The following is a 72,089-nucleotide window of genomic DNA, read 5'->3' on the forward strand; positions in this document are numbered from 1 at the left end:
CACAGCAATGTTATGTAGTAATTACTGTATTTACGAATTTAGCACCAAAACATCACAATGTATTGAAAAGATTGACTACAAAAACATTGACTACTAAAAGGCAGACTGTGTTGGATAATCCAGAACGTTGGATAAGCGAATGTTGGATAAGTGAGACTCTACTGTAGTATCAAATTCCATGAATTCTATAGTGTATAGAATCAATCTACGGAAGCACTGGCAAGTTGGCAATTGTCTCCAGTAAATACAATTTTACTTAATGAATTAATTGCAATAGTTTATTTCCGTTCATTCGGACCATCAGCTTTTCCTTCCAGATGAGATCTACATAAAAAGAGAAATTCTTCAATAAATAATAACAAATTTTATTTATACCCCTCCCCATCTTCCCGAGGGGACTCGGAGTGGCTTACAACAAGCGTCAATATACAACAAAAAAGCACATAGCAAAAAACAGAAGTAAACACCTCAATTGCATAGAAAATAAAGAACAGTAAACAAAATTTTTAGGCTGTATGACCATGTTCCAGAAGCATTCTCTCCTGACGTTTCGCCCACATCTATGGCGGGCATCCTCAGGGCTTGTGAGTATAAATCACAAATATTACTTATAACTATACAAACTTAAAAATACTGGAGACATATAATATGTTTAAAACATATATAAAACTTGCTCTTGTTGCATCTGCAAATCAGCCACATGAAGAATGATGCACTACATCCTCTGTGGTTTTTACTCCTACTTCCTTTCTCACCTCGAGTTTTAATCTAGTGTTCATGTGGCCCGCCCTTGGTTTTATTGTTCTTTGATCTTGTTTAATGTATTGTATATTTTCTTTTATTGTGTTGTTTAATGTGCTATGATTTGTTGTTCTATTATATTTTGTTATATTGTATTGTTCTGGGCATGGCCCCATGTAAGCCGCCCCGAGTCCCCGTTGGGGAGATGGTGGTGGGGTATAAATAAACATCGTCAGATATGGACATTTTGTTTGCACTGAGCAAAATGAATGGAATACAATACCGATCATTGAGGCTTTCCAGCATGATTTGAAATCTTGTGTTGCCCCCTTGCGGCACTAAGAGTGAAGCCATTTTCGAAATATATTCCAAATCTATTCTTCTTGGATAAGAGACAACACTCAGCAGGACTGCAGTTCCCATTATCAATAATAATAATAATAATAATAATAATAATATTAATAATAATTTTATTTACCCGCCTTGAAAGAGGCGGGTCACAGCACAGTCAAAACACACAAACATTGCAAAAATTCTCTGTTGCTCTGGAGACTAGGGCCCTTTCCACACAGCTGAATAAAAGCCCACATTATCTGGTTTGAACTGGAATATATGGCAGTGTGGCCTCAGATAACCCAGTTCAAAGCAGATACTGTGGGATTTTCTGCCTTGATATTCTGGGATATAGGGCAGCTCCAACGTGCCATAACACGGAGTCATGGCAGTTAAAGAGGAGTCAAACTGCATTCGTTCTTGAGGTCTTGAGCCTTCTTTGTCCAAGAATGCTGGTGCCTTACCAAACTACAAATCCCAAGGTTCCATAGCGTGGTTTACAGGCCCCTTCTACACTGTCATATAATCCAGATTATCAGATAGTTTATATTATCTGCTTTGAACTGGATTGTACGAGTCTACACTGCCACAGGGCCCTTCCACACAGCCATATAACCCAGGTTATCAAGGCAGATAATCCACATCTATTTATGAACTGGATTATCTGAGTCCACAAAGCCACATAATCCAGATTATCAATGAAGAGAGTCCACATTATCTGCTTTGAACTGGATTATATGAGTCTACACTGCCACAGAGCCCTTCCACACAGCCATATAACCCAGGATATCAAGGCAGATAATCCACATCTATTTATGAACTGGATTATCTGAGTCCACACAGCCACATAATCCAGATTATCAATGAAGAGAGTCCACATTATCTGCTTTGAACTGGATTATATGAGTCTACACTGCCACAGGGCCCTTCCACACAGCCATATAACCCAGGATATCAAGGCAGATAATCCACATCTATTTATGAACTGGATTATCTGAGTCCACACAGCCATATAATCCAGATTATCAATGGAGAGAGTCCATATTATATGCTTTGAACTGGAGTATATGAGTCTATACTGCCCTAGAACCCTTCCATGTAGCCATATAACTCAGAATATCAAGGCCGACATCTGCTATGAACTGGATTATCTGAGTCCATACTGCCAGATAATCCAGTTCAACGTGGATTTTATACAACTGTGTGGACGGGGTCCAACATAGCAGATAATCTGGATTTTATATGGCAGTGTAGATGGGACCTCAACTGGATGTGTGCAATGAGAGCAGTCTTGGGAGTTGCAGTTTGTTTGGTGAGCCACCAGCATGCCTTAGCAGAGAAAACTATACACCCCAGGAAGCCACTGCATTGAGTCAGTTTAAAGTGGCATTCATTAGAGCAGGCATGGGCAAACTTGGGCCCTCCAGGTGTTTTGGACTCCAACTTCCACAATTCCTAACAGCCGGTAGGCTGTTATGAATTCTAGGAGTTGGAGTCCAAAACACCTGGAGGGCCCAAGTTTGCCCATGCCTGCATTACAGTAAGCATCTTCCGGTGTACAACTTTAAAGCCATGCCTACATTTCCCCCAACGTTCCAGAACCCCCCTTTCCTCTTCTCTCATTGGCTCCGTTGCAGGAGGAGTCTCCCCGCTCGGACCAATGGCAGCGCTCCGTTTCCTGACGTCACGCGAGAGAGGGAAAGTTTGAAATCGGCTGCGGAAGAAGCGCGTTGGGAGGAAGAAGGGACTCAACTGAAGGTGCGGCTATGGCTGAACCCGAGCTGGAGAGGCCTTTGCCGGGGGAGGAAGAGGAGGAAAGGCCGGCCAGAAGCGGGGCTGTGGAGAAGGAAGAGGAGGAAGAGCCCCGGGGAGACGAAGCAGAAGGGGGCCCTTTGCCGCCCGCTTCGGATGGCAGCAGCTGCGGCCCAGAAGAGAGCAACAACGCTTTGGAACCTGGCAAGTCCCTTCTCCAAAACTTCAGGGTGCATCTACACTGTCGAATTAACGCGGTTTGATACCACTTTGAGTAATGCTATGGAATTATGGGAGTTAGATGGAAGATTTTAGTAATTTAGTGTATTTTTTTTTCACCCAAAGTAGTTTATGATAGACAGATGATAGATATCTATCAGGATTGTTGTGTGTTTTCCGGGCAGTGTGGCCATGTTCCAGAAGCATTCTCTCCTGACGTTTCGCCCACATCTGTGGCAAGCATCCTCAGCGGTTGTGAGGTACAGTAGAGTCTCACTTATCCAACGTAAACGGGCTGGCAGAACGTTGGATAAGCGAATATGTTGGATAATAAGGAGAGATTAAGGAAAACCCTATTAAATATCAAATTAGGTTATGATTTTACAAATTAAGCACCAAAAGAGCATGTTATACAACAAATTTGACAGAAAAAGTAGTTCAATACACAGTAATGCTATGTAGTAATTACGAATTTAGCACCAAAATATCATGATGTATTGAAAACATTGACTACAAAAATGCGTTGGATAATCCAGAACGTTGGATAAGTGAGACTCTACTGTATATTGGAAAAACGAAGCAGGGAAGGTTTATATATCTGTGAAAGGTCCAAGGTGGGAGAAGTAACTTTTGTCTGTTGGAGGCCAGTGTGAATGTTGTAATTAATTACCTTGATTAGCATTTATGACTTTGCTAGTTTCATGTCTTGGTTTATTCTTGCCTGGAGGAATCCTTTAATCAGAGGCCTTAGCTGTCCCTGAGTGATTCATGTCTGTAATTCCTCTGTTTTCAGAGTGTTGTTCCTTATTTAACTGTTCTGATTTTGGAGTTTTTAAATACTGGTAGCCACTGCCGCCAGTATTAAAGTCTCTGCCCCGGACTGTGGTGGAGGCTCCTTCTTTGGAGGCTTTTAAGGAGAGGCTGGATGGCCATCTGTCAGGGATGCTTTGAATGTGATTTTTGTGCTTCTTGGCTGGGGGTTGGACTGGATGGGCCTACAAGGTTTCTTCCAACTCAATGATTCTATGTTTTATGGGTCATAATAAAAGTAATGAAACAAAGTTGTAAGTAGTCTCACAAGATGCTCAGCCCAAGGATACCTCACCTTCAGCTACTGCACTTTATCACAGTTGCTGTCCTATAGGTTTTAGTGTTATTATTGACACCATGCTTATGACTGCCTGACACCATCAATTAAGCTTTACCCAGAGTTCTATGCACAAGCTCTGACCCTCTAAATTTCCAGTAAGTATTATTTCCCAGGTTCCAAACTGCTGCTGATGTTTTTTCATGTTTTATGTGGTTTTATGTGGATATGGTGGCACAGTGTGTTAAAGCGCTGAGCTGCTGAACTTGCGGACCAAAAAATCGCAGGTTCGAATCCAGGGAGCGGAATGAGTGCCCGCTGTTAGCCCCAGCTTCTGCCAACCTAGCAGTTCGAAAACATGCAAATGTGACTAGGTCAATAGGTACCACTCCAGCGGGAAGGTAACGGCCCTCCATGCAGTCAGGCCGGCCACATGACCTTGGAGGTGTCTACAGACAACGCCGGCTCTTCAGCTTAGAAATGGAGATGAGCACCAACCCCCGGAGTCGGACATGACTGGACTTAATGTCAAAGAAAAACCTTTACCTTACCTTTACCTGTGTGAATATGATGTTTTTAAATTGTTTGATTGTGCTTGTCCCCATGTGAGCCGCCCCAAGTCCCTTCGGGGAGATGGAGGAAGAATACAAAATTAAAGTTGTTACTATTCTTCTTCTTCTTATTGTTATACAACTCTCATCTTTGATCCAAGATGAAGACAGTGAGGACAGTGAATGCGGCAGCTGCAGTGATCTTGGGAGTCGGGACCAGCCGAGGACGGCTTTGCAGAGGCACTCCTTGGGGAGCAATGCTCTCTTCCCAGACACCTTCCAGACCAACAACCTCCTCTTTTATGAGCGGTTCAAAGCCTACCAGGACTATATGCTGGGTAAGGAAATGCCAAGGGCACGTTCTTGATGGCAGCTCAGATTTACTTCGGATTCATGCGCAATCAATTACATTCATGTGCTATGTTTTGACATGGCAGGCTATCACAAGGCACAAGCCACCAATCCATGCAATTGGAGGAAACAATGATAGAGGCCGTCTCCAAGTTACAAATATCCATATTTTCTGTTCTAATTTTTCTATGTCATCCACCTGGAGTTTAATAGGATACACAATATGATATACAATGATATATAATAATATAATATATTATATATACTGTACATATATTTTGACAATAATATTATAATATAATTAAATAATACAATAAATAATATTAATTATATATTACATGTAATATTACTAATAATATTACAGTACGATGGTATAGTACAATATAGTAATATATAATGCTAATATTGTGCTATGCTAATAATATAATATATTGTATGTACATATAATTTGTAAGCCACACTAAGTCCCCTTTGAGGTAAGAAGGGTGGGATATAAATATAGTAAATAAATAAAATAAAGAATACAGTAGAGTCTCACTTATCCAACATAAATGGGCCGGCAGAACTTTGGATAAGCGAATATGTTGGATAATAAGGAGAGATTAAGAAGAAGCCTATTAAACATGAAATTAGGTTATGATTTTATAAATTAAGCACCAAAACATCATGTTATACAACAAATTTGGCAGAAAAAGTAGTTCAATATGCAGTAATGCTACGTAGTAATTACTGTATTTATGAATTTAGCACCAAAATATCACGATGTATTGAAAACATTGACTACAAAAATGCATTGGATAATCCAGAATGTTGGATAAGCGAATGTTGGATAAGTGAGACTCTACTGTACTTAGATTTTTCCCAATATAAGTTTTAATTTTCTCTTGTGTCCTCCCTTTAGTTGTGTATAATTTTTCACAGAATTCTTGTGTTGCTCTTAACTTATCTCCCAGGCCCCTTCTACACTGCCCTATTAAGTCCAGATTATCTGCTTTGAACTGGATTATATGGCAGTGTAGACTCCTATAATCCAGTTCCAAAGCAGACAATGTGAATTATCTGTATTCATAATTTTTCTCTCCTTCCCTTCCCTTGTAAAATTTGGTTCCTAGCTGACTGCAAAGTCTCAGAAGTGAAAGAATTTACTGCGGAGTATTTGGAAAAGCTCCTGGAGCCGTCTGGATGGCGAGCGGTTTGGCGAACCAATGTGTTTGAGGTGCTGGTGGAGGTAAGTGTTGCTGCTCAGCTATATGTTTGCCTTCCCTCTGAACATCAGTTCGTGGATGATGGATATGTAATAATGGGGAGAAAAATGGGAGTTGCTCAGATGGCCAGACTTTGGGGCACACTCAAATGATTCAAGCCATGAAAACTAGTAGTCTTGTGCTTTTGTATGAATTGGCTGTTTGTTTTGTGTAGTTTTATTCATGTCATCTTATTTTCATATTTGGTTCCTGCTAATGAAAATGGACTGCCTATATGACATAAATTTTTGTCCAGCTAACGAAAAACATTAAATTTTTCGTTCTTTTGGTGGCAATGGGATGTCTTCCAAGGCTTATTGCCTTCCCTTGGTTTTTGGGCGAGAGGGGTTAAAATCGCCACACACAGAGGGCATTTCGATCCTTTTTAGCCCACCAACTTTTAAAACATTTGGATCTTCCCCAGAGTACTATTGTTATTAATAATATAACACCTATTGGCACACATCAGCTGTCATGGGGAAGCAGATCTCTCTCAGGCTCAGCTTAGATTCCCAGAGTAGCTATCGAGATATATATATATATATATATATATAAGAGTGATGGCATCAGGGCAACCCACAAAACAAAAAAACTACAGGCCGCCCAACCTCGAAATTTGACAACACAACCCATCATCCACGGCTCTAGGTTGATACAACAAAAAGAAAAGAAAAATAAAGTTCTAATTAGAGGGAGAGGAATAATTGTTTTTATCCAATTGCTGCCAGTTTAGAGGGCTAATCTCTGCCCACTTGGTCTCCTAGCAACCTACTCAGCCCAGGGGACAGGCACAACAGTTTGGAGAGACCCTTAAGGGCCATCCAGCCCAACCCTTTCTACTATGCAGGACACAATCCAAGCATTCACAACACATGCACAACATATAAATACTATACAATACTACACAGGGACATAGACCCCCTCTACCGTCACCACTTTCACAGTACACAAACAACCAAATGCATACTCAACATAAAGACAACCATACAACAGACATTCAATACCACCACTACCTCAACAATTTCTCACCAACACCACCAGACAACACCACAGCAACGTGTGGCTGGGCACAGCTAGTGTGTGTGTGTGTGTGTGTGTATGTGTGTGTGTGTGTGTGTGTATATATATATATATATATATATATATATATATATATATATATATATATAAAATTAACACCCATTGGTACACATCAGCTGTAATGGGAAAGCAGCCTTCTGTCGGTACCTGCTTATTGTTACGGGACAGAAACAAAAGGAAAACAAAAGCAAGCACAATGACCGCGGCTTTCATTTTCGTGTCACCTTTTGTTTCCTACGAAAGTGTCATCATTCGTTTTGTGTAGACGAACGGTCGAAACGAAATGATAGCGCGAAGGAAACAAAGGAAAAATTTTCACGTACATCTCTCAACTCTATGGTTCTATGAACTCTAATGCTATGGATTGATGAGAGATGATTCTGGAGGACTTCTAGAACTTCACAGACAGTGGGCCCACTGATAATGCTGGCTGAGAATGATAGTTTTAGTAAAGTAAACTTTTCCAAGCTTTTTCTCGGTTTTAGTAGAGTGCAAAAAGTTATGTATTTCTCTTCCCTCATCTTTCGCAACACCCAGGTTGTTGATGTGGAGTATTCTGCCCTCAAAGCTGTGGTGCGCCTCTGTGAGCCCTTCCTGTGTGAGACCCGTGAGAGCGCCTTCACCCAGGAGCGCATGCAGGAGCTGCTAGAGCTGAAGGAGCATCGGTTGCTATTGCAGGAGCTGTGGGTTGTTTTTGACGAATCGGGAGAGTTTGATCAGACGGCTCTTGCTATTGAGCATGTCAGGTATGTCTCAGACTTACGAAAATCCACAAGACTGACGGTAAACCGATCACATGGATATATTTGTAAAACGTATTTATGAACGAAGCTGCTTGAAGACTTGCTCAATATGCAACCATGACAAGCATATTCGTGCATGAAAATGCCCTATCCAAAGTACTGTGACTTATTGTAAAAAGGTAAAGGTTTTCCCCTGACGTTAAGTCCAGTCGTGACCGACTCTGGGGGTTGGTGCTCATCTCCATTTCTAAGCCGAAGAGCTGGCGTTGTCTGTAGACACCTCCAAAGTCATGTGGCTGGCATGACTGCATGAAGCGCCGTTACCTTCCTGCCGGAGCGGTACCTATTGATCTACTCACATTTGCATGTTTTCGAACTGCTAGGTTGGCAGGAGCTGGGGCTAACAGCGGGCGCTCATTCCGCTCCTGGGATTTGAACCTGGCACCTTTTGGTCTGCAAGTTCAGCAGCTCAGCGCTTTAACGCACTGTGCCTCCAGAGGCCCTGTGACTTATTGTACAGTAAGGAAAATGCCATTTCCTTACAGCTGCCCACATATCCCTTTATTTTTTAAACATAATGCAAAAAAGGGGACAGAAAAAGGACAAAGTTACAAAATATGGGGGGAAATACTTGAAATATATGTGTGCTGGCATTGCATCATCATCATCATCATTTAATTACTTATTAATCACCCTCCATCCACGATGCTCTAGGCGATTTACAAGATAAAATTGTAAAGGATAAAAATACATACATACAAATATTGATAAAAATTAAACTAGATTAAAAGCTCTAGTAAAGAGCCATGTCTTGAGTGCTAGGGTAAAAGGCCCTAACTCACGCATGGCTCTCATATAGGGCGGCAAGGCACTCCATAAGGCAGGGGCAGAAATAGAAAAAGCTCTGCGCCTGGTCCTCTCCAAGTGCACTTCTCTAGGACCCGGTACATAGAGTAAGTCTCGTTGGGATGGTCGTTGTGACCTCCGATGATGGGAGAAGGAGAGACGGTCCCTAAGATACGATGGGCCCTGGCCGTAAAGAGTTTTAAAAGTCAGGACTAGCATTTTATATAGACCACGGTAATCAGTTGGAAGCCAATGCAGATGCTGTAGCACTGGTGTTATATGGCATTTCATGGGTGTTCTTGTGAGTAGCCTGGCTGCCGCATTCTGAACAATACGGAGCTTTCGGGTCGTGGACATCGGAAGGCCAACATACAGGGCGTTGCAATAGTCCAGCCCAGATGTGACCGTGGCATGGATGAATGTTGCCAGAGCCTCATCAGATAGATAGGGTGCCAGTTGCCTCGCTTGTCGTAGGTGGAAAAAGGCCTGTTTGCTGGCAGCAGCGACCTGAGCTTCCATTGTCAGCTGCGAATCTAAAATGACACCCAGGCTCTTAACGGTGGGCGAAGGAGATAGGGCAGCACCATCGAGAGTTCACGCAGAGGTGAGGAGAGGAAGCAGGAAAGCAGCTTGCTCCTTGGTTTAGGTAAGGCCTGTCTAATATTTCCTTAAAAACCTGAGAGTATGCACTCTTTTCTTAGATTGCCTACTCTTTTCTTAGATAGCCTTAAAAGCCTTAAAAACCTGTGTTTGTTGGACTCTTTACCTTTAAAAACCTGAGTCTGGGCTGATTCTTGAGTGTGGGCTAGCTGTAATTAAGGCTTGCTGTTCTGCCATTGTTTGGAAGGTGAGGCAAGGCTATTGTCATTGAAAGTGTTGGCTTCCTGTTGAAGCTTTCTGAGCCAGAGTTCACACAGAGGTGAGGAGAGGAAGCAGGAAAGGAGCTTGCTCCTTGGTTTAGGTAAGGCCTGTCTAATATTTCCTTAAAAACCCACCACTACAGTAAAACACATTCTTACAGTATATACAATAAACAAAACAACTTCAAAAATACACACACAGGAAGGTGGATAGCATTCTGCCCATAACACACACAATCCTCCTCGGTCACTTTACTCACCAAGAGATGGACCCACAGCAAATACTTAGCACCACATGCACCAGCTGTGGCATGTCCTGCTTTTTCACACAAAAACTAGTCAACTACATCTGCTCCAAATGCAAACAGATGACTCTGATGGAGCAGAGGATCCAACAGCTCGAGCATCGTATTAAGACCCTTAAGGACATTCAGGCACTCGAGCTCTTCTTGGACACTGCACAACACGCTGCTGTAGATCTGCAGCCTGCATCACACCAACACCACCATGACCATGATCAGGAACCTTATGGGGAGATCAACTCAAAAGTAGACAACCCTCAGGCTTGGAAGGAGGTCACCCATAGAAGGAGACACAGGATCAGGCAGCCTCCGCTGAACTCCTCTGCTCAGCTGGATTTACACAACAGATTTGAAATTCTAACACCATTAACATACAATCAGGAAACACATCTTGTGGAGGACCACAGTTTCTTAGATACCACTCAGTGGGCCACCCTTGATCAATGCGCAGGGGATAGCCCTGACGGGGACAGTGCATCACCACATTCACACTTATGTAATCATGCAAATGCTCCATCCCCAATCGTAGACCAGGAGCAACAGGAACATCCTTGGGAGAGTAATGGGCTCTCGGATGTATCTCAATGGATTGTCATTGATGAATGCACTGGGGATGTTGAGGAGGAGGACAACACTTTACACCTGCATGATTCACTTCAACAGGAACACTCTTCAGGGGACATACACACTGTCTTGCACAAAAGGGACCCTGTCAATCCTCAAAGGAAACAGGTCTTGGTAGTAGGTGACTCCCTCCTTAGAGGAACGGAAGCCATCATTTCCAGACCGGATGGGATGGCTCGAGAAACATACTGCCTCCCGGGGGCAAAAATACACCATATCACTCAGAGGCTCAGCAGGCTCCTAAAGCCCCATCACCCTCCCCACCTTATGTTGATTCATGTAGGTACCAATGACACCGCTAGGCATACTTTTCAAAAGATCACAAATGATTTTCGAGCTCTGGGAACAAAGCTAAAACTGTATAATGTACATGTGATCTTTTCATCCCTCCTCCCCGTTGTAGGACACGGCTCTACAAGGGCCGGAAAAATAGTACAGGTCAATAACTGGCTCAGAAAATGGTACCAAGAGGAGCATTTTGGCTTCCTTGACCATGGTCTACTCTTCCAGGAGGATGGCCTATTGGCAAGTGATGGGGTGCATCTCACACAAGCAGGAAAACATCTTTTTGCACACAGACTCACAAACCTCATCAGGCGCACTTTAAACTAGATCCACTGGGGGAGGGGAACAACAGCCTGGCGAACACTATATTACCCACGACCACAGGGAACCGCCAAAAAGCTAAACGGAGGGCTGCACAAACACAGCAAGGACCAAGTACGGAGAGCACAATAATCCCAAATAAACAGCTCAAGGGGAGGTCACAGGGGCTTACATGTCTTTACACCAACGCTCAGAGCATGGGAAATAAGCAAGACAAACTCCAACTCTTAGCACAGCACCACACATACGATGTCATAGGCATCACTGAAACCTGGTGGGATGACTCCCATCACTGGAATGTAGCCATTGAGGGCTATAACCTCTTTCACAGAAATAGAACAAAAGGGAGAGGAGGGGGAGTAGCTTTATATGTCAAAAACAGTTACATTGCAGCAGAAATGCAAGACTGTAATCCGGGAAACCAGCTTGAAAGCATCTGGATAAGAATCAAGGGAACCGGGACTCAAAAAGATCTTGTCGTGGGTGTCTACTACAGACCTCCGAGTCAGGATGAAGGACTTGATGAAGTCTTCTGTCAACAGCTGACCAAACAGGCACAAAGAAGAGATATAGTAGTCATGGGCGATTTCAATTATTCCGATATCTGCTGGAAAACAAACTCAGCCAAGAGTACAAAGTCCAACAAATTCCTCACTTGCCTTGCAGACAATTTTATGGTCCAGAAGGTAGAAGAGGCAACAAGAGGATCAGCAACTCTTGATCTAATCTTAACAAATGTGGAAGACCTGATCGACACAGTTGAAGTGGTTGGATCCTTAGGGGCAAGTGACCATGTGCTCTTGCAGTTTGCAATACAAAGGAATGCTGAAACTAAGACAAGTCAAACACGCATTCTCGACTTTAAGAGAGCTGACTTCCAAAAAATGAAGGAATTACTGAGCGGCATTCCATGGACGCCAATATTAAAAAACAAGGGAGTTAAGGATGGATGGGAGTTTTTCAAAAGTGAAATACTCAAGGCACAAATGCAAACAGTGCCAACAAAGTAGAAAAATAATACAAGTGCAAAGAAGCCAGAATGGATGTCCAAAGAACTTCTAACTGAGCTAAAGCTCAAAAGTGACATGCACAAGAAGTGGAAAAGGGGAGAAATCACCAAAGAAGAATTCAAACGTATAGCCAACACCTGTAGGGAAAAGGTTTGCAAGGCTAAAGCACAAAATGAGCTCAGGCTTGCCAGGGACATAAAAAACAACAAAAAAGGCTTTTTTGCTTACGTTGGTAGAAAAAGGAAGAAAAAGGAGGCGATAGGGCCTCTGCAAGGAGAAGATGGGGTGATGGCGACAGGGGATAGGGAAAAGGCAGAACTGCTTAATGCCTTCTTTGCCTCGGTCTTCTCACAAAAAGAAAGCCATCTTCAACCTCAGCAACACGGAATGGACGAAGGATTGGGGGAAATCCAACCCCAAATAGGGAAACAAGCTGTCCAGGAACACCTGGCCTCTCTAAACGAATTCAAGTCCCCAGGGCCAGATCAGCTACATCCAAGAGTATTGAAGGAATTAGCGGAAGTTATTTCAGAACCACTAGCAATTATCTTCGAGAGTTCTTGGAGAATGGGAGAAGTCCCAGCAGATTGGAGGAGGGCGAATGTGGTCCTTATCTTCAAGAAGGGAAAAAAGAACGACCCAAACAATTACCTCACATCGTCAGCCTCACATCGATACCAGGCAAGATTCTGGAAAAGATCATCAAGGAAGTGGTCTGCGAACACTTAGAAACAAATGCGGTCATTGCTAATAGTCAACACGGATTTACCAAAAACAAGTCATGCCAGACTAATCTGATCTCTTTTTTCGATAGAGTTACGAGTTGGGTCGATACAGGGAATGCTGTGGATGTAGCCTACCTGGATTTCAGTAAGGCCTTAGACAAAGTCCCCCACGACCTTCTGGCAAATAAACTAGTAAAATGTGGGCTAGACAAAACTACGGTTAGGTGGATATGCAATTGGCTAAGCGAACAAACCCAAAGGGTGCTCACCAATGCGTCATCTTCATCATGGAAAGAAGTGACAAGTGGAGTGCCGCAGGGCTCCGTCCTGGGCCCAGTTCTGTTCAACATCTTTATTAACGACTTAGACGAAGGGTTAGAAGGCACGATCATCAAGTTTGCAGACGACACAACACTCCAGCTAACACTCCAGAAGACAGGAGCAGAATTCAAAACGATCTTGACAGACTAGAGAGATGGGCCGAAACTAAGAAAATGAAGTTCAACAGGGACAAATGCAAGATACTTCATTTCGGCAGAAAAAATGTAAATCAAAGATACAGAATGGGGGACGCCTGGCTTGACAGCAGTGTGTGCGAAAAAGACCTTGGAGTTGTCGTGGACAACATGTTAAACATGAGCCAACAATGTGATGCGGCTGCTAAGAAAGCCAACGGGATTCTGGCCTGCATCAATAGGGGAATAGCGTCTAGATCCAGGGAAGTCCTGCTCCCCCTCTATTCTGCCTTGGTCAGACCACACCTGGAATACTGCGTCCAATTCTGGGCACCAGTTGAAGGGAGATGTTGACAAGCTGGAAAGCGTCCAGAGGAGGGCGACTAAAATGATTAAGGGTCTGGAGAACAAGCCCTATGAGGAGCGGCTTAAAGAGCTTGGCATGTTTAGCCTGCAGAAGAGAAGGCTGAGAGGAGACATGATAGCCATGTACAAATATGTGAAGGGAAGTCATAGGGAGGAGGGAGCAAGCTTGTTTTCTGCTGCCCTGCAGACTAGGACACGGAACAATGGCTTCAAACTACAGGAAAGGAGATTCCACCTGAACATCAGGAAGAACTTCCTCACTGTGAGGGCTGTTCTACAGTGGAACTCTCTCCCCCGGGCTGTGGTGGAGGCTCCTTCCTTGGAGGCTTTTAAGCAGAGGCTGGATGGCCATCTGTCGGGGGTGCTTTGAATGCGATTTCCTGCTTCTTGGCAGGGGGTTGGACTGGATGGCCCATGAGGTCTCTTCCAACTCTACTATTCTATGATTCTATGAAGGTGGGTAGCAAGTGGGTCAGACCAGTTGAGCGGCCATGCCAGAGAATCTCAGTCTTCGCCGGGTTCACCTTCAATCTACTAGCACGTAGCCAGTTCGACAGAGCCTCCAGACATAAGGTGAAATTGTCTGGTATTGACGTTGCTCCAGGCTCCAAGCGCAGAAGGAGTTGGGTGTCGTCTGCGTATTGATAGCAGTCTAGGCCAAAACTCCGAGCCAAACTAGCAAGGGGTCTAACGTAGATGTTGAAGAGAAGACGGGAGAAAATTGCACCTTGGGGTACCCCACATAGGAGGGGAGATCTGTCAGAGACTTGACCCATATACTCCACGCATTGGCTCCGGTTTCGCAGAAATGAGTTGAACCAATTGAGGGCCTGACCGCGAACATGGCGAGACGGTGAATCATTAGATCGTAATCAACGGTGTCAAACGCTGCGGTAAGGTTGAGAAGTACCAGTAGCGCTGATCCGCCGCTATCAGACTGGCGACGAAGTTCATCTGTAATGGCAACCAGGACTGTCTCCGTCCCATGACCAGAGCGGAAGCCTGACTGGAAAGGGTCCAGGCCGGCTGTATCATCCAGAAATTGTTGCAATTGTCCCAGCACAGCCCGCTCTATCATCTTACCCAAGAATGGGAGGTTGGAGACAGGACGATAGTTGGCAAGGGTCATGGGATCCAAGCTAGGCTTCTTTAGCAAGGGACGAACCCTTGCCTCTTTTAGGTTGTCCGGGAAGACCCCCTGTTTAAGAGAGCCATTGATGATATTACTCAACGGATCGAGTAGACCTTCCAGGCAGCTCTTCACCAGCCAGGAGGGACACGGATCAAGGGAACAGGTGGTTGGTTTTGCAGCAGCTAGGATTCTAGCGACATCTTCCTTGTCAAGCGGAGTAAATCGGTCAAAGATAGACCCACTAAGCGGCCACAAAGTCTCAAGCTCACTTAAGGTATCAACTGTAGGGGGCAGTTCCTGCCGAAGCACGGTGATTTTATCAGTGAAAAACTTCTGGAATGCCTCTGCTGTAAGAGCCGTGGTTGCTGGGTTTTGGACTAAGGGAGCTGGACTGGTCAAAGCACGAACGATTTTGAATACTTGAGCTGGGCGCGATCTAGCAGAGGCTATTAAGGAGGAATTGTAAGATTTTTTAGCATCCTTGATGGCTGATTCGTAGGACCTGCAAAAAGCCTTGAAAGCGGACAGTGACACCTCGTCGGGTTTCCGTCGCCACCGATGTTCCAGCCGCTTTCGTGCTTGCTTCATCGTCCGTAGCTCATTAGTGTACCAGGGGGAGCGATTCCAGTGAGGGCGAAGGAGGCGTCTGGGGGCAATCTCATCCAAGGCAGCCAACAAACTGACATTCCAGGTGTTGACTAGCTCATTGAGAGTGACACACGCAGTTCCCAGGCCCTTAAGGGCATTCAAGAACCTAGCAGGTTCCATGAGTCTCCTAGACCGAGCAAAGATTGGTGTGGCAGGATGGGGAGGAGGAGATGGAATCTCAATCCGGGCCTTCAGGACAGCGTGATCAGACCAGGGAACATCAATTACCGCAGATAGAGATGTTTGTACTCCGATATTAAAAATCAGGTCCAAAGTGTGGCCGGCCCGATGAGTAGGGCGAGTCTTGAGTAGTGAGAGCCCCAGAGCTTCAAAGGTTGGTACTAGGTCCTTAGTCACAGATGAAGATGGCAGTGCCTCGACATGTACATTAAAGTCACCCAGAACAATAAGTCTTGGAAACTTCAGGACCCAGTCCGCCACAAGATCTAATAAATTCAGCAGACTCATATATGCATGCTAAATGTCCAAAAATACAGCCAAAAGAGAAAGGTCTTCTAAATTTGTTGAATCTTGCAAGAGGAAAGCATGGCAAGGAGAGCTCCAGTCCAGTGACATCTGGAATACTATGAAGGCTCCATCCACGCTCTAAGAAAGATTGCATTACTGTATATACAGATGCCCCCCCCCCCGGTGGTGCAGCATGTTAAAGCGCTGTGCTGCTGAACTTGCGGTCTGAAAAGTCACAAGTTTGAATCCGGAGAGCGGAGTGAGCACCCGATGTTAGCCCCAGCTTCTGCCAACCTAGCAGTTCAAAAACATGCAAATGTGAGTAGATCAATAGGGCCGGGCTGTGGCGCAGGCTGGTGAGCAGACTGCTGCAATAAATCACTCTGACCATGAGGTCATGAGTTCGAGGCCAGCCCATGGTGGGGTGAGCACCCGTCAATTAAAAAATAAAAAATAGCCCCTGCTCGTTGCTGACCTAGCAACCCGAAAGATAGTTGCATCTATCAAGTAGGAAATAAGGTACCACTTATTAAGTGGGGAGGCAAATATAACTAATTTACGACGTTGGAATGAAGAAGTGCCGTCACAGTGGATGATGAAGCAACTGCTCCCCCCTGTGGCTAGAATCGAACATCACCTCAGGAGAAGGTTAAATTGCCTCTGCGTCTGTCTCGGTTCTATGTGTATATGGGCATTGAATGTTTTCCCTATATGTATATAATGTGATCTGCCCTGAGTCCCCTTCGGGATGAGAAGGGTGGAATATAAATACTGTAAATAATAAATACTGTTCTGGTGGGAAGGTAACTGCGCTCCATGCAGTCATGCTGGCCACATGACCTTGGAGATGTCTATGGACAATGCCGATATATATCCTCTTCTCTTAGTGGAGTGGGGAAAGATGGGAGTTTAGTCTCTTCTATGAGAAAGTGGCACTGACCGCTCTACTCTCTCTGTTATGGTTCCATTTCTGGCTTTTCTAAAGGGTGGGAAAATGGCAGTGTTCTGTTAAATGACCTTCGACTCATCCATGGAACAAAATCTATGGATGAGGATTGTGCAGACGGCCAAACAACCTGACAGGTTGTAACGCATGCTACAACCTTATTTCAGTCGGTCTCAAGGGGACTTGCAATTTTTTTTCATGATTTCAAGTAGTATCCCGTGTTCCCTGAAAATAGAAAGACACAGATCTAGAACATGAGGGAGAGAGTTAGAGTGGACGAAAAGCGCTTACAATGGATTGCAAAAAAGATGAGACCTGAGGCAAGATGGGCCACGAAGGGTGACATTATGGCGATCCATTGTGATGCTTTTCCTTTGTGACCGCATTGGCCGATGGACTTGCTCTTCTGTTTTCCAGGTTTTTCTACAAACACATTTGGCGGAGCTGGGATGAAGAGGATGACGATGACTTTGATTACTTCGTTAGATGCGTGGAACCTCGGCTCAGATTGTAAGGACTTTTCTTGGAAAGATACAATATACCCAATATACAGAGAAGCCAGGGGCCCCTGCTGGCACAGTATGTTAAAGCGCTGAGCTGCTGAACTTGCGGACCGAAAGGTGCCAGGTTCAAATCCCGGGAGCGGAATGCTGTTAGCCCCAGCTCCTGCCAACCTAGCAGTTTGAAAACATGCAAATGTGAGTAGATTAATAGGTACCGCTCCGGCAGGAAGGTAATGGCGCTCCATGCAGTCATGCCGGCCACATGACCTGGAGATGTCTATGGACAACGCCGGCTCTTCGGCTTAGAAATGGAGATGCCCAGAGCCGGACATGACTAGACTTAACGTCAGGGGAAACCTTTACCTTTACCTTTTTACAGAGAAGCCATAGAAATTATGTGGGTAATTTCAACAGAAAGGAGGAAGCTATGAACATGAACAAAATCTGGCTACCAGTATTAAAAAACTCTAAAACAAAGACAGTAAATAAAGAACAACATTAAGAAAACAGGGGAATTCCGGGCACAAAACAATCAGGGCCATTTAACACCTCCCAACAAAGGACCCCCCCCCCAGGCAGGAAGCAGCTAAGCTTTGAAGCTGCAAGGCTATTCAGTGCTTAGTAAAGTGATCAATTGCAACATTCACACTTGCCTTCAACAAACAACAAGAGTTCTTTCTCCCACCCTTGTCTAGTTTCCAATATACCTCACAATCTCTGAGGATGCCTGCCATAGATGTGGGTGAAACATCAGGAGAGAATGCTTCTGGAACATGGCCATACAGTCAAGAAAACTCACAGCAACCTGGTGATTCCAGCCATGAATGCCTTCGACAACACAGTATACCCTCTGTGTCTGTGGCACTAGTCTTCATGGTTTCATTTATCCATATTCAACAAAATATGTCTTTTCTAGGTATTTTCTACAAAACTCATGGAGAGTCTAGGCTTGGATATATTCTTTTCCAATGCATGATACCAATTTACCACTAGATGACACTACAGAACTGCTTGTAGGATTTCTCCTCACGGGAAATAATTTTAATGCAAAAGAAATTCAAGCAAAGTTAAAACAGATCAGATGGCATGAATCTTCCACATAGTCCAGATTTATCCATTGCAATAGAATAGATAGAAGAAAAACTTTGACTCAACTGATGGCATAGGTAGTGTCTGGGGATTGATGGAAGCTGCAATCTAACTATCAGGAAGGCTACAGGTTCCCAATAAAATGGGATTTTGCATGGGCCATGTGCTGCCTTGAGTTTGCCATTGTTCCACGTGGTAGTCTCCAGGGCAGCAATGGACTGGTGATGGTCCCTTTCCGAAGTCCTTAAGCATTCATAAGTTTGCTTTGCTGAGGCTTCTGGTGTAGAACCTTTCCGCAACCACTTTCTCCCAACTTTGAATTCCAGGCACTACGACATCCTTGAGGACCGCGTCCCATCTGCGCTGGTGGCGGAGTACCAGAGCCGCCTTTCCCAATGCGAGGAGCTCTATCGCAAGTTCCTAGACTTCAGGAACAGCATCTCCGGGACCGATTCGGACTCCGAAGCAGAAAACGTCTCTGTTGTGGAAGGGATGAAGCTCTATGAAAGGATGGAGCAGCTGAAACAAAAGCTGAAGCTCATTGAAAATCCTCTGTTGCGGTAGTTTCAGTATTACGTATACATTTTGTTTAAAGCTATAATAATAAGATGATGAGATCTAATGGTCGGTGATGTCTTTGCAGTTTCAGAGTTTGGAAAAGTTGTTTATGTTGAACTAAACATCCCAGAATGCCCCAACTAGTGTGAGCATGCAGGGGGATTCTGAGAGTTGTATTTCAACATAGTAATGTTTCCAGGTCCTATCCAGCTTAAGTATAATTGTACTGATATAAAAATTATGTTTTAGGCAAACATGGCACATAGAGCCCCCATGACCCACTCTACATCCTGGTTCTGTTTGGAGGGGGATGGACCATAGACGATGGGACTTACATATGGGAGTTGTAGTTCACCTGAACCCAGTTGACATTGGATCTAGACTAAACTTGGAGCACAGACAAACAATGCCTTTCTCAAATAACCCGGGCACTGCTGGGTCCCCAAGCTTGTGTGTGTGTGTGTGAGTGAGATATATATGAGTGAGATACACACACACACACACACATACACACACACACACACATACATATATACATACATACACACACACATACATACACACACACGCACATACACACACACACATACACACACACACACACACATACATATATATATATGACTCATGTTACACTTTAAAAAGGTACCTGTTCTGAGTAACAAACAAATTTAACAAGAATAAATCTACAGAACCTGCCTTGTACATAACTTCGGGGCTGTTTGTATATGATTGCACTTAATGCATCTTTGTTTTTTTTAAAAAGCTACAGCTATACAGTCAAGAGGAAAGAGCTTCCCTGCATGGGAAGCTGGAGCTGACAGATGGGAGCTCACCCTGCTCCCCAGATTCGAACCACCAACCTTTCGTTCAGCAGTCCTGCCGGCACAAGGGTTTAACCCATTACACCACCGGGAGTTCCTACATCTATGATTAGTCAATGCAAGGGACCTTAGGAATTATCTGAATGGTGTTGGGTTGGATGGCCTCTGGGGGTCCCTCCCAACTCTGTGATTCTAAGGTGTCATTTGCCATGAATACATCTATGATTAGTCAATCCAGCAACATATGGCAGGCCATCCTATTCTTGGCCCTAAATATGATGAATCTGCAATCCATTTCAGAGAAAGGCAATGGCAAATTGCTTTTGAATGTTCCTTGCCTAAGAAAACCCCATGAGATTCATGAGTTGCCATATGTCAACAAATGTACATATCCACACACAGATCTTGGACTCCGATCTCTCTGTCATTATTAGCTATTCTACATAGGGCTAATGGGAGTTGTATTCCAGATGTATATGGAGCGGCACAAGTGATTTACTCCAGTTAAGGAGTTGCAGTTCTCTCAGAAAGTGAAGGAACACCCCTAACTATCCTGCTCTTTTTTGAAGGTATGTATTTGGATATCAGAAACACAGCGGCCTCAAGGCGAAGGGAGAGCGCCCATCTGGCACTGTGGTGACCCATGTTGTGTCTTCTGCCATGATGTCAAGCCTCTTGCAGTGCCTCTTCCGGGACAAACTTTCCCCGGATGCCTTCCACGAAGAAATAGAAATTCAGGTACCCACGTCATTTTATTTTCACTTGATTTTGTTTTCATCTAAGAAAGTAGTATGTAGTACAGAGTGAGCAGCCCTTATCTGAAATCATACCAAAATTGGCTACTTGAGTGCCTGGGAGAGTGATGCCTTTTCTTTCAAATGGTTAAATGAACAATATCATGCTTTTATGGTGCCTGTTTCTCCTTCTCTGCAGTTCCACCGTGACCCGCAGTCTGCTGTGCATGCGTGCCACGAAGGAGACCGAGTCATTGTTTGTCCAGGTCACTACGTTGTTGAGGGCGCATTATACATTGCCGACTCCATTGAACTTGAAGGTAGAAATTCCTGTTTGTAAACCACTTCTTCTCTTTAAAGCAGGGGTGGGAGTGACAACACTCTTGAGATTTCACTGCAACTCCAAGTACCCCAAGCTACATAGTCATCAGTGAGGAATGAGAGGAGTTGCAATCAATCAATTTGGAAGAATGCACCATTCTCATTTCTGCTTTAAAGCCTTGTGAGATGGACATTGACTCTCCAGATATTACTTGACTCCAGTTCCCATCGTCCCTCATTGTTAACCTTGCTGGCTGGGGCTGATGGGAGATTGAGTTCAATAACAACTGGAGGACTATGCTTCATTTTTAAAGGTGCTCCTTTTTCAATGTTAAATGGAAGCAAAAATGCAGATGTTGACGTCAGGGAGAGAGAAAGGTGCTCGATAAAACTTCAAACTGCTTGGTAAAATTTTACAAAATGCTTTTTTAGACAAACCAGCAAAATCTCTCTGCAAATAACCTGTACATTGACTGGGAGTTATGTGACATTGCTTCTGGCTTGTCAACATGGCAGCTGTAATCATATCGCTGCCGTCTTTAGAGTTTTGGAGGAGGCAGTAAGCCGATCCAGACTTCACAAAAACTGCTCAGAAGGCCAACAAAACACAAAGGAAAATAGTCAAAACAATGTGTATGTGTTACAATTAGTTTCATGATGCAATTGCTTGCTACACGCATATCCTCTAGCATCTTGTTTCATGGCTTGGGTTGTTAGAAGTTAAAAATGTCTTATTTTGTGTACAATTGTTTTAGTTTGACTGCTTTCGCCATTTATTGTTGGTGTTTTGGAGGCAACAAACAGCCAGGATAATCCTAAAATACTGAAATAATGGAATGACCATATTTCTTTTGTGGTTTGAAGAGCTTTCAAGAGTCCAATCAGATTCCTGTTGGTAATGTTTACAACCCTGTTTCCCCGAAAATAAGACATCCCCTGAAAATAAAACCTAGTAGAGGTTTTGCTGAATTGCTAAATATAAGGCCTCCCCCAAAAGTAAGACCTAGCAAAGTTTTTGTTTGGGACCATTCCCCCCCAAACGTTCCATAGATTGTTGTACATGGAAATAATGATAGTAACAAGAAATTCTTGATAGAATTCAGTTTGGTTATGCTGGTTTGTGATGACAACTACTGTACAGTATATAATAAATGTTTGATTTTTTTGTTTGACAATAAATGTGAATTCTTCTTTGTGGAAAAATAAGTCATCCCCTGAAAATAAGACCTAGTGCATCTTTGGGAGCAAAAATTAATATAAGACACTGTCTTATTTTTGGGGAAACAGGGTATCCCATTACACTATCCAAAGCACTTTTATTGGGATTGCAGAAGGAGGTCTCTAGTACCTTTTTCGGCAATAGCTTTCCTTGTATTGGGTGAGTCTGTTGTAGCTCAGCCACAGCAGGCGGGGATGATGGGTTCATTGATGATCTACAGTCAGATGGGATTGTGGGCTTTCCTGGGATTCATTCTGATGCAGGCCCTGGGATTCAGTCTCATGCAGAGCCAGAAAGTGAAACTGCTTTAGACACAGGCACAGATGGGCCTGAAAATATAATTGCCTCTGATCCTCCAGGCGTTCATCCTCTCCAGATAAGGAGTCTAGCAAAGATGAATTGATGAGAAATTCTCATGAGAACACACCTGGTGACATTGACCTAAGCCAGGAGGCTTGCCTGCAAACTTGAGCAGATAGACAGCTTCATATGTTAACACAACACGCCTCTGTGAGAAGCAAAAGTTCCAAGAGAGTCGTAATGCTTTCATGTCTCTATATTAGGAGCCACAGGCACTTTGCTCTTCAGTTCAGGCAACATGGCTTTTAAGTTGCAGTCAGGCTTGGGTTCTCTCATCTTGATTTTGGGATTCAAGTATTCTGGGAGTTTTTTCATGTTCATGTTGTGTATCCATGTTCAAGTTTTGCTCATGGACTCAAGTTGCTTTTGGATTTTGGGACTATTCTTGAATTGGTGAGCTCTTGGATTGCTGATAGACATTTGATTGCTCATTTCTTGGCTTTTACTATATATCTTTTGTGTGTGCTTTTTTTTTTTTTACAATAAACTGTTTGCCTTTACTCTGGACTCCTGTCTGATGCTCTGATCATAGGTGGCTTCAGATCTGGGGTGCAATATCTTTGCCACACATTGTCACCTAGATATTGTCTAACTCTTATTTCATTGCTGCGAAAGAAGGAATAGTTGTTGCTCTTTTTATCATTGACGTAAAGTAACCTGTTGAAGCTTTATATGTTGCTGGCAGTTGAATAAGTTCTTGGTTCCTAATCATAATGAGTGATCACCAGTCTTGTATCAACCTTCCCCTGCTGGGTACCTTTCAGATCTGTTGGATGACGATTGCCATCACCCCCAACATTCTTTCTTTTAAAAAAAATAATTTTATTGACATTAAAATAAAATAAAAATCCCTACATGGAAAGTGGGAAAACAATGTGGATAAAGAAAAGAAAGATAGTGTATGTTGAAAAGAAGAGAGAGAAAACAAACGGGGTGGGGGAGCGGTTGACAAAGCGAACGAACCCAAAGGGTGCTCACCAATGCGACGTCTTCATCATGGAAAGAAGTGACAAGTGGAGTGCCACAGGGCTCCGTCCTAGGCCCGGTTCTGTTCAACATCTTTATTAACGACTTAGACGAAGGGTTAGAAGGCACGATCATCAAGTTTGCAGACGACACAAAACTGGGAGGGATAGCTAACACTCCAGAAGACAGGAGCAGAATTCAAAACGATCTTGACAGACTAGAGAGATGGGCTGAAACTAACAAAATGAAGTTCAACAGGGACAAATGCAAGATACTTGTGATGAGTCATGGGCCATGTAGTCCCGTTCATGGCACTGTAGTCCCAGATGAAGAGGAGAACTTGGGTTTTTCACCGTCTCAGTCAGAATTGGAACCTTCCCAGCCAGATTTGGGAACCTTGCACCTGCAAGAGATTTGTCTTCCAGAAATCTGTCAAACAAGCCCTGAGTCTAAATCTCCTGTGTTTTCTCGCCACGAGTTTTGTAAACATCAGAGAGCAGTTCAAGCGGCCTCTCGTAGGAGTGCTAGGATAGCTGCTAAGAATTCAGCTGATTAAGCCTGCTTTCCATGGGAAACCTTAAGGAGTCATGCATCTGGACTCAGAGATTAGCTTTCGTTTCTAGTTCCCCAGAGAACTGCTCTTTGGTGGGAAAACTAGACCCTATTTAGGTGTTTTACCCACAAAGGCATCTTGCGGAGTCAATTCGTCAGCTACTGGAGTAAGTTGTGTGTGGACAGCGCGCTCCGTTTCCAAGCCTCGTTCCTGTTTCAAGCCTTGTCCCTGATTTCAAGCCTTCGCTCCTGTTTCCAGCCTTGTTTACCTTCGCGGACCTTGCCTTGTTTTCCAGGACTCAGCCTCGCTTTGTTTTCCCGGATTTTACCAAGTAATTCCACGGATCTTGTTCTTGCTCCTCGTTACCTTGTTGTCTTGAATCAAGCCTTGTGTTCCAAGTATCAAGTTATTTCCTAGCCTTGCTCAAGTTCATGGACTAAAGGACCTTGTCATCTCCCCTCACTTGCTTGGCAAGTGAGTGTTTCGGTTATTGGATTACAACTTTGGACCTTACTATTTCATATTGGACATTGTTTCTTTGGACTAATTTTGACCTTTCCTGAAAGGTCTAACTCTGGACTATTTTCTACACTTGTTTTTATTAACTTTATATACTCCTTCAATAAAGATATTAGATAGATCCTGGCCTCTGTGTATGGTTATTGGTGCCCTGCAGCCTGGGTCCTGACAGTTTGACTCCGCCACCCTAAGCACCAATTAACCTAGGCCAGAATGTCTACCGGAGCCGGACCGGGAGGCCAGCCGCTCAGCTACACCATCGACAAGGAGGAAGTGGACCGCATCCGTGATAAGCTCAATGCGCAGGAGGGAGAAATAAAGGGATTGAAGGAACGCGGAATCCGTCTCCCAGCCTTGGCATTGCCAACCAAGTTTTCTGGAGAAGCTTCTAAGGTTCATGTTTTCCGTCGCCAATGCCAAGCATATCTAGAGGCCCGCAATGCCGAGTTTCCCCAGGAAGACATCAAAGTGGCGTGGATCTACAGCCTTTTAGACGGGCCAGCGGCCAACTGGGCGACGGCACTGTTCGACCAAGTTTCCCCACACCTAAGATCAGCGCAACACTTCTTGGATCACATTAAGGCGACTTGGGGGATCGAAGACAATTTGGAGGCAGCCGGCCATAAACTCCGGCGCCTCTCTCAGGGGGACAGACCCTTGTCCCAGTACATAGCCGAGTTCCGAGTGCTGGCCCACAGCACCGGATGGAATGATATAGCCCTCAGAGGACAATTTCGGGAGGGTCTCAACATCGAGATGTTGGAAGAAATTTCCAAAGTGGATCCCCCCCACTCTCTTGAAGCACTCATTGATAAATGTTTACGAGCTGAAGTCATGCTTGCCAACAGGAAACAATGGGTCCGAGGCCAGAGCGGTAGAGCTGGGGTGAAACCTCCCGCTCCCACCAGCGTCCAGCCGCGTCCAGTATGGAGACCCCCGCCACCAGCCCCATACCCCAGGGGGAGCGAGGAGGTGCCGATGCAGTTGGGCAATGTGCGTCCCAGGTTAGATGCCGCCGAGAAGGCCCGCCGCCAACGCCTAAATCTCTGTTGGTACTGCGGAAACGGGGGCCACTTCGCTAGAGAGTGCCCAGCCAAAGGGAAGCCCCCCGCCCGTCTGGCGGCGGCGTCCTCCACGGAGACGAAGACGTCTGAGGCGGCTGGCGCACAGCCGGCGGGGGAAGCCAGCGACCGGGCGTAGAGAGGCTCGCCAACCCGGTCAAAAAACCCACTCAAGAGCCGCCAACCGGGGTCCTATTTCTTCTAGTGGTCACCTTGTGGTCAGCAAAAAAGGGGCCAGTCATGGTCCATGCCATGATAGACTCAGGAGCTACAAACAATTTCATTGATAGAGAGTATGCCGACTCTCTGGGATTACAATACCATGACTTCAAGAATGCCCGTGTGGTGCAAGCCATCGATGGCCGCCCCCTCAAGACGGGTCCCGTAAGCCAGTGGTCGGAACCCACCAGAATGTGGATAAGGGAACATATGGAAGAGATTTCCTTCTTTGTTACCGAGGTTCCCCATTTCCCTGTAATTTTGGGAATTCCATGGCTGACACTTCACGACCCAAGCATCTCCTGGTCCAACAGAGAACTGCAGTTTGCTTCAAAATATTGCCAAAACCATTGCCTTGTAGCCAAGGTCTGCCATGCCACAGACACTGAACCCATTATCACCTTGCCCAAGAAGTACTCAGAATATTGGGATGTATTCAATGAAAAAGAAGCCGAGAGATTACCCCCACATAGACCTTATGACTGTGCCATTGACTTGGTGGAGGGGGCCCCGATCCCGCGAGGACATCTCTACTCCCTGACTGAACCGGAGCAAGAAGCTCTCAGGGAGTTCATAGAGTCAAACCTTCGCAAGGGATTCATCAGACCCTCTCAATCCCCAGCCGCTTCCCCAGTGATGTTTGTGAAAAAGAAATCAGGGGACTTACGCTTGGTGGTGGACTATAGAGCATTGAACAATATCACTAAGCGGAACAGCTATCCCCTGCCCTTGATCTCGGACCTACTAGACCGACTTCGGGGAGCCAAGGTCTACACCAAGCTGGATCTTCGGGGGGCTTATAATCTAGTTCGCATCAGAGAAGGGGACGAGTGGAAGACCGCCTTCCAGACTAAATTCGGATTATTCGAGTCCCGAGTTATGAATTATGGATTATGTGGAGCTCCCGCAACGTTCCAGCATTTTGTCAATGACATCTTTCAGGATTATCTAGATCGGTTCTTGATCATCTACCTGGACGATTTTTTGGTGTTTTCTAGATCACAATCAGAGCATGAGAACCACGTCAGAATGGTGTTACAACGATTGCGGGATCATGGACTTTATGCCAAGCTGGAAAAATGCGCTTTTGATCTACAAGAGGTAGATTTCCTGGGATACCGCGTCTCACCACTAGGGCTCTCCATGGACCCGGCTAAGGTTTCAGCAGTATTGGAATGGCGGGCACCAACCAACAAGAAAGAGGTGCAACGATTCTTGGGGTTCGCGAACTACTACCGCAAGTTCATTCCAGACTTTGCCCGCTGGTCTGACCCAATCACCAGCTGCATCCGTGGGAAACAGCCTTTCCGCTGGACAGATCAAGCAGAGAAAGGGTTCCAGCAACTAAAGAAATTATTCACGTCCCAGCCAATCCTTCAGCATCCAGATCCTGAAACCCCTTTTGTTGTGCAGGCGGATGCCTCCGATGTGGCAATTGGGGCTGTACTCCTACAACCAGTGGGAGACCATCTTCATCCTTGTGCCTTTTATTCCCGTCAATTGACCGCGCCAGAGAGAAATTACACCATTTGGGAAAAGGAACTATTGGCCATAAAGGCAGCCTTTGAAACTTGGAGACATTGGCTAGAAGGGGCCAAATTTCCCATTGAAGTCCATACTGATCACCGGAATCTAGAGCATCTAAGAACTGCCCGCAAGCTAAATCAAAGGCAACAACGCTGGGCTTTATTCTTTGAACGTTTTAACTTCCAAATTCATTATGTAACCCCAGCCCAGACCAAGCAAGCAGATGCTCTGTCACGGAAACCGGAATACGCTGCAGGGCGCAGGGAGACCTTTGAGTCCCAGCTGCTACAACCCGAGAACTTTGCCACGCTCACAGTGGGAAACACCAAATCCACTCCCATTGAATCAACTTCCCCTACTCCAGGACCCCTTTGTGCTCAGGAAATCAGGGCTAGTCAGCAAGCAGACGCCTGGGCACAGGACCAACTTCGCCAAGGACTACGTTTTCCCTTTTCGCTTAAGGATGGGCTACTTTGCTATAGAAATCATGTTTACATCCCCCCAGGACCGGGCAGGGAAAAAACACTTCGTCTGTGTCATGACTGCAAGCCAGCAGGGCATTTCGGGCTATTTAAAACCATGCATTTGATCCTAAGAGATTTCTGGTGGCCCAAGATCCGCAAGGATGTGGAAAAATATGTCAACACCTGCCCAGTATGCCAGCGCTCCAAGACAAGAAGAGAAAAGCCCTCAGGGCTTCTGCATCCCCTCCCTACCCCATCCCGCCCATGGGAAATAATCTCTGCGGATTTTATCACTGATCTACCACCTTCCTGTGGATTCACCACGATCCTAGTGGTGGTGGACCTTTTCACCAAGTTAGCCCATTTCATTCCTTGTGATGGCCTTCCCACGGCCAAAGAAACTGCAGATCTATTCCTCCAACATGTTTTCAGATTGCATGGATTGCCCAAGAGTTTGGTCACAGACCGTGGGTCCCAATTCACCTCTCGTTTCTGGAAGGCACTACAAAAACTATTGGGCATAGACTCTCATTTATCTTCGGCTCATCATCCCCAAACAGATGGGCAAACTGAGCGCACCAATGCCACTTTGGAACAATACCTTCGCTGTTATGTGAACTACCAGCAAGACAATTGGGCTTCCCTGTTATCGCTGTCAGAGTTTGCCTACAACAATGGGGTCCAGGCTTCTACTAAAGAAACGCCGTTCTTTGCAAACTATGGCTTCCATCCACGTTTCTTTCCCCCTGTCATTGAAACCTCAGAAGTTCCCGCAGCGGAGGACTGGCTGCAGGAACTCGCAGCGGTGCAACAACTCTTGCTCCAGCAATTAAACCAAGCCAAGGAGGACTATAAACGTCACGCGGACAAACATCGCCAACCGGGCCCCGAAATCAAGGTAGGAGACCGGGTTCTTCTGTCCACTCGCTTTTTGCCCTCCCATCGCCCTTGCCGGAAGTTAGATGCCCGTTTCATTGGCCCCTATCCAGTGGTGGCGCAACTTAACCCCGTGACTTTCAAACTCCAACTTCCGCGCTCAATGCGCATTCATCCGGTGTTCCACCGCTCCCTGCTCCTTCCGGCGGATGGTGTGCGTCCTGATACAGACCGACCGGCCCCCCCTCCTGTTTTGATGAATGGGGAGGAGGAGTTCGAGGTTGAGGACATTTTGGATTCTCGCTTTCACCGCCGCCGCCTACAATATCTCATTGACTGGGTGGGTTTTGGCCCCGAGGAACGCTCTTGGGAAGACGCTTCTACAGTCCATGCTCCTGATCTAACCCGCCGCTTCCATCAGACCTATCCCGCCAAGCCGCGGCCTCGCGCCTCGGGGAGAGAGTCCCAGTTTGAGAGGGGGCTTGAGGAGGGGGATAGTGTGATGAGTCATGGGCCATGTAGTCCCGTTCATGGCACTGTAGTCCCAGATGAAGAGGAGAACTTGGGTTTTTCACCGTCTCAGTCAGAATTGGAACCTTCCCAGCCAGATTTGGGAACCTTGCACCTGCAAGAGATTTGTCTTCCAGAAATCTGTCAAACAAGCCCTGAGTCTAAATCTCCTGTGTTTTCTCGCCACGAGTTTTGTAAACATCAGAGAGCAGTTCAAGCGGCCTCTCGTAGGAGTGCTAGGATAGCTGCTAAGAATTCAGCTGATTAAGCCTGCTTTCCATGGGAAACCTTAAGGAGTCATGCATCTGGACTCAGAGATTAGCTTTCGTTTCTAGTTCCCCAGAGAACTGCTCTTTGGTGGGAAAACTAGACCCTATTTAGGTGTTTTACCCACAAAGGCATCTTGCAGAGTCAATTCGTCAGCTACTGGAGTAAGTTGTGTGTGGACAGCGCGCTCCGTTTCCAAGCCTCGTTCCTGTTTCAAGCCTTGTCCCTGATTTCAAGCCTTCGCTCCTGTTTCCAGCCTTGTTTACCTTCGCGGACCTTGCCTTGTTTTCCAGGACTCAGCCTCGCTTTGTTTTCCCGGATTTTACCAAGTAATTCCACGTGTCAGGCTCACTTCAAAGGACCAGTCTGAACGCAGATCAAAGATAGCTGCTCTCAAATCCAATCTTTATTGAAGAATACATGACTTTGGAAAAGTCGAGAATGACCTAATGTTTACATACATTCAATTTTATCACTTCTGATGCAACGTAATACCACACGCAAATATCATCATCAAATCCCACCCTCTGGATCACATTACTACCATTCCCACACTATATCAATTATAATTGTTTATACTTCCAACCCTGAGTTCCCAGGCTCATTTTATCTTCTCCCGCCAGGTGCTTGCAGGGTTATTTATGTTATGTTATGAAGCCAGATTCAGGGCTTGGAAATTCAGCCCTGGGATTTGGCTCCATGACATGGCGCCCTCGTTTTCTTCGTCCTCCTCTTCGGTTCTTCTTTCATCATAATCCTGAAACAAATCAAACAATAACTCTATGTGTCCATTTTGTCCAAAGTCCCCATGTATTTTTTCAGCAAGCTGCGATGGAATACTGGGTGTATCTTCCCTAAACTTTTTGGCAATGCCAACTGGAAAGTTACTTCATTGATAACACCCTGTATTCTGAATGGTCCAATATATTTGGGGCCCAATTTTCTCGAAGGTAGCCCCAATTTGATGTTTTGGGTACTTAACCACACTAGATCTCCTTTATCCAGTTTATCGCCTTCCACCCTCTTTCTGTCTGCGAACGCTTTATACTTTTTGTGTGCTTCCTTTAAGGATGCAGTCACTTGACTCCAGCATTCTAGCATTTGCGTTTTCCATTTCCCTGCCTCTGTTTCCTCATTCTCTGTCCATCTTGGCAACTGGGGCAAAGGCTGTATTTCATACCCGTAAACCACTTCAAAGGGGGTTTTATTTGTTGCTGAATGTATAGTCGAATTAAAAGCTAGTTCTGCAAAAGCCAACCACCTAGACCAGTCATTTTGTCTCATGTTAGAGTACATTCGAAGGAACTGCCCAAGTGTCTGCTGAGTACGTTCTACCGCCCCGTTTGTCATGGGGTGAAAAGCAGAACTTAGACTCCTTTCTGCTCCTAGCATTTCCAAGAATTTTTCCCAAAATTTTGCTGTGAATTGTACTCCTCTGTCACTGACCACTCTACTGGGACATCCATGCAGTTTGTAAATGTGGTTTATGTACAATTCAGCTAGTTTCTCGGCTGATGGTAGTTTCGTCAGTGCTATAAAGTGGGCCTGTTTAGAAAACAGGTCTAATACTGTCCAAATATAACGATGTCCTTTGCTAACCGGTAGTTCCCCCACAAAGTCCATAGCTACACATTCCCAAGGTCTGGTAGGTTCTGCTACTGTTTGTAGTAATCCCATTGGCTTCCCTCCTCTCGATTTATTTCTGGCACAATCATCACATTGAACAACATGATTCTTTATGTCCTTCCTCATCCCTGGCCACCAGCAATGTTTTGCTATTGCCTTTGTTGTTTTTGTAATTCCTGTATGACCAGCGCTCTGGTTATTGTGAAAACGATGCAAAATCTTAATCCTTAATGTTGCTGGGATATACAGTTTCTTGTTCACAAACCAAAATCCCCCCTTCTGCTCCCCCTTTTCTGCGTTGGATGCGATCCACTGATCTCCATCATAAGACTGTTTCAGTTCGTTTCCCCAATTATCTTCCCCGTCGAGTTCAACAATAGCAGTGTTCTCCTTTTGGGTTTGCGCTCTTGTCCTGACAGCTAAGCCCCATTGTTTATCAGAGAATATTGTTCCCTCTTTTGCTGTGGTTATGCCTCCGTGTTGAGGCATGCGTGAAAGAGCATCTGCCAAGACATTCTGCTTCCCTTGAAAAAACTTTAATTGGAAATCGAACCTGCTGAAGTATTGCGCCCATCTAATTTGTTTGGGGGACAATTTTCGAGGAGACTTTAAATACTGGAGGTTCTTATGGTCAGACCAAATTTCAAATGGGATTCCGCTTCCTTCGAGGAAGTGTCGCCAGCATTCTAAGGCTTTTAATATGGCTAATGCCTCTTTTTCCCATATTGGCCAACATTTTTCAGTTTCGCTGAACTTCCGGGACAAATATCCGCAGGGTTTTAAGTTCCCATTTTGATCTTTTTGCAATAGTACTGCCCCGTACGCGCAGTCTGAGGCATCGCAATGGATTATGAAAGGGCTCCTGATATCGGGGTGTTTTAGGATGGGTCCTTCTGTGAAGCATTCTTTTAGGGTTTCAAATGCCTTTTGGCATTCTGGCGTCCATCCCAGTTTGGCGCCAGGAGCTTTTACTTTTGCTGTCTCCCCTTTCCCTTTTGTTTTTAAAAGTTCAGTAAGGGGTGCGGTTATTTGCGCGAAGCCTTTTATGAAGGATCTATAAAAATTTGCAAACCCCAGAAATGATTGCAATTGCCTCCTTGTTTGAGGCACTCCCCATTCTTTCACATCTGATACTTTAGCTGGATCCATAGCTAACCCTTCTGGAGATATCCGATACCCCAGAAAGTCAATTTGAGTTTTATTGAATTCACATTTGGACAGTTTTGCGTACAGCTTTGCTTCTCTTAGTCTCTGCAAAACTTCCCGGACCAATTTTACGTGCTTTTCCTTATCTTCGCTCACAATCAAGATATCATCAAGAAATATGAATACCCCTCTGTACAACAATGGGTGTAGTATTTCATTTATAAGCTGCATAAAGCAACCGCCTCCATTTTTTAATCCGAAAGGTAAAATTTTATATTCAAAATGGCCAAATGCGCAGGAAAATGCAGTTTTCCAAGTATCCTCCGGTTTAATTCTTAATTTATGATATGCTTCAATTAAATCCAGTTTGGTAAATATGCTCCCTTTCTTCAATACGGTAATTAAATCCTTTACTAAGGGCATAGGGTATTTATTGTCCTTAGTAATTGCATTTAAATTTCGATAATCAATGCACAATCTTAGGGAGTTGTCTTTCTTTCTCCTAAATAACACTGGGGCCCCGAGAGGAGAATTGGATGGCTTAATGAAGCCTCGCGCCAGGTTTTTATCAATATATTTCCTCAATTCCTCCTTCTCCTGCACAGACATGGGATACACTTTTGGTTTTGGTAAGTTTGCTCCTGGGGTTATTTCAATTTCTACTTCTATATTCCTTTTGGGAGGTAATTTACTGGCCTCTTTCTGATTGAAAACATCCACAAAGTCTCTGTATTCAGGTGGCAATAGTTGTGGGTCTATCTCATCTGCTTCATCTCCCTCGTCCTCCTCTTCTGCAATTTTGCTTATCTCCCATTGCGTCTGCTGTTCTTTAAATGCTAGGCTCTTTCCTCTCCAATCTACTTCAGGATTTGCCTGTTCGAGCCATGGTATCCCTAATATTACGTGGTATGTGGCAATAGGGGCTATCACAAAGGATATTCTTCCTTCCCATTTGCCTATTTTACATGGGACCCCCCGTATTTCCTTTGTAGATACTTCCCCAGCAGCGACTGATCCATCTAGCTGCGAAAATGCAATTGGGGAGTCAAGCGCCATCTGCTGACATTTCAGCGCTCCTGCTAATTCCGGAGTTATAATGTTTCTAGAACAACCACAATCCACAAATGCCTTGCAGGTGGCCCGATTCTCTAGCCCCGAGAGGCAGATTGGCACTACTATCATGCGTTTGTCCCGACTCACCAGTTTTTCTGAAGATTCTGGGGCTTGCACCTCCTCTTCCGCACGCCTCCCGGTTGCTGGCTTGGGCTTTGGGGGTTTTGGCGGCTCCCCCTTCCGGGCCCAGCATTCTGCTGCTCGATGGCCCGTCTTCCCACATACAAAGCATCCCGGTTTAGGTTTGTTGTCGTCTCCTCTGGAGGGAATCCCCGGCCTCCCTCCGGGTCTTTCCTGCTTCCTCGTTTCTCCTCGACCTCTCGCCACCGGTCTTTGCTGGCCGCCGCTGCTCCTGAAGCGCTTTACTTGGGCCAGGGTGGATTCAACGCGCCCCGCTAGTTGAATCCATCCCTGGAGCGTTTCGGGGTCATCTCTGTGCGCTGCCCAGCTGAAAATCTCGGGGCGTAGTCCCTCTTTAAATAATTCCACTTTGGTCACTTCAGACCACTCTGGTACCCTTTCCGCGAGGTGGAGGAATTCCTCTGCGTACTCGGGCACCGTTTTGTCCCTCTGCTTTATTCCTTTCAGCTGGTCTCGAGCCCTCAATTGCTCTAGCCGGTCTCTGAACCGGTTTTCCAGTGCGGCGAGGAAGCGGGGCACTGACCTCAGGCATGGGTCGCGTCTGGCATGTAGTTGCACATACCAGCTGGCTGCTCCTCGCTTTAGTGTGTTGCCGATGGCTCGAACCCTGCTTGCTTCGGAGGGGAATGTGTGTGCATTGTCTTCCATGTATCCTCTGATGCTAATTAGAAAAAAGTTCAGTTCATCTGATTCCCCTCCGTATTCTAGTTTGAGATCTTCCCTTCTTGGCATCCATTCTGCGGCCCGTTGATGCTGTCTGGGAGGCATGGGGAAGGGTTGCATCGGGTTTCCTCGGGCGGCCCCTTGGAACACGCCGCGCCCCACTCCGGTGGTCATTCTGCGCGGCTCCTGAAATTCTGCCGCCGCTGTCGGCCCTTCCACCCATCCGCATACTGGCCTCGCTGTAGCCCCCGCATCTCGCCTTTCCTCGTCGTACGGCACATCCTCCTCCTCTTCCTGGATCTCCTGCTCCTCTCCGCCTTCGTCTGCAAATCCACTGGACCCGATCCCTGGCCCCAGTGGTCTTTCCACCCCGACGCCCATTCGGGGGGTTGGGAGCTCTGTTGGAGATGGCGGCCTCAGAGTTCCCAGAGCTCGCTGGCGCTCCACTTCGCGTGCCATTCTGTCTCGGAACTCCAGCTCCTGCCAGTATTCCTCATCTCCCTCGTCCCTTGCCGCCACGGGACTCTGCGTTGATGCTCGCTGGCCCCTCTGGCTCCAATCTCCTTCTTTACTTGGCTCTCTCTCGGCGCCATACCGGATGGGCTCCTTTTGGAGATTCTCTTCCAATAGTGGCACCAACCTCCCCACGGTTTCCGACAGCCTGGATAAATTAGTTTCCAGGATGGATAACCGCAGGGCCACGGTCTCCGGCATACTTCCTCCAGATCCCCAACTGGTTTCTGCAGCCGCAGAGACGCCTCTTCCTCCCCTGGGAATCCTCTGGGTCACGCCGTTCGGCCTGGGGTACCCCGTAGAGGAAGCTATGGCTTGCAGCGTCTCTTCTCTCTTCGGCCGGGCCCCTTGCGAAGGCCTCCCTGCTCCGTTTGGGCTTTGATCTCCTTCTTCACTCATTATCACTTCACTGCGAATTCCGCAGGAGGGTGAGAACGGGATTCTCGACTTAAATGTCAGGCTCACTTCAAAGGACCAGTCTGAACGCAGATCAAAGATAGCTGCTCTCAAATCCAATCTTTATTGAAGAATACATGACTTTGGAAAAGTCGAGAATGACCTAATGTTTACATACATTCAATTTTATCACTTCTGATGCAACGTAATACCACACGCAAATATCATCATCAAATCCCACCCTCTGGATCACATTACTACCATTCCCACACTATATCAATTATAATTGTTTATACTTCCAACCCTGAGTTCCCAGGCTCATTTTATCTTCTCCCGCCAGGTGCTTGCAGGGTTATTTATGTTATGTTATGAAGCCAGATTCAGGGCTTGGAAATTCAGCCCTGGGATTTGGCTCCATGACATCCACGGATCTTGTTCTTGCTCCTCGTTACCTTGTTGTCTTGAATCAAGCCTTGTGTTCCAAGTATCAAGTTATTTCCTAGCCTTGCTCAAGTTCATGGACTAAAGGACCTTGTCATCTCCCCTCACTTGCTTGGCAAGTGAGTGTTTCGGTTATTGGATTACAACTTTGGACCTTAATATTTCATATTGGACATTGTTTCTTTGGACTAATTTTGACCTTTCCTGAAAGGTCTAACTCTGGACTATTTTCTACACTTGTTTTTATTAACTTTATATACTCCTTCAATAAAGATATTAGATAGATCCTGGCCTCTGTGTATGGTTATTGGTGCCCTGCAGCCTGGGTCCTGACAATACTTCACTTCGGCAGAAAAAATGGAATGCAAAGATACAGAATGGGGGACGCCTGGCTTGACAGCAGTGTGTGCGAAAAAGACCTTGGAGTTGTCGTGGACAACATGTTAAACATGAGCCAACAATGTGATGCGGCTGCTAAGAAAGCCAACGGGATTCTGGCCTGCATCAATAGGGGAATAGCGTCTAGATCCTTGGTGGAGGCTCCTTCCTTGGAGGCTTTTAAGCAGAGGCTGGATGGCCATCTGTCGGGGGTGCTTTGAATGCGATTTCCTGCTTCTTAGCAGGGGGTTGGACTAGATGGCCCATGTGGTCTCTTCCAACTCTATTACTCTATGATTCTATGAGATCCAGGGAAGTCATGCTCCCCCTCTATTCTGCCTTGGTCAGACCACACCTGGAATACTGTGTCCAATTTTGGGCACCGCAGTTGAAGGGAGATGTTGACAAGCTGGAAAGCGTCCAGAGGAGGGTGACTAAAATGATTAAGGGTCTGGAGAACAAGCCCTATGAGGAGCGGCTTAAAGAGCTGGGCATGTTTAGCCTGCAAAAGAGAAGGCTGAGAGGAGACATGATAGCCATGTACAAATATGTGAGGGGAAGTCATAGGGAAGAGGGAGCAAGCTTGTTTTCTGCTGCCCTGCAGACTAGGACGCGGAACAATGGCTTCAAACTACAGGAAAGGAGATTCCACCTGAACATCAGGAAGAACTTCCTCACTGTGAGAAAGGCTGTTCGGCAGTGGAACCCTCTCCCCCGGACTGTGGTGGAGGCTCCTTCTTTGAAGGCTTTTAAACAGAGGCTGGATGGCCATCTGTCGGGGGTGCTTTGAATGCGATTTCCTGCTTCTTAGCAGGGGGTTGGACTGGATGGCCCATGAGGTCTCTTCCAACTCTACTATTCTATGATTCTATGACTTCCATCTATTCCTCTGTGTTTATATTACAGTAGAATCTCACTAATCCAAGCTAAACGGGCCGGCAGAAGCTTGGATAAGCGAATATCTTGGATAACAAGGAGGGATTAAGGAAAAGCCTATTAAACATCAATTTAGGTTATGATTTTACAAATTAAGTGCCAAAACATCATGTTATACAACAAAATTTACATAAAAAGTAGTTCAATACGTAGTAATATTATGTTGTAATTACTGTATTTACGAATTTAGCACCAAAATATCACGATATATTGAAAACATTGACTACAAAAATGGCTTGGATTATCCAGAAGCTTGGATAAGCGAGGCTTGGATAAGTGAGACTCTACTGTATGTCTTTCTCTGTTTTGGTATTTATAGTATAGTCCATCTTCTTCCCCTTTGTCTCCGATATTTTCTTGTTCTTATCTTTTCAAATTATAAGTTCCATTTTCAATTGTTTGAAATATTCTTTTACCGAGTCCCAATTCATTTGTTTTTTCGGTATACCTTGGTTTGGAGAGAGCCAATAGGTTAATTTGTCCATATTCATTATTTCTAAGACTTTATTTTGCCATTCTTCTCTTTTTGCTATCTCTTTTGACCTCCACTTCTTCGCATATACTATTCTGGCTGCTATAGTCAGATAGTTAAATAGAATCTCTTTATTTTTATCTTTATCCCAATCCAACATTCCTAGCAAAAATATTCTGGATCCTTTTGAATGTTAATCTTTAATATTTTTTGTATTTCTCCATCTGTATATTACCAAAATTTTATAGATTCTGGCAGGTCCACCATGTATGAAAAATGTACCTGCTTGTTGTTCACATTTCCAACATTTGTTAGAGGCGTTTTTGTAAAATTTTGAAATACACCATCCCCAATATTCCTATGAGTATGATCTATTACAGATGGCATTTCTTACTTCATGTTCTTATCCAAGCTCCTGAAAATGCTCTTGAGTTGTCTTGCGCAACATGTCTTTTTGTTTCCTCTCCCTCCTATGATGCTGTAGGCATCCTGGTCCCCATTAAGGTTTTCCAAAAGATCTCCAGGTCTGTCATGCGGTTGTTAATCCAATAGGCCGTGCGCCGCTTTTAGGCTGTTGACGCATTTTGTCGCTGCTGTCTCTATCTTGTCAAAATGTCTTAATGGGAAGAGAGCCGAGGGTTTAATTTCCTGCTGGGATGCCTCTGTCTTTCCCCCCTTCTTTGGCAGTCTTGGCTTCTTCTTCTTGATAATTTCCTCCCTCCCTCTTATGTTGATTTCCCCTCCCACCCCTTTTCTCTCCGTCTCTCGACGCCTTTTGATTTATGCCGATATCTGTGCTGATGTGCAATGTCTCCCGCAGGATATGGGGTTTCAATACATTTATTTTATCAGTCGGAGCAAGGCTAAGAGAATTTGGGCACGCAGGGTGGTATTTATGACAAATCGCATCCCATCAGAAGGGTCAGGCGGATGTTAGCAAGCAAATTAAAGTGTACTCGACCAGACATCGCCACGAGCTTTTAAGGAACAAAAGCCTTCCTCTCGTTTATTCATGGAGTCAGTTCGCTGATGGAGCGAGTGCCAGGAAGTCTTCTCGCTCGTTGTTTCTCAGGGTTTTGTCCCCCTTCTCCAATCCCTGTTTTGAAAGCCAGGGAATGAAAACATTAGGCGACATTTTGACAATATGTGTTGTTCATGATGTTGGAAGAGCATTAATGATGTGGGAAGTGTCTTTGTGTAACGAAAAGAGTGCGGAAACAAGTTATAAATATAATGGATTAGCTCTTTGCTTTTTGTTAAAGAAGGCATAACAAGGTGTTAATGCAAGAAGTGGAAACCGATTTGAAAGACCGTATCTTTCCATGTGACGTCCGATTTAAGCTTAATTTGCCTGCTTTAAATTGATTTTAGGATTTCTAAGTTTTATCATCAATATCATCATCATTATGTTTTTATAGGGTTCTCTCAATGTACATGGTGCTTTACAAATAAAATAACAATAAAAGCATCCAGTCCTCCTAAAGATGTACAATTGAAAATAATAATAATAATAATAATAATAATAATAATAATAATAAGTCCTAGACACTTGGGAAATGTCCGACGTGTGATCCAGTACAACAGCCAGCAGAGTATCTGCTGTGGACTCAACTTGTTGTATTTCAAATAATAATAATAATAATAATAATAATAATAATAATAATAATAGATGCCAATCTCTCATCATGGCAGAGGAAGCAAGGAATAGTGCGAATATTACTATACAGTATAACTATAACATAAATCATTCAAGCAGAATGCAGATAACAATCTATACACATACTAAAAGTGAAAATATGTATGTGTGTGACTGGAGTGTCCTCTTACCATGTAGCCCAAGCCCTGCCAATGTACCCCACAAACACCATGCTGCCTACCACCCAAGTGAAGGCTTTCATATGGGGACAATTCCATCCTAGAGTTTATATGTTTCCTCCACCACAGACATCTCAGTGTGTCTTATTCTCTTTGCCCACTGCCTCTCTCATAACCCTTTCCTATTCTTTTCTATGGCACACAGCAAACAGGAATTAATCAGGAACTGAACATACTAGAGAGGTTTGGAGAGAATTCACCATGATTTATAGGCGTTGTAGGTCCTGGGATGTATAGTTCACCTGCAATCTAAGAGCACTCTGAACTCCACCAATGATAGACCTGGAACTAACTTGGCACACAGAACCCCCCATAACCAACAAAAAAAATACTGAAGGTCTTTGGAGGGATTTATAGGAGCTGTAGTTCACCTACATCCAGAGCTCACTATGAACCCAAACAATGATGGATCAAGACCAAACTTAGCATGCAAATCGGATAAAACCAAATTTGAAAACTGGTGGGTTTTGAGGGGAATTGGCCTGGATACTTTGGAGTTGTAGGTACTGGGAATTATAGTTCACCTGCAATCAGTGTGCACTCTGGATTCCACCAAAAATGGAATTGGGCCAAACTTGGCACACAGAGCTCCCATGACCAGCAAAAAATACTGAAAATCTTTGTGGGAAGTTCACCTTGATTTGGGGGAGTTGTAGTTCACTTATGTGCAGAGAGCACTGCGAACCCAACAAACACTGATGGATCTGGACCAAATATGGCTCACATATCTGATATGTCGGAATTTGATTACTGGAGGGGTTTTGGGGGAACCGACCTTCCTTTCTGGGAGTTGTAGTTCACCCACAACCAGAACATCTAGAGCAAATTGCCCAACATAGCAAACTTTAAATACCGATTGAGCTTTTCGGAGTTAACCTGGCATGATATGGGTTGTAGTTAACCCACAACCGTATGCATTTTGTACAATTAAATTTTTGACTTTTTCAAATAGTCTGGGCAAGTTATAAAATAAAGCAAACCGAGGAACACATACTCAAAATATACAAGATGATAAAAACACCTTAAATTAAAATTCCAAAAGTTCAATTACATATTAGTGTTGGATCTTTTCTATTTTTAAACTTGTTCATGTTTGATTGTGCAAGCTGTTTAGATCCCCAGTTTTAGAGAAAATATGGGATATAAATAATGACAATAACTTTAAAAGATGTGATTTAGTATGGATTTTTTACTCATCAGACACAAAATTATTTCAAGGTTTGCTCTTTGGGGTCACTTGTGTGTGTGTGTCCCCATTTCTAGTGATTAAAAAATAAAGACTAACACGAATATGCTAGCTTTTAAAAAGAAAGCTCCCAGCTCTGATGTTAGTTTTGTTTACTCAATGCAAACTGCGCAGTGTTAATTATGCATGCTTTGTAAATAGTTGGAAAGGTTTTTTCCATTTGCTCTGCAGTCAGTGAACAAAAGTATTTGATTAAAGGGAAAAAGCAAGCAAAAGTCCATTTGGTAATGTGTAAGTGCCTATCTGTAAGCATATTCAGGCCTTTATTAAGCAATGAATTTTACAAATATGTTAAGAAGTGGCAACTCAGTAACACACTCCTTCCTTTCATTACATAGAGATTAAGCAAAACATTATGCTAATAATGTTTTAATGAAACAAGGCACTGCTAAACACGGAGAGTTTTATGCAGGGAGGAATGCATTTACGGTAACATTTCCATTTTTGAGTTGATTTCTCCCATTTTCCCATTACCGCAATTGCTCCTATTAGTGATGATTTGTAGTGCCTTCCATAGTAATCCCAGCTATTGCTGAGCTCCATTGTCCATCTTCTGTAGGTTATTCAAAGTTTGGACTAAAACCTAAAGTATACTTACTGCCCGACTAACAAAGAAGTCTCCATGTTGCCAGGCTTTTAAATGACAGCTAAAAATACGAAACAAATACACTGCTGTTGTCTACCTTCAAGTTGTTTCCAGCTTATGATGACCCTAAAGCAACTTCATGATGGGGTGTTCCTGGCAAGATTTGTTCAGGGTTGGATTACTTTGTATTAAAGAAGAATGATGTCTCTTGGGACACAATTGTTTCATTTCCAGAATGATGGCGGAGTTGGGGACTATATCCATTCTCCATCTCTCCTCTCACCTCAGCTTGAGTTGGATGACTACTCTTAGGTAATTTTGGTGATTGGAAAAAAAACCATGAGATTCCTCTCTTGGCTTCTCTTGACGTGTCTCTCCATTGTAGAATGAATGCAGTTTGACCCCACTTTCACTGTTATGGCTCAATCTTATGTAATCCTGGCATTTGTAGTTTGGTGAGACATCAGCATTCTTTTGGCAAAGGAAGCTAAAGTCCTTATAAATCCACAACTCCGTTCACATTGAGCGATGGCAATTGAAGTGGTCTCGATTTATATTAATTCGACATTGGAATTAATATTGAATTATATGAATTCAAATGGAGACTGGTTTGCAGAGATACGTTCTCTTCGAGGTGGTTTTCAGGAGAAGGTTGGACTTTACCTAGAACACAACTTTTCATGGTTTGGATGAAACCTGGGAGTGAAAATCTTATTCTTCCGTGTGCCTTTGAGTTGTTTCTGATTTACGCCAAACCTTTTACAAGGTTTTCTTGGCAGACATGCCTCTGAGGCTGTCATTAAGGCAGTGGTTGTCAACGTGTGGGTCCCCAGGTGTTGTGACCTACAACTCCCAGAAATCCCAGCTAGTTTACCAGCTGGGAGTTGAAGGCCAAAACATCTGGGGACCCACACGTTGAGAACCTCTGCATTAAGGCCATCCATGGCTTGCCATGACCGAGCGAATTCGGTCTTGATGAATTATAGTCTGACGCTCCAATTTCGATACCACACATAATAATAATAATAATAATAATAATAATAATAATAATAATAATAATACATTGGATCTTGTCAGCTAATACAGATGAATGGTTGTGAATTTGCCATAAACTCATTGCTCGTTCCTAGTTGCTGCTTGGAGAACTTACTAAAACTTTCCTCTTAGTCAGCTAGTTTTCATGGAGTGCTCACTTGTTGGCTCTGTCTCTTGAACAAATGTTTGCTGGTGTTTTGTGAGAGGGAAAAATCCAAAAAAGTCTTGTGGCTGTAACGGTATGTGTATTATTGCCTAACTTCTCATTATTCTTGCTAGCAGCAGTCATAAAATTTTTACATGCTCATAAATTGCTCTAAGTGGTTCGGAGTAAACTATTTTAGGTAGCTTAGTTAACTCAGCATTGTACCTTTTTTTAAAAAAGGAATGTGCACAGGGCAGGGAAGATTTAGTTAAACACCATAAGATACACATGAAAACAATGGGGCATTGAAAGGTGGTTGGGCTTTTTCTAATGGGGTCTACTTGAAAACAACAAGCTGGCATAAGGAATGAGTCGTCTTAAAGCCTTTTGTGTCTGTGTGATCTGCTGTAATACTTTGGTTAATATCCAAAGGTAGAGATCTCAGATGGACCTTTTTGGCATGACCAACAGCCAGTTGGTAGTTCAAGTTGCTTGCTTATCAGCTCCCATCTAAATTGGAATAATACAACCCTTAAAAGAGTGTAGTTATACCCCAAGCTATAGGAACATATTTATCCATAATTATGAATTTTCCTCTTTGTTTTCTCCTCCCCCCTTAAAGGCTATGGTTTGCCTGATGACATAGTGATAGAAGAACGAGGCAAAGCAGATGCTTTTGTTGAGTGTACGGGAGCCAATGTGAAAATCTCCAGCTTGAAGCTCATCCAGCATGATGCTGTCGAGGGCATCTTGAGTAAGTCCCTTGAGCTCGTATTCCCATTTTTCAAGATGTCTGATATACATTGTTCCCGGAGTTGATGTCCCAGGATGATTTGGTGAACTTGAAAGAAGTCTGCCATTCATTGGGAGGTTCTCCTGTAGAAGTCCCACAGTTCAATATTATTGTACAGAGCAACTTCTTGGTTGATTGGGCCCCATATGGACCCCATCTGCCTCTTGTTGTACCATCTGTTGTTAATGTCTGTCCCATGGAGAATGTTACTACAAATGATAGTCTACATTTTGCCTGGTTGGGACTGAAAAACATGGAGTTCATTGAGTGTTTCTTGGTTATTGAGATGCATGCAGAACGTGCTAAAACCTTCCTCAACTTGCTGTTAGAATTCACTTTCAAATAAATCGTTGTGGGCCTGTTTCCAATAGTGGAGGAGTCTTATAGTTCAGGATTGAGAAAATGGTACCCTGTGGTCTACTTTGATGTCAAACATATTTCTGTTTTAATTTCCACTTTTTGTTCTTAATTCTGGGAGGGGCTCTTCAATGGGATTCTATCTCCCCATTTTCTCTCCCCTTCTTTGCTGGCTGTGTCCTTCTGCCTTTTGGAGGAGGTGCTAATTAAATCTCCGTGGCAGAAAGGTAGATTTGAATAACAAATGTGACATGGGCTAACAAGACTATTTCACCACCTTTTTAATGTGAAAATATATTCACACACATATACACACACCAAAAAATAAGGGTGGGAACCTGGGCCACTATTGTAGAGAAGTTCCTAACTGTGTGTCCTGTTCTTTTTTTTAATAACTTTTATTGAATTTAAATTTTTTCATACAATAATTGTTTTTATCACATAGCAGATATTTAATGTATCATATAATACTTGCATCATTCTTTTATATCTACTGTTGATTTATATCTATTACATCGTTAACATTTGTCCATCTATATTTCTTCACCACTGTGTATCCCCCCTCCCCCCCTGAGCCACTTCTTATGCATTGTCTAACCAAAATCTCATTTCTTCCTGAGGCGGTAGCCCTCCATCCCTTTTTTGGAGTCCTTTCTCAATAAATTTCCCCCATACATCCTCAAAATCATTTTTTTCCCTATCCCTCTTTTAACTTTTAATTTACATGTTAGCTTATCATTTATTGCTAATTTCCATACTTCCTTATATCATTCTTTAATCTGAACATCTATTACTTTTCTCCAGTTCCTTGCTATAAGCAATCTTGCTATTGTCAATAAATTTGTTATTGTGTCCTGTTCTTAGAGGGACTTTCTTTGAAATGCTTGCCCTTTTCTAAATACAGTAGAATCTCACTTATCCAAGCTAATCGGGCCGGCAGAACCTTGGATAAGTGAATATCTTGGATAATAAGGAGAGATCAAGGAAAAGCCTATTAAACATCAAATTAGGTCATGATTTTACAAATTAAGCACCAAAACATCATGTTATACAACAAATTTGACAGAAAAGGTAGTTCAATACGCAGAAATGTTACGTTAGAATTACTGTATTTACGAATTTAGCACCAAAATATGATATATTGAAAACATTGACTGCAAAAAAATCTCAACCCCTAGCACTCCCTTCTGTTTCTGAAGGACCTCTTTCACCCATATTCTACTGTCCATCTGCTTATTTCATGGGTGGAAATTGAAATGCTTTCTAGTTCGTATTAAATGGCAATTCCTTGCCAGCTCAGCCAATGGCAAAGATTGCTGGGATTTGACATCCAACAGTCCACCCTGGTTTGTTTAGAAGAACTACAGTCTGCTTCTCAGCCTGACATTTCTCAAACTTGAGGAGCCACAACCTCAAAATGAAGTCCAGAAAAAAAGTGAAAATAATGAGTGGAAAAGCCTGCACAACAGTCCATAAATCAAAGGCACCTTCATTTGTTTCCCACCTGACTTTCACAGTGGCAGTATAATTTAAAAATATGCTTAAATAAACCACTGGGTTGTTTCTTTGAAAAAGACATCCCTAACACAAAAAATATTTATAAATGAATAAATAACACTATTTTTGTTCCTGGGTTATAGATGTCATTTCCTAATTGGTTCTATCATAGAAACATGGAAAAAGTTTATTAAACTGCAAAAATGTTATTTTTGCGGGACATCCTGCTATAGCATATTTTGCTATAGTTTGTCAACGGATATCTCATCGAGTATCAACCAATTCAACCTAGTTTGTGGCAGCCACAAAACAAATTTTCTGGAGTAGAACAACTACTTTCAAAGTAAGTACTGCAAATTTTAACAGGAAATAACACTTTCAAACCAGGAACAGAATTTTTTTCACATTTTGTTACACAGTGTAATCAGCCAAATTGTAATTAATGCACTCTTCCAACCCATTTGTATTTGCATTATGGAATACTGTTTGTATGAGTGAGAACTGCAACACAATGTCACAGTGCTTTTCTTCAACAATGTCCTCTTGCAAAATATTCTACAGAAATTCGATCTTTGTCCCCATCCTTTCGGATAATCCTGTCTGATATGATTTGATGACTTTTTAAAACAGGTGTTCACCAAGGAAAAACTATTCTGGAGAACTGCGTCTTACAGTGCGAGACAACTGGGGTTGCTGTCCGAACCTCGGCTGAGTTTTTAATGAAAAACTCAGATTTATATGGGGCAAAGGTAAGAACTGCTTTTTTTTAAAAAAAATATATATATATATTTTATTGATATTATCTCATATTTCATGTTGTGAGTATATTGCACATTTAATACAAACATTCATACCTACACATCATTTATCTCTTATCACATTTCTCAATCATCTTCCCATCTATATTGTCTACTCACATATCTAATATATCATCATTCTATTCATTCTTTTTTCCCCTCCCCTCCCCCTCCCCTCTCCCACCCCACTCCCTTCCCCCCACCCCTACCCCATACCACAATTCCATTAGAAATTTAACCATGAGCACAACTTTTCCCATTTCTGTACAATATTTACATTGGCTTCGCCTCTTTTTATCCAATCTGAATATATTGTCCATTTCTCTTTAACTTTCCTCATTTTATCTAGGTAAGAACTGCTTTTGACATTTGTTTGGTTACTTACAGAGCAACTGTTTTTGTATGTACAGTAGAGTCTCACTTATCCAACATTCGCTTATCCAACGTTCTGGATTATCCAACGCATTTTTGTAGTCAATGTTTTCAATATATCATGATATTTTGGTACTAAATTCGTAAATACAGTAATTACTATGTAGCATTACTGCATATTGAACTACCTTCTCTGTCAAATTTGTTGTATAACATGATGTTTTGGTGCTTAATTTGTAAAATCATAACCCAATTTCATGTTTAATAGGCTTCTTCTTAATCTCTCCTTATTATCCAACATATTCGCTTATCCAATTTTCGGCCGGCCAGTTTATGTTGGATAAGTGAGACTCTACTGTATGTTGAAGTAACTTCTGTCATGCACAACAAAGCTTATTTCCTAGTCAGTATTGCTGTTTTGAGTCTCTGTTAATAGATAAAAAGTGGCTAATAAGAATAATAATAATCATCATCATCATCACATACATGTGTTAGCTAGCTAACTTGGTTTGGTGGTGGCTGTTCTTTGAAATGTTGATTCACCCACCTATATTAAATTTTTCACACATCTTGAGTTTTGAAAACCTTTTACTACAATTTATACAGATATATGTTCCAGACACACACCTGCCATATTTGCTTCTCCTAAATCTGAGCATCTATTCTGAATTCACACTAAATCCAGGCCTGTCCAAGACTTATTTGGTTCCGAAAACTGACACGTACATAATTGTTCCAAGGCAGTTTCACACTTCATAATTATATTTATTCCACTTCATTAGTATGCTGCCTTTCTCCCAGAATGGGTCCCAAGGCAGTTCACAATTACAGCATTATGAGTCCATCATATCTGCCATTGCTGCTTGCTGTGGAAAACCTGGTGATTGTGGTGCTATAGCAATATAGTGTGGAAGGGCCCAAGACACAGATAAATCAAGGCAGCAGATGGTCAACAGCTCACAGAGTTGGCCTTTCAGTTTAGAAACCTAGCTTATGCTTTTAAGAATGTTAATTACTCCCAATTTCAGGGTGCTGGCATTGAAGTCTACCCAGGAGGCACGTGTACTTTGATAGGAAACGGCATCCACCATTGCAAAGAGGGAATCCTTATAAAAGTGAGTCCTGGCTTAAATGCTGAACTTCACATTTGGTTCTAAATGGCAGACACGCATTTGAATTTTGTCTTTTGTTCTTTCTTTTTAAAAGGAAGGGTTAAAAAAAATTTTTTTCCAGTGCCAAAATCTTAATTATTTTCTTTCTTGCCCTTTCTCAAGGCATTGGTCATGATGGATGGTGTTAGCTTAAGCTTTGTAGCAATGTTGGGGAAATTTTAGGGCAAGGAACCATCACTTTGATAAGCTTCATGCTGAGCAATGATTCATTTTTAATATATTTAGAATAAGGGCATATAATTTTTCCTCCTGGCCTCCCCACATTTCACATACCCCATGCTTTGGGGGCCTTCAAGGCCCACAAAAACAGGGTCCAAGGGTCACATGCCCAGTAGGCTTGTGCATTCCGGCTGAACCTCAATCTATTTCTGCTGGCTGGACCTCCCATATCCATTTTCATGCACCTCCCGAAAACGGGTGCGCAGCCAGATGGAGTTTTTGGACTGCAGTCGATAAATATGGCTAGATCCAGCCAATTGGTGGCAATGGAGGAGGGCTCTCCAGGCTTCCCTTCCCTTCCATTTTTTAAAAAAAATTAATTTATCAGTCAAAATGTATAAGTTTACATTCCTCATTTTACAATATCTTAAACATACCATATTGTATACAATTTGACAGTTAAAAAAATCAAGAACATCTTTAAGCATATTTCTTATCAGTTTTTAACTTTTCCATTACAACTTGACTATATATCTCTCTACTACACACTTTTTATCTACTTATACATGTTTTATAATTAATATTATTATTATTAATTTATCAATCAAAATGTATAAGTATCATATTGTATACAATCCGACAATAAAGCGGGCTCCCCTTCCTGTCATTTTAGGCAATGGCATTGTTTGCCCTTATATCCTTCATTAAGACCTGAATTAAAAAGCATCAGAGTTAAGATACCACTCGTTCTGCAAACCTTTCCCTTTGGTCTGTAGAGGATACCTAGGTTTAATTCTTCGTTAAAGCTGTTTAAAGCTGCACACAGCTTTCCATTAAGACATTTTAAGGAGGCTTCCCACTTCCCACTGGGAAAGAAGAGTGATGACCTGGAGCTATCCTCTGGGCTTCCTTAAGAAAGCTCTCGCTTTTCTCTTGATTTGCTTTTGCATTGCAGGCCCTGCCTGTCTTTTCCCCCCTCATGTCTTTCTGCTTTGGGTTTAATGCTTCCTTAAAGCTGTTTCTACTTTAATAATAATAATAATAATAATAATAATAAGAAGAAGAAGAAGAAGAAGAAGAAGTTTATTTTTATATCCCGCCCCATCTCCCCGAAGGGACTCAGGGCAGCTCACATGGGGCCAAGCCCAACAACATACAATAAAATACAACAGTATAAAATACACAATATAAAATACAACAATATAAAATACATAATAATCACAATAGTATAAAATACACAATATAAAATATTTTCTACTCTAGAGGAGAGGTAACTAAATACACCGATGCCAGGACACAACTGTGAGACTGAATAAGGGGACATGGTCCCATTATGGATGGGAAAATGTGATGGCTGGGTCCTTCGGTAGAGCCGAAGAAGACGGTTTGGCTGAAGCAAAATGGTTAAAACAGATCTGTGCACAAGTCTAATGCCCATCCCTGATTTAGAAGAAAGACATTGGGGTCTCTTTTGGAGGACTAAGAGCAGAGCTTCTTAAATGTTGGGTACTTGGATTGTGATGTGAAACCCATTTGCTTGGTAGGCCACTTCACTTAGTCTTCTTGCTTTTCAGGACTTTTTGAATGAGAACTACGTCATTCCCAAGATAACCATGGTGAACAATGTGATCCACAATAATGAAGGGTATGGAGTGGTCTTAGTGAAACCTGCGGTCTCTCCAGATGTCAAAGAGAATTCTTTAGAAAGCGCAGAAGGTATAATAATAATAACAATAATACTCTTCTGGTCAGGGGCAATAAAGCAGAGGAACCTCACTTATTTTCCCCTCCATGAATCAGAAAGGTGAGGCTAGTGGGCACAATATTTTCTCTCCAAATATGAAAACAAGAGCATTCATGGGTTCATATGTCCAAGTGTCATACTGTATTTATTTATATTCTATCTTTTCCCCAGCCTAGGGTTTAAGGCAACTTACAAAGGTTGTCACAGCAATGGTTCAAAAGTTTGCACCACGCAAACATGAACAAAATATAGAACAGACAATAGAATTTGTATTTACAAGGAAATAAGTAAACAAAGTGCCACATTTGGAAAAACCCTTTCCCTTTGAGCAATCGGACTTTAAAATAAAATAAAAAGGTTCCGTCCAATGGAAAGATAGCAGGGATAAAGCTAATTTTTCTCTAGGAAACCTGGAAGAAATCCCTCTTCCGGTTTTCGAAGTCACAGGCAGGTTTGTATGGGAGAATACGGCCCTTCAAAGGACTTGGATTTGAGATGTTTGGGCTTTATTAAGGTAAAGGTAAAGATTTTCCCCTGACGTTAAGTGCAGTCGTGACCGACTCTAGGGGTTGGTGCTCGGCTTTCTAAGCCGAAGAGCTTCCCTTCCCACCAGAGCGGTACCTATTGATCTACTCCCATTTGCATGTTTTCGAACTGCTAGGTTGGCAGGAGCTGGGGCTAACAGCGGGCGCTCATTCTGCTCCCGGGATTTGAACCTGGCACCTTTTGGTCTGCAAGTTCAAGTTCAGCAGCTCAGCACTTTTAACACGCTTTATTAATTACAGCAAATTCTTTGGACCAGCCGCCTGATCTATTTTTCTTGAGCAAAATGTAATTCTAATGGCACTTCTTTTGTTCCAAGCGTGGCTCTTCTTTTCTTAACATTTGCACAATCTTAGGGCTAAAACATACATAATTGAGTAAGGTCTTTTTTTTTATGCCCCAGTATCCAAGGCTGGCTCCAAGATGAGCTTAGCTCAACGAAAATCCTTCCCTGAGTCTAAGAAAAGATACCCGGCGGCAGCAATCATAGCCTAATTAAATTAGGAACAAGAAGCCAATACGTGGAAAATACTGAGAAGGCTTTAAGAACAGCAAATCTAGTTATTATGGGTTTTTGCCATGCAAGTGGAGATGTAATCTACTCCAGGCTCTTCTGTTTGCATTGGCAAATGGAAAAGAGGCAAAAGAACTTCAGATGACTATAAGCTTCAGCTCCATTGCATTTGCTTGGTCATATTTAAAATAACCATATTCTGAGATTTTTTATGAGAAAGATATGAATTTGAGGAACTTCAAAACTGCTTTTCACCTGTATTTTTAAAACAGAAGTTTGCTTTAATTATGCTTTAACTTTGGTAACAAAATCCTTTCCCACTTCTGCTTTATTTAGGAGAGCTATTGCTTATTTCTCTTGGCTGGCAGTTCTCCAATGGAGGATCACAGCCCCAAAAACGCAATCCCAAAATAGAGAAACGGATGAGCAGAAAACCGCACAGAGGCCAATAAAACAAAGACATATTTATTTGTATCAAACATTACTTCCACTTTTGCGTTATATTTTTAAAATGCACCCGAATTGCTGACATGTTGAATGAATACATAATCTAGAAGTATTTCACGAAGAGTTTATAAATATCTCGGTGGTATTGTAATTAATGCATTCCCTAAATAACTAGATGTGCACATAGTGTGTATATTCTTATTTAGTGAAAGCGGTCTGAAGAAATTACTTATAAAACAATCCAGCAGAATTATAAGCAACTAAGCAAATATGTGTGTGTGTGTGTGTGTATGTGTGTGTGTGTGTGTGTGTGTGTGTGTGTGTGTGTGTGTGTATATATATATATATATTTAAATAGACCTTAGATTTTTGACAATAGAAAGGTTCAGTACTTACCAGTGATGGTGTTGTTTGGCCAAGAAATAAAAGTGAACGGGTTGAACTGTAAAACTAAAAACTTTTGTTATGTCAGGATTTAGTGTCTCTTTCAGACATGAGTTTTCATTAGATGCTCTTGGGTTTTTCATGTTTTCTTTTTAATAATAGTAGTAAGGCATTCTGTGCTGTCAGGCTATATGACACACAAGAAAGACAGTTTGAAGGAGGAGGAAAAAAAGCAAACCTTCAAGTGAAGTCCAAATTCCATCAATCTTATCCTATGGTTTTCCTATAAACCATTACACCACATTAGGTCTCCTACTTTGATAGAGTACAACTGTTATTGCATCTATAATATTTGTTGTGTGTGTGTGTGTGTGTGTGTGTGTATGTATATATAACACAATGGATTAAACCACTAAGCTGCAGAACGTGCTGACTGGAAAGTTGGTGATTCAGATCCACAGAACAGGGTGAGCTCCCATTGTTAGCTCCAGCTTCTGCCAACCTAGCAGTTTGAAAACATGCAAATGTGACTAGATCAATAGATACCGCTTCATTGGGAAGGTAACAGTGCTCCATGCAGTCATGCCGGCCACATAACCTTGGAGGCGTCTACAGACAACGCCGGCTCTTCAGCTTAGAAATGGAGATGAACACCACCTACCAGAGTCAGACTTGACTAGACATAATCACACACACATGCACACTCACACAAACATGCATACAGTATATAAAAGTCAAAGTATGTATGTAACGAATGATTGAATATATGACCCATGAAATACGGAATGGTTTATGGAAATGGCTTTTCGATTTCCCATTTACTAATGTTTAGATGTGTTTTATAGGATGGTTATTATTGCTTTTATTACTTTTATAGCTGATTTATACTATTTAAATTGCATTATTTATCTATTACTGTACAAGGCATTGAATATTTGCTTTTTTATGTCTGTGAGCTGCCCTGAGTCCTCATGGGGAAATGGGGTAGAATATAGATAAAGTTTTGTGTTGTTGTTGTACATGCAACAAAATTTGAAACATTCTCTGTTCCTGGTTTGAAAGTGTTATTTCCTGTTTAAATTTGCGGTACTTACTTTGAAAATAGTTGTTCTACTCCAGAAACTTTGTTTTTGTGGTTGCTACAAACTGTATTGAATTGGTTGAGACTCAATGAGATACTCATTGAAAACCTAGAGCAAAATGTGTTGCAGAATGTTCCACAAAAAACAAAGTTTTTGCAGTTTAATAAGCTTTCCCCTTGTTTTTGTAACAGAACTAATTAGGAAATGACATTTATAATCCGGGAACAAAAATTGTGTTAGGGTAAAGGTTTCTCTGACATTAAGTTCAGTCATGTGGGGTTTGGTGCTCATCTCCATTTCTAAGCCGAAGAGCTGGCGTTGTCCATAGACACCTCCAAGGTCATGTGGCTGGCATGACTGTATGGAGCACATTTACCTTCCCACCGAAGTGGTACCTATTGATCTAGTCATATTTGCATGTTTTCAAACTCCTAGGTTGGCAGAAGCTGGGGCTAACAGCAGGTGCTCATTCTGTCCTGTGGATTTGAACCGCTGACCTTCTGGTCAGCAGGCTTTGCAGCTTAGTGGTTTAACTTCTTGCGCCACCTCAGCCCAAATACATTCCCTGTTTTCCCCAAATAGGACAGGGTCTTATATTAATTTTTGCTCCAAAAGATGGTTTAGAGCAGTGATTCCCAACGTGGGCACTGCAGCAATCCAGGGGAGCGGTGATGGCCACAGGCACATATATCTTTCTGTTTAATTGCTATTAAAATTAAAAGAAATTAATTTCCAGGGTGCTGAGTAATATTTTTTCTGGAAAGGGGGCGTGTTGAAGTGGGAATGATTGTATATAGAGTTGTTTAAATGTAATTGAGTCATGGTTGTGCAATGTGTGCTGGAGATTGCGTCATACACTGTGTGCTGCCTACTATACCAGTGTGTAAAGGGTTAAGCTTGGATTGCATCAGACAGCAGAGGATGAGATAAATAGCCCTCTACTTCCTATCTTTTCTCTCTGTCCCTTCCCGTGTGTGCCTGCGTGAGAGCTGTGTATCGTCTTGTGAGACAAATAAGTTTGTGTAGGACAAATAAGTTTGGGAACCACTGGTTTAGAGCTTGTTTTCAAGGGCAGTCTTATATTTTCCAAATTGACTTTTTAAATGAACTTTATCTAGGGCTTTTTTTCGAAATAGGGCTTATATTTCGAGCATCTTCAGAAATGCTGAAAAATCATGATAGGTCTTATTTTTGGAGTAGGTCTTATTTTCATGTGGCCAGCATGACTGCATGGAGCGCCGTTATCTTCCCGCTGGAGTGGTACCTATTGATCTACTCACATTTGCATGTTTTTGAACTGCTAGGGTTCCATTATTACACCGCACTTTATTGTCCATTTTAACTGTGAAATTACCTGTCTCCATTTAGTATTCTCAGCACTTTGCTCGGGATCTATGAATTTAGTCCCCTGATTTTAATATTGCATGATTTATGCTTTTTAATGTTTGTTTTTATTGATGTTGATGTTTTTATCAGGCTTTGCGATTGGTTTTTTGATTGTTGTATTGGGCATGGCCCCATGTGAGCCGCCCCAAGCCCCTTCGGGAAGATGGGGCGGGGTATAAAAATAAAGTTATTATTATTATTATTATTATAGGGTGGCAGAAGCTGGGGCTAACAGCGGGTGCTCACTCCGCCACCCGGATTTAAATCTGCGACCTTTTGGTCCGCAAGTTCAGCAGCTCAGCACTTTTACATTCAAAATTTTTTTGTTAGATAGTGTAATATATGAAGGATCTGCTTAATGCTGTTGTTTCTGACCCAGGAGAAAAGAACGGCGAATCTGCTGCTGATGCCGTCATTGGAGAGTGTGAAGAGCAACATAAACAAGCCGGTGGCGCAATGGACTCTTATGGAGGAGATGCTGTTTCTGAGCCCATGGAGGACAATTCAGAAATCGCCAATGAACTTTCCCTTGCGTCGCTCAAGAAGAACCAGGCGAATAAGAAAAGGCTGAGCAGCTTGAGGTTCACGGAGGCAGACGACGGCCTGATGGCTCAAGAAATGTTTGTGTCCATTGTGGGCAACCAGTTCAAGTGGAATGGGAAAGGGAGCTTCGGGACATTTCTGTATTGACTTTTCAGGCGTGCATAGGAATAGCGCCAGTGTATGGCTGTCGACGGACTCGTTCTGGAGTAGCTGAAGTTTGTCCTTTGTTTGTGGTTGCTCTCCTTGCTTCAGTGTGATTCCAGCATCCTCTTGTTTTTAGCAATCTGTTTGTTGTGCCAACAATACCCTTCCTTTTGAGCAGATAAGCTTAAATACCGATATATATATTTCTCACTTTCTATTATAGTATTTAACTTTAATATAAAACACCCCTTTCAAAATAATGTTATAGACACTTAAGAGAAGCGGTCCCTTAGGATGTGTTTTTACCACAAGTAAAGGAAATGTGTGTTTGTCGTGTTGTGATATCAGTTTCAGTAGTGTTCAATAAACATTTTTATTTTTAATTGATTTTTGGATATACATTTGCTATAGAAATGAGTGTCTTGAGTTCAGCAGCCATGGTGGTTTGGAGTCTTAGAAGGGTCTCCAAAAGTAACTTTTTCTATATTATGTAGTTAAGGCATACATTTGCAGAGAGCACTTTTATTTAGAGCAGATATGGGCAAACTTTGGCCCTCCAGGTGTTTTGGACTTCAACTCCCATAATTCCTAACAGCCTACCGGCTGTTAGGAATTATGGGAGTTGAAGTCCAAAACACCTGGAGGGCCAAAGTTTGCCCATTTCTGATTTAGTGCTTTGTTCCCAATCTGGACACAAAGCAAACCCTATATTTTGACTTTACTTGGGCTGGAAGCATAGCAAAATAATACCACCGCAGGCACACAAACAATTCCGGAAGATAATATTTTTTTGGAGCGTGCATAAGTGAAACCACAGATGTCTTGTCCGTGGATAAGGGGATCATACTGTGCTTAAAGTTTTCCTTTTCATCATTTAATTTTTAAAAAGAGCATCTGATTCCTGTGCCATGAATGTCTTGAAGCTCTTTGCCCAAATCCTTGGGGATGGAGAAAAGGAAACTTCAATGCCTTGCAGATCAATGCCTCTAAATGTGGAAAGGTTTGTAAAGGATCCGCACATCAGACGTTTTCTGGAACAGGGCGGTTGGCATGTTGAGATCCCTCCAATCTGTAAAATAATACATTCTGTAAAGAATCACAAACACCAAAAAAAGTTGATTTATTTTTTGATGTAGGAAAGACAACAAAAGATGGCATTGAGATACAGTAAAGACGTAACAGGGCCGTCTGCTGGGAGAAGAACTGAATTGTGTTTGGGGGAACCGTGGATGATTAATTCAGAGACATTGCTGTGATAGATGCATATCAGGCTGCAAAAGGATTTTGTAGTGTACTTTCAAAACTAACAGAGAATGAAAGTTTATAACAAGCTTTCATTTATTATTATTGCTGCTGCTATTATTATTATTATTATTATTATTATTATTATTATTATTATTATTATTATTATTATTATTATTGGAGCCCCTGGTGTCACAGTGGGTTAAGCCACTAAACTTCCTGACCGAAATGTCAGTTTCGAATCTGGGGAGCTGGGTAAGCTCCCGCTGTTAGCCCTAGCTTCTACCAACCTAGCAGTTCAAAAACATGCAAATGTTAGTAGATCAGTAGGTACCGCTCTGGCAGGAAGGTGACGGCACTCCATGCAGTAATACCGGCCACATGACCTTGGAAGTGTCAATGGACAACGCTGGCTCTTCGGCTTAGAAATGGAGATGAGCACCAACCCCCAGAGTCAAACACGACTAGACTTAATGTCAAGAGGAAACCTTTACTTTATTATTATTATTATTATTATTATTATTTGCTTTTCTCTCCACAAAGGAGACTCAAAGTGGCTTACAATAAAAGCATTTCAATACAATTTAAAATATAAAAATATACAAACATTAAAATAGAACTCAACATCAATTTGCATATCAGGCTGCAAAAGGATCTTGTAGTGCCTTAGACACTAACAGAGAACAAAAGTTTGCAGCATAAGCTTTCTATTACAGTAGAGTCTCACTTATCCAACAAACGGGCCGAAAGAATGTTGGATAAGCGAATATGTTGGATAATAAGGAGGGATGTAGGAAAAGCCTATTACACATCAAATTAGGTTATGATTTTACAAATTAAGCACCAAAACATCATGTTTAACAACAAATTTGACAGAAAATACGCAGTAATGCTATGTAGTAATTACTGTATTTACGAATTTAGCACCAAAATATCATGATGTATTGAAAACATGGACTACAAAAATGCGTTGGATAATCCAGAACGTTGGATAAGTGAGTGTTGGATAAGTGAGACTCTATTGTACTATTATTTATATTTATTTATATTTATACCCCACTTTTTCCTAATTGAGAGAATACAGTTTGTAGCATAAGCTTTCATTTATTGTGTTTGTTTATACTCCGCTTTTTCTCTCCACAAAAGGAGACTCAAAGCGGTATCACAATAAAAGCAATATAGTTTGAATTCCAAAACTATCTCAACATTAAAATAGAACTAAACATCAATTGTATTAATTAATTAAAAAGTAACAGTTAAAATCCTTAAAACTGATAAAAAATTCAAATAAATATTGAGACATATTTCTTCAGATGTATCTTAAGGAGATTTGGTCAACAAAAGTTTATGCTACAAGATTGCTTTGAATTAAAAGGTAAGTGATCTAATTGTGTTCCAATAGGTTTCTATTTATATAAATAGATCTCTACTTAAAATGGAAACTGGTGAAAAGGATAGCCAAACCGAGTAATTTGTACTCAGGATGCATTTGTGTACTCAGTAGACTTGTGCATAGATTCGGAGTGGTCGGTTCCCTTCAGCCTTCAGTTACCCATTGCCACTAATTGGCCGGATCTTCCCGGATCTTTTGGCTGCCTAGCCGAAAACAGATATTTTCATTAGCTGATTTTCGGGAAGCTCACGAAAACCGGGTCTGGGTGCCCAATGAAATTTGGATGCCAAAACTGGACCACCCTCCAGCTGAATTGAACAAGCCTAGTACTCAGTAAGGCCTGTATGCAAAATAAATTAACAAGAATGAAGCTGGCAGCAGAAACTTTCCTAGACTTAGGTTGCATTTACACTATAGAATTAATGTGGTTTTACATCATTTTCACTGCTATGGATCAATGCTATGGAATCCTGGTAGTTTTACAAAGTCTTTAGACACTCTGCAAAAGAGTGCTGGTGTATCACCAAACTACAACTCCCAAGATCCTTGGAGTGATTGGCTTAGGAAATCACTTGTTTCCGAACCATCCATTTTACAATGCCTTCTGTTGGAAGTCCCTCTCGAAGCTTGGTGTTGATGTCACTTTGCTTTCACTTAATTTTAATTATTCGTTCAGGAAATATTTTTTACCGTTTGCAAAGCAATATCTAACTTCTATGTGGTCGGAGGTCAGGGATGACGTAATTTACCCTTGTGCTTCAGCCAAACTATAATCCATTCTTTTTTGCCGATTTCAGCAAGACCCTTACATTGGCTCTGCCCTTTCGCTTTGGTTCTTCCCCGAAGACTCCTTGCCAACGTAGACGCTTGTATAACTCAGTGCAGATATTTAGATGTCTTCATCTCACTCAATAAAGCGGAATGTAAAATACTTTCTCTGTGCAACGAGGAGCGTGCCTCGGGGGCCTTATGAACCGTTTTCTGTGGCAAATCAATAGTTCCAGAGCCGCGCTTCTAAAAACTTTGATAAATGATTAATAAGGCGAGTTAAGAACAATCGATGCCCGGATATATTGTCACCTTGCCGTTTACTCTTGGGCATTCCACTTTTCAGAGATTGAAAGGGAGAGACAAAAGGGGAGAGAAGCAAACACACGTTTTACTTTGTCTTTTATTTTTTGGTAAGAAATACATTTCTAAAATTAATCATAATCACGATTTTTTTAAAAAAAAAAATCCTGTGTTATAAATGTCACTTCCTAATTGGTTCTATCATAAAAACATGAAAAAAGTTTATTAAACTGTAAAAACTTTGTTTTTGTGGGACATCCTGCAGCACATTTTGCTATAGTTTTTCAGTGACTATCTCAACCAATTCAACATAGTTTGTGGCAGCCACAAAAAAGAAGTTTCTGGAGTATAAACAACTACTTTCAAAATAAGTACTGCACAATTAAACATGAAAATACACTTTCAAACCAGGAACAGGACATTTTTCAAATTTTGTTACATAATGTTATCTCTAAAGCATCCCCTCTACAAAATGTTCGCCTAAATCTGATCTGTTTCTTAACAGCGTACTTATTTTGGGAGCCAACATTTTATAGCTGTTTGAGTGTTGGACTACAGCTTTGGAATACCATCTAGACCAGGGGTCCTCAAACTTTTAAAGTGGAGGGCCATTTCATGGTCCCTCAGACTGTTGAGGGGCCGAATTATCATTTGATTAAAAAATCCCAACATATTCCTATGCACACTGCACGTCTTATTTGTAGTGCAAAAAAAACCAAAAAAAAAAAAAAAACCCAGCAACATTTACTTATTTATTTACTACATTCATACCCCACCCTCCCTCACCCTGAAGGGGACTCAGAGCGACTTACAAGTTGTATGTACATACAATATATTATATTATTAGCACAGCAAAATATTAGCATTATATATTACTATAATGTACTAAACCACTATACTGTAATATTATTAGTAATATTACATTTAATATATAATTAATATATTGTATTATTAGTATTATATTACATTAAAATATTATTATCAATATTTTATGTATACACAATATATTATACTAGCTGTGCCCGGCCACGCATTGCTGTGGCTTATGGGAATCATTTGTTGGCCAGGTGGAATAGCAGTGATTAGCCCTGCAGCTTCAAAACCTGGCTGTTTTCTTCTTATGCGAATCCTTTTTTGGTGAGCTGGAATCCAATGCAATAGGCTTGCTGCTTGGAAGGCTGGGTACTTGTGAGCCTAAGTCTAAAACTGAGGGCGAGGGCCAGGTAAATGACCTCTGGCCCCTAGGCCTTAGTTTGGGGATCCCTGATCTAGACTGTCATACAATGCAGTTTGAAACTGAATTATATAGCAGTGTTGATAGGGTCTGTTTCAATATAATATTAATATAATAATATTATATTTTTTATATAATATAATTTATTATTTATATTTATTTATTTATATTTCACACTTCCCCCCAAGGAGACTCAGAGCGGATTACAGTATATAAACAAACACAGGCAAACATTCAATGCCTTGTTACAATGAGACACACATACACAGATAAAGACAAAGGCTTCTCCTTTCATTTCCGGCTCTGGAGGGGATGCTCATCTCTGGCTCTGGAGAGATGCTCTTCTCAATTTCCAAGCCGATGAGCCTGCGTTGTCACCTCCTGGTCATGTAGCCAGCATGACTGCTTGGAGCTTCTTTTTGCCTTTTTCTGCCAAAGCGGTACCTATTTATCTACTCACATTTGCATGTTTTCGAACTACTAGGTTGGCAGGAGCTAGGGCTAACAGTAGGAGCTCACCCCATCCCATGGATTTGAACTGCCAGCCTTCAGGCCAGCAGGGTTAACCCATTGCGCCACCGTGGCCTCAATTGTTTCAAAACAATTTTAGGATTATTCTTCTACTTTTTAAAAAATAGTTATTTTAATGTGCTTTAGAAATGTTTTTATTGTTTGTTTTAATTTTTATTTGTTCATCATTTCGTGAACTCAAGTGGGTTGGGAGGAGATACGGAAATACTTTACATAAATAACAATGATAGATTAATAGTCCAGTACTTAAACCACTGCAATACACACACTCTCCATACTGGACTGGATGGTCCAATGGTCGATGTGTAAACCTGGCTTGGTCCAAATACACTACATCACCTCTCCTACCATTCCCCTATATCTTGCCCTTCATAATAGCATGGGGCACAACCCAAAACAAATGGGGCAGATAAGTGCCAGTAGTAGTAGTAGTAGTAGTAGTAGTAGTAACACTATGTAATAGAGATGTGTGTGATATTTGTTGCATTTGTTTCATTTGTATTTCCGTTTCGTACCAGCTGTAGGGCAAACTACAACTCCCACTATGGTGAGTCTGTCTCTCCAGTAGGTTGAGTAAGCCATTGGGGTTTATTTATTTATTTTTCAAACTTATATGCCGCCATTCCCCTAGGGCTCGGGGCGGCTTACAAGAACTGGCTAAAATCAACAATTTAAAAACATCTTAAAAACATCTTTAAAAAACATCTTAAAAACATCCTAAAAGCACCTTTTAGGTTCTGTGTGCCAAGTTTGGTTCAGGTCCCTCATCAGTGGAAGTCACAGTTTCCCTGGTTTTGGGTGAACTACAGCTCCCAGAAAGGAAAGTGAGTTCCCCCCAAACCCTCTAGTAATCAAATTTTGGTATATCAGGCATGTGTGCCGAGTTGGGTCCATATCCATCGGTGTTTGGGTTCACAGTGATCTCTGGATGTAGGTGAACTGCAACTCCCCCAAATCAAGGTTAATTTCCTCTAAAGACCTCCAGTATTTTTTGCGAGTCATGGGGGCTCTGTGTGCCAAGTTTGGTCCAATTCCATCTTTGGTGGAGCTCAGAGTGATCATTGACTGCAGGTGAACTATACATTGCAGTACCTACAACTCCAAAGTGTCCAGGCCAATTCCCCTCAAAACCCACCGGTATTCAAATTTGGGCATATTGGGTTTGCATGCCAAGTTTGGTCCAGATTCATCATCGTTTGGGTTCATAGTGCACTCTGGATGTAGGTGAACTACAACTCCTATAAATCCCTCCAAAGACCGGCAGTATTTTTGTGGGTCATGGGGGTTCTGTGTGCCAAGTTGGTTCCAGGTCCATAATTGGTGGAGTTCAGAGTGCTCTTAGATTGCAGATAAACTATACATCCCAGTACCTAGAACTCCTACAAATCTTAATGAATTCTCCTCAAATCTTTCCTGTATGTTTGTTCAGTTGCTGACCGATGCCTCTGTTTGCTGTGCGCCAAAGAAAAGAATAGGAAAGTGTTATGGGAGAAGCAGTGGGCAGGGTCATGCAAATTCCACACCAATGGAGAGAGTAAGAAACACTGGGATGTCTGTGGTGGAGGAAAAACAAAATCTAGGATGAACTTGTTCCCGTATGAAAGCCTTCACATGGGTGGTGGGCAGTATGGTGTTTGTGGAGGACATTGGCAAGGCTCTTGGACATGTTTACGGCACTCACTATAACCTGTAATGTCATTGGATGGAGAGCCATTGATATTTTCTGAGTAGTAGGAACTATAGCTATTTGTGGAAGTGGGAGCTTGTTAGTGTAAATGGCTAAGCTTCATTGGCACCAAGTTGGCAAATACCTGTATATCTGTATTTGATTTTAAGCGAATCAGATGTATGTTGTATGTTGTGTTTGTATTGTCTGTGCTTGATAAGGCCGACTGGCTAATCAATAAATTGTTGTTGTTGTTGTTATTGTTGTTGTTGTTTAAATGGACACCCCAGCCACACACACATACATATTTTCACTTTTATTATGTGTATAGATATTACCATGGATACTCGAGTATAAGCCAACCCGAATATAAGCCGAGGCATCTAATTTTACCACAAAAAACTGGGGAAACATTGACTCCAGTATAAACCGAGATACCAATAAAATTACATTAATTGAGGCATCAGTAGTTTAAATGTTTTTGAATCTTTACATCAAACTGTAATTTAAGAGATGATTGTTCAACTCTGATTAAATCATTATTTTCATCTTTTTCAATGTAAATGTGCTTATGTATCCTTTTAATAATAACAGAGTGAAATAATAAATGTAATAATAAATGCAGTAAAATAATAAATGTATTAATAATAATAAAATAGAGTAAAATAAATGTAAAAGTAACAACAATAATAGAGTAAAATAATAAAGGTAATAATAATAATTAATAGAGTAAAATAATAAATGTAACAATACCAATAATAATACAGAAAAATAATACATATACAGTAGTCTCACTTATCCAAGCCTCATTTATCCAAGCCTCTGGATTATCCAAGCCATTTTTGTAGTCAATGTTTTCAATATATCGTGATATTTTGGTGCTAAATTCATAAATACAGTAATTACAACATAACATTACTGCATATTGAACTACTTTTTCTGTCAAATTTGTTGTATAACATGATGTTTTGGTGCTTAATTTGTAAAATCATAACCTAATTTGAAGTTTAATAGGCTTTTCCTTAATCCCTCCTTATTATCCAAGATATTCGCTTATCCAAGCTTCTGCCAGCCCGTTTAGCTTGGAGAAGTGAGACTCTACTGTACCATATATACTTGAGTATAAGCTGACCTGAATATAAGCCCACAATTACCCTCACCTGAGTATAAGCCAAGGAGGGTTTTTTTCAGTTCTAAAAAAGGGCTGAAAAACTAGACTTATACTCAAGTATATAAGTATATTATATTAGTTATCAACCATTCATCATGGCTCAAGGTGGGGTACAACATGGATAAATCGGATAGCTGATACAGCTGTTGGGTATTTCATTATATTGTGCGGATTCTTCCTAATTCACCCTGATTCATTTTTTTCATTATCTTCCTTGCTGTTGGCATACTTTTTTTCTTTCTTTCAAATAATTTGAAGCTTATATTACTGCCATGGAGATGTAATAACATACTCCAAAATTATCTAGTCATAAAAGCGGTGGTTGTCACGCTACTTTGAAAGGAAGGGGTGGAGGAAGAAACAGAGTTCATTTGATGAATGACTCTTCGGGGAGCATCTCTGCAACATGTCAGAGGCCTGTGCAGGAGACAACGCAACCTCATGGCTGCTGAACTGCAGGGAAGTGAAGGAATATTTAGCATATGTAGCTCAACAGTTTAAAAAATATTTTAAATATTCAGAATGCTCTGTCTGTTTTAAAAACTATTATTTATATCTGCATTCCATTTCCAATAAGCTCACGCATCATACACACTGTGCATTTTTTCTTTCCTCCTTTATGGTCACAACAACCTTGTAACTTGATCTGAGATCACCATATGAGAGTTGAATGAAAGGTAATGCCTCCACCTTCATTACTTGGGTTTGGATGGGAATCTATATATATAAAAGAGTGATGGCATCATGGCGACCCACAAAACAACAAAACTACAGGCCCCCCAACCTCAAAATTTGACAACACAACCCATCATCCACGGCTCTAGGTTGAGACAATAAAAAGAAAAGATAAATAAAGTTCTAATTAGAAAGAGAGGAATAATTGCTTTTATCCAATTGCTGCCGGTTAGAAGGCTAGGCTCCTCCAACTTGGTCTCCTAGCAACCCAATAAAAAATAATAAAAAACACTAAAAATAATTTAAAACACTAAAAAATTAATACAATAAAATACTATAATAACAGAAAATAACTAAAAATAATACAAGAAAATAATAAAATATAATAAATAAAAAGATAACTTACAATAAAATTAATAAAAAAATTACAAATAACATCAAATAAAAATTACACAACAATTTTTAACCAATACCACCACCACTTTGCCACAGCAATGCTTGGCTAGACACAGCAAGTATTTTAATAAATCAAATGCAGAAATAATCCTTAGAATGTGCTCTTTAACTACCACTATTCACTTTTCCACACAATCACCAGACAATTGGATACATTTCTGCCAAAGATGAACAAGTTTTCTGAAACCGTCACAGAAGAAGTTAACACTCTGTTTCTGCAACCAGCGTCTCACAGGACCCATCGTGCACAGATCTTCCGATAGCCAAGCAAAGCAATAATGTGACCCACACGTTCTTGTGAAATGCCGATTATGCTTGAAATTTCTCTCTGAGTGATACGACGATCATCCTGCATCAATCTGTCAACCTTTTGCTTGTGAAACTTGGTGGTTGCTGTCACAGGATGTCCAACGCTTTGTCTGTCACGCAAGTCAGATGTTCCCACCTCAACATCTTTAAACTTACTCGCCCAACGATGCACAGGACTCACATCAACACAATCACCATAAACAGTTGCATTCTCTGATGCATCTCCTTTGGGGTGACACCTTCTGCTATCAAGAATTCAATGACTGCATGTTGCTTAAGTCACATTGACCGACCGTCTGCGCAGGGTTCCATACTTCACAATTTAACAACACAACCGTTCAATGCTAAGGATTCCCACCAAATTGAACTGTAGAGGAGAGTCTACTGAACAAGCCAGTACCTGCCGCATACCAGTACTGCCATCTGTTGAGGAGTTACGAAGGTGGAGGCATTAATTTTCATTCAACCCTCGCATGTATCCTGTAATCTGCTCTAAGTTCCCGTAGTGCAATATAACGGAATATTTTCCGCACAGAAAACTGCATAGACTTCTTTGATTGTGAAAAATGTGTTTTTCTTTGCCTAATATTTTCTGCACAATTCTTCAGCATCTCAAACACTGGTCTGTTATTCTTTCTAAAATGAGTTCCCAGCTGTTGGCGAAATCTGTTTTTTAACCTGGGAATGAATAATTGTGAATATTCTTCGCATTCCTCCCATTTCTACGAATTTCCGTGTGTTGCAAATGGCCACAGCTCTGCCACATCCAGTGTGCCCTTCTCCGCTTCGGTCCCCGAAGGAGACGAAATGAAAAGGCATGCCGACTTGATGTGAAATTTTAAAATCTGATGCATCTTGTCAGAAGTGATAATTAAGTATTCTAATACATCCAGCTTGCCAGTAGCAGCATATTATCATGTGTTGGGAAATATGCTTTTTTTTTTTTTGCTAGGGCAAAAGGGATGCTGCCAGCTGGCATGTTGTTAAAAACGGGAACTTTTTCCATTTGCTTTTAATTAGTAGGAGGTACTTCTTTGCTACTTGGCAAACACAAGCCTTTTGGGTGATAATAATATTTCTTGCGATGTCAGGGTGCCACTGTTGTGCCTGACCTAAAGAATACAGTTATTTAGTAAGTAGAAAAAGTAACCTTGGCCATTCCAAATCTATAAATAGACATTTTATATTTCCTCTATCCAGGGCCGTAGCCAGAAAAAAAATTCGGGGGGGGGGGGGTTTTGAAAATTTCGGGGGGGATTTAACCCCTTGCACACACCCCTCCCTGCTACAAACCTGTCAATATCTGCTTGAGATAGTGCCTGGAGGGACTCTTAATGTTTTGTGTCTCATAGACTTAGCATGGGGATTTGGTTAACCAGTTAAATTTCATGAGTAAACCAGGTTTTTTTATAACCTGAAAAATTTGGGGGGGGGGGTTGAATCCCTAAAACCGCCCCCTCGCTACAGGCCTGCCTCTATCTATCTATCTATCTATCTATCTATCTATCTATCTATCTATCTATCATCTATCTATCATCTATCTATCTATCTATCTATCTATCTATCTATCTATCTATCTATCTATCTATCTATCTATCTATCATCTATCTTTACCATCTGTCTGTCTATCTATCTATCTATCTATCTATCTATCTATCTATCTATCTATCTATCTAATAAAAGAGAAATATATAGGTCTGTGTGTGTGTATATGTTTGTGAGTGATTTCCAAGACATCTCTCATTTCCAGAAAGCACTGTGACTCCCACTGATGATGGATCTGCATCAAACTTTTCACACAGATCCAATATTATTAACAGAAAATACTGGAGAGGTTTGGGGGTAATTGATCTTGGATGTTGGGTCTTATAGTTCAACCACAATCAAAGAGCTCTCTGAACCCAACCAACGATGGATCTGGACTAAACATGGCATACAGACCCAATGTGACCGACTTTAAATACTGAAGGGGTTTGGAGGGAATTGACTTTGGATGTTGGAATTTATAGTTCCTCCACATCCAGAGAGTACTGTACATCCAGAGAGTATTGTATTAAAATATGTTTTTATGTATGCTTATTTTAATCTTAATGTAGTTTTTATGCTTTATGTTGTAGGCACTATGTAGTGCCATTTGTAAACCGCCTTGTGTTCCCCCCGGGGCCCCTGGTGGCACAGTGTGTTAAAGCACTGAGCTGCTGAACTTGCGGACCAAAAGGTCACAGGTTCAAATCCCAGGAGCGGAGTGAGCGCCCGCTGTTAGCTCCAGCTCCTGCCAACCTAGCAGTTCGAAAACATGCATATGTGAGTAGATCAATAGGTACCGCTCCGGCGGGAAGGTAACGGTGCTCCATGCAGTCATGCCAGCCACATGACCTGGAGATGTCTATGGACAATGCCGGCTCTTCGGCTTAGAAATGGAGATGAGCACCAACCCCCAGAGTCGGACACGACTGGACTTAACATCTGGGGAAACCTTTACCTTTACCTTCAGTCCCCCCAGGGGTTGAGAAAGGGGGGATATAAATATGGTAAATAATAAATAAATAAAATACTGTGAACTGAACCAATGATGGATCTGGATCAAACTTGGCACACAGACCCAAGATGACCAAGTTTAAATAGTGGTGCAATTTGGGGGAAATTGACCCACAATGTTGGGCATTGTAGTTCACCACATCCTTATGCATTTTCTAATGGGACCATTCATAAAAACAAAAGGAAACAATGTTAAACAAAGCATTACTAAAGTCCGGGCATCACTGGCTACCTAAGCTAGTACTGAAATAAAACAAAATCTAAATCTATCTATCTATCTATCTATAGATAGATAGTAGGGTTGTCCAAATATTCGTTATGTTTCTCGTTTCGTAATTATTTCGGATTGTTCTCGTTTTTTGAAACGAGTATTGAAACGTTTTCCCTGGGCGCAACTGGCAATGTAATTCGAACCATCATTGGCCCATTCTCTAATTGTTTCTTAAAATTTTCGTTAAATTTTTTCCTTCCAAATTTTTTTTAAATATTTTTTTTTTAAAAAATTAATTTTTTCTTGTTTCTGCAACCTAACATGAATGGGAGCCTAGCACAGCCTAACATGGCTACCGCTCCCTGGCCAATCAGAGACTTCCACGATGGCTGAAAAAGGTTAGGGCTAGCGTCCTCCACATCCACGTGGAGGATCTCTATAAAAATCCCCTCCCCAACTGAGCCAAGCCATTCTGGGTTGGGATACCGAGGAGAGAGGGTGTTTTGCGCATGCTGGGAAGCTGCTTGCTTGCTTGGGGGAGAGAGGGCTAAGTGACTGGGGGTAGAGTGTTTCTGTTGTTGCTGGTTCGATATTGTGTTTTTTTGGGGGGAAATTGGCTGGGGGCTTGGGACAGAGTCCTTGCTGTGGCTGGCTTTAGGAAACTTTTTTTTCCAAAGGACATCTGCGTCCCTGCTAGTGCTGAGCTTGGGGTGCTTTCCATCTACTCCTGAGGGAGACCTTTTGCCTTTCTGTTTTCTTTTTTGGAATTTAGCAATCACCACATCAGCCCTTCTTTGCAATCCTGAAAAGGGGGGGGGGGACTTGAAAATAATAGTTTCCAAAGGACGTCTGCGTTCCTGCAAGTGCATTGCTTCCCTCCCTCTCCGTTTGTAATCCCAAGCCCCCGGGCTGAGTGTTATTGCAGCAATCACAAAGACACACATTGTTTTCAAACCTAAAGGGTACATTGGAAGAAATAGTTTCCAAAGGACGTGGGGCACCCGCCAAGGCATTGCTTCCCTCACGCTCCATTTCTATTCCCAAGCCTTGGGCTGAGTTTTATTTCTGCAGTCACAAAGTCAGACATTGATTTGATTCAATAGAGGGTCCACAGCAATTTATAGTTTCCAAAGGACAGTGGCACTCCTGCCAAGGCATTGCTTGGCGTGTGCTGCATTTCTAATCCAAAGTCTACACAAGTAGAAGAGGGACTTTTACAGTGATAAGAACCCAATTGAACAGGAAATAAGACTTTCAAACCAGGAACAGGTTTCTTCAAATATTGAAAAATAGTGTATTATAAAAGGTTATGAAAATTTGCCAAAAATCATAGGAGACAGGAAACATTCTGCAATTTGTTGAGCAAAGAGTGTGGAATGTGTTCTCCCACTGTACCAAATTTGATGAGAATAGCTCAAGAAATGAGGGCGGGAGACCCCCAGAAAAGTCCCCCCCGGTTTCCTGTTTTTTGGCGATTGCGCATGCACGTCCGCCATTTTAGAAACATTACGAATTTTTGAAAATATCCGAAAATTTTGGGTGAAACATTAAGAAATAATTTCTATATCGAAGAGCCGGCACCCCCTATTTTAGAAACGAGAATTGAAACATTTTTTCCATTGATCGGACAAGCCTCATAGATAGATAGATGTAGATACAGATGTATATACACACATTCAACCCACTGTTAGTCCTAACCTAAGCAGACCCATTGAAATTCAAGACCTAACTCTCACTGATTTTAGTGGGGCTATTCTAGACAGTCAACACTGTGTTTCAGTATGACTCTAGAGACCAGGATTTGAATCCCCATGCACCCATTGAACAACCTTCTGCAAATCATATTCTCAGCCTCAGAATAAGGCAAAAACAGGCACCCTATGAATACATCCTGCAAAGAAAACTACATAAGTTCGCCTTCGAGTTGCCATTCGTCAGAAACAACTTGAAGGCATCCAACAACATTCTTGGAACAAACGTTGAATGGATCCATTAGTGATTATGCATGTAGATCGAAAAATTACAGAATAACCTTTCCCTGTATTTCTATGCAAATAGACCTTGTAACACCTTTGAGACGAATTGAGAGTAAGATAGCTTCAGTTCATCTTTAAAAGTGCTACAAGATCCCTCTGTATCCTGATACAGATTAACATGGCTATGCTTCTGAATCGTCATCTATCCATGCTCTCATCCAAGACACTATTTAGAGTTGCATCTCCATCTACAACTCCCTGTATGGAGAGTTGTTAATGTGGGATTTGTGTATTGATAGTGTTTAAATGAAATTTTTGTATTGCCTGTATTGCATACTGATTGCATCATCCAGAGTGTACTATAGTCTGGAAAGAGTTAATTACTAAGAAGCTGTGATGACCTTGATGTGTGGCTGGAACTGGGGAGTGTCCAGACACAAGTGTGTATGCTTTACTGATTACATCAGTTTAGTTCTGTTCTGTTCTGAGTCTGCCTAGAGTGAAAGTCAAGTCCTGTGTTTGTCTGTAAGTCTGTTTGTCTTGTACAGTAAAACTTTGTATATAGTTTTACCAGCGTCTTTGGATGTCTCTTCGTGCTGCGTTCCTCTGACTCCATCCAACTGCTGCTGCGCTGCATACATTACTCTGACAATAGTTTCTACACTCTGCCAAAGATGACTGGTGCCTCACCAAACTACAAATCCCAGGATTCCATAGCATTGAGCCATGGCAGTCAAAGTGGTGTCAAACCGCATTAACTCTATAGTTTTGTACCCTAAAAACTGGCATATTGTACCTGTATCCGGAGGTTTCATTCTATCAGTGCCACCATTAATAAACCTGTACTTTTCCATAAATATGTCTGATCTCAGAGTTTAGAAATTTAGCCTGCAGAAGAGAAGGCTGAAAGGTGACATTATGGCCATGTATAAATATGTGAGGGGAAGTCATATGGAGGAGGGAGCAAGCTTGTTTTCTGCTGCCCTGCAGACTAGGACACGGAACAATGGCTTCAAACTACAGGAAAGGAGCTTCCTCACTGTGAGAGCTGTTCAGCAGTGAAACTCTCTGCCCCAGAGTGTGGTGGAGGCTCCTTCCTTGAAGCAAAGGCTGGATGGCCATCTGTCGGGGGTGCTAATTTTCCTACTTCTTGGCAGGAGGTTGGACTGGATGACCTTGAGGTCTCTTCCAACTTTACAGTTCTATGATCCTTTCCAAAGGTGCTCTTGTAGACTACAACTCCCAAATTCATCCCAGTAACACGGATAATGTAGTGTAAAAGATAACATTTTCAACTTCTGACTATTCCCCTTTGGAAACTATCTACAAGAGAATAAAGTTTAATAAACCTGGCCTTATACAAAGACGAAATCCCTTCCCATTGCTTTCAAAATTGTCCCCGCATTCGGAATTGATATCTTAATGAAGTTGGGATGGGTTGATGCAGATATCTAGGCTCCATCTGCCATTTACTCGCTGATGGATTAACTTTCCGCGTCACTCACTGGGTGTACAGAGTCCCTTATTTTTAGGCTCCGATAATGAAACAGGTTCCTTAATGTGTTCAGTGATTAGATAGTCTTATCCGTCAACTATCTGCCATCTAGCGCTGGGCGCTCAAACTTGTTCCCAGCACGCCGTGCATATTAATAGGATGATTTGCTTCCATCCTGCCTCTTTCCTTGGTTTTACTCAAATAATCTGCTACAAGTGTCCCTACCATTTGCACACCTTCTATATAATTTTCACAAATGAGCTGAGGGCATAACTGAGAAGTTAGAAGTTGACGCTATTTTGGAAAAGTCAAGATTATAAAACCTTTGGCTTTCCAGAGACTGATGAACTATGAGCGCATCTACACTGTAGAATTAATGCAGTTTGGTGTCACTTTAGGCTGGATCTAATCTGTTATTTAATGCATTGGAATGACATCAAGGGACTGTGGTGCAGCTGGTTAGTAGCCAGCTGCAATAAATCACTACTGACCAAGAGGTCATGAGTTCGAAGCCAGCCCGGGTCGGAGTGAGCTTCCGACCATTAAATAGTCTAGTTCATTGTTGACCTATGCAGCCCGAAAGACAGTTGCATCTGTCGAGTAGGAAATTTAGATACCGCTTTATGGGGGGAGGCTAATTTAACTAATTTACAACACCATTAAACCTTCCAGCAGCGTGCAGAAGAATGAGGAAGTACTCCATCAAGAACTCGGTGTCACAAGTGGACAGAGAAGTGGCAGCTCCCCCTGTGGCCAGAATCGACATACCCCCATGAAGCTGGAAGCTGGAATGTTAAATTGCCTCTGTATCTGTCTATATATGTCGTATGTCTAATGGAATTGAATGTTTGCCATGTATATGTGTACTGTGATCTGCCCTGAGTCTCCTTCAGAGTGAGAAGGGCAGAATATAAATATTGTAAATAAATAATGAAATAAATAAATAAATCGTGTCAGGAGCGACTTGAGAACATACTGCAAGTTGCTTCTGGTGTGAGAGAATTGGCCGTCTACAGCAGTGGTTCTCAACCTGTGGGTCCCTAGATGTTTTGGCTTACAACTCCCAGAAATCTCAGTCAGTTTGACAGCTGTTAGAACTTCTGGGAGTTGAAGGCCAAAATATCTGGGGACTCATTGGTTGAGAACCACTAGTCTACAAAGACTTTACCCAGGGGATGCTTGGATGTATTACCATCCTGCTAGGAGGCTTCTTTCATGTCCCTGCAAGCTGGAGCTGACATTCAGAAGCTCACCCCGCCTTGTGGATTCGAACCGGCAACCTTCAAGTCAGTAACTCAACCTTCAGGTCAGCTGTCCAGCCAAGGGTTTAACCTATTGCATCACCACAGCTCCTACTGTATTACATGGTCAACATAGACCCACATAATGCAGTTCCAAATTGCATTACATGGCAGTATAGATCCAACAATAGACCCCAACTGTACTGCCATATAAAACCCAGATTATATGCTTTGATCTGGATGATATGGCAGTGCAGATTCAGTCTTAATAGTTACCATGACTCAATGCTGTTGAATTATGTGATTTGTAGTTTGGCAAGACACCCTCACACTTTGGCAGGGAAGGCTTGTAAAATTACAACTCCTATCATTGACCCCTGGCGGTTAAAGTGATGGCAATATTTGCAACTCCTTGTCAATTGCAGGGAGAAGACCTTCCAATGCTATACCTGTGTCTGGTGAAGTTCAAGCGAGATTGCTGTGATCTGGGCTCATTGTGGGAGGGATGATAGTGGGAAAGGAGTACAGAACTAATTATAGCCGAGAAGATCATTTCGCTAAAGAGGCAAACATAG

At 42.2% G+C, this 72,089-nt stretch overlaps 1 protein-coding gene across 4 annotated transcripts; it reads left to right on the forward strand.

Moving 5' to 3' along the window:
* Positions 1–2,582: 2,582 nt before the first annotated feature.
* Positions 2,583–54,688, forward strand: shcbp1 (SHC binding and spindle associated 1). 4 transcript variants are annotated; one of them, XM_003222937.4, is made up of 13 exons: positions 2,583–3,030; positions 4,845–5,021; positions 6,147–6,262; positions 7,896–8,104; positions 17,507–17,599; positions 19,008–19,241; positions 20,633–20,801; positions 20,997–21,117; positions 42,994–43,125; positions 45,649–45,767; positions 47,216–47,302; positions 49,093–49,234; positions 53,998–54,688. In XM_003222937.4, exons 1-13 carry the CDS (start codon positions 2,841–2,843, stop codon positions 54,306–54,308), a joined length of 2,100 nt encoding a protein of 699 aa, XP_003222985.2. In that variant the 5' UTR covers positions 2,583–2,840; the 3' UTR covers positions 54,309–54,688. The 4 variants fall into 4 exon arrangements, with proteins under 4 accessions (XP_003222985.2, XP_008112122.2, XP_008112123.2 ...); XM_008113915.3 differs by lacking the exon at positions 47,216–47,302; XM_008113916.3 differs by lacking the exon at positions 42,994–43,125.
* Positions 54,689–72,089: the final 17,401 nt, after the last annotated feature.

The sequence above is a fragment of the Anolis carolinensis genome, unplaced genomic scaffold, assembly GCF_035594765.1.
Source record: "Anolis carolinensis isolate JA03-04 unplaced genomic scaffold, rAnoCar3.1.pri scaffold_9, whole genome shotgun sequence".
Classification (NCBI taxonomy): Eukaryota; Metazoa; Chordata; class Lepidosauria; order Squamata; family Dactyloidae; genus Anolis; species Anolis carolinensis.

Coding starts and splice junctions, on each gene's coding strand:
- shcbp1 (XM_003222937.4), top strand. CDS start 2,841: ATGGCTGAACCCGAGCTGGAGAGGCCTTTGCCGGGGGAGGAAGAGGAG. Junction 19,242..20,632: donor ATTGAAAATCCTCTGTTGCG/GTAGTTTCAGTA, acceptor TCTTTTTTGAAG/GTATGTATTTGGATATCAGA. Junction 47,303..49,092: donor AAGAGGGAATCCTTATAAAA/GTGAGTCCTGGC, acceptor CTTGCTTTTCAG/GACTTTTTGAATGAGAACTA.